The 55,000-nt window shown below is 46.5% G+C and overlaps 3 protein-coding genes across 3 annotated transcripts; 2 read left to right on the top strand and 1 right to left on the bottom strand.

Annotated features, from left to right (window-relative positions):
• Nucleotides 1-6,217: 6,217 nt before the first annotated feature.
• On the top strand, nucleotides 6,218-28,482 carry cyldl (cylindromatosis (turban tumor syndrome), like; the record flags this gene model as incomplete). Its single annotated transcript, XM_055165316.1, is given in 18 exon segments — nucleotides 6,218-6,577; nucleotides 7,061-7,656; nucleotides 7,959-8,175; nucleotides 8,978-9,047; nucleotides 9,314-9,561; nucleotides 10,253-10,313; nucleotides 10,625-10,791; nucleotides 16,008-16,254; nucleotides 17,553-17,661; nucleotides 17,751-17,861; nucleotides 18,022-18,107; nucleotides 18,362-18,425; nucleotides 19,957-20,089; nucleotides 20,219-20,327; nucleotides 21,673-21,791; nucleotides 23,320-23,356; nucleotides 23,359-23,517; nucleotides 27,303-28,482. Coding segments are annotated over 18 exon segments (3,078 nt in total), but the record flags the coding sequence as incomplete, so codon positions are not given.
• On the top strand, nucleotides 27,794-42,925 carry LOC110165668 (rhophilin-1-like). The gene is made up of 15 exons (XM_055165296.1): nucleotides 27,794-27,811; nucleotides 28,745-28,791; nucleotides 32,951-33,073; nucleotides 33,312-33,387; nucleotides 35,515-35,592; nucleotides 36,228-36,352; nucleotides 36,567-36,733; nucleotides 37,276-37,484; nucleotides 38,016-38,172; nucleotides 38,301-38,420; nucleotides 38,535-38,729; nucleotides 39,249-39,388; nucleotides 39,585-39,732; nucleotides 42,145-42,314; nucleotides 42,390-42,925. Exons 1-15 carry the CDS (start codon nucleotides 27,794-27,796, stop codon nucleotides 42,555-42,557), a joined length of 1,941 nt encoding a protein of 646 aa, XP_055021271.1. The 3' UTR covers nucleotides 42,558-42,925.
• Nucleotides 42,926-52,173: 9,248 nt separating this feature from the next.
• Nucleotides 52,174-54,146, bottom strand: LOC129412169 (phospholipase A2 inhibitor and Ly6/PLAUR domain-containing protein-like). The gene is made up of 7 exons (XM_055165297.1): nucleotides 54,024-54,146; nucleotides 53,805-53,919; nucleotides 53,532-53,708; nucleotides 52,949-53,065; nucleotides 52,635-52,811; nucleotides 52,346-52,384; nucleotides 52,174-52,241 (listed from the first exon to the last, which is right to left on the bottom strand). The coding sequence occupies exons 2-7, from the start codon at nucleotides 53,821-53,823 to the stop codon at nucleotides 52,174-52,176; spliced, it is 597 nt and encodes a 198-aa protein (XP_055021272.1). The 5' UTR covers nucleotides 53,824-53,919; nucleotides 54,024-54,146.
• Between the last annotated feature and the right edge of the window lie 854 nt (nucleotides 54,147-55,000).

Raw genomic sequence — 55,000 nt, forward strand, 5'->3', positions numbered from 1 at the left:
ACACACACACACACACACACAACACACAGACAAAACAAAGACAGGGGTTATTTGATCCGTGGGACCGACAGGTGGAGGAGGGACGCTGTAGTTTACTGTTATTACGTAAAGTCTGTAGTGACGTGGTGACGTCAGTAGTGACGTATGGACGTCAGTAGTAACGTAAGGACGTCTGTAGTGACGTAGAGTCCGTTACAGTTTTAACGGTCGTGACCCCGGACCCTAAACTAAAGTGTGACGCGGTTTACGTGAGTAAAAGTCTGTGGTTTGATGTGATCTGGAGAACTCATGAGTCTTTATCGTCACGAACGCGACCTGACAGATTTTCGGACATAAACCGTGTGTGAATCGGGTTAAACGCGCTCAGAGCCGCGGTACCGGCGGGCCCCGGGGCCCCGGGCTCCGTGCGCGTGTCCCGGAGCGGTTATGAGTTTTATTTATCCGGTTCTTTTGTCTGTAAAAGTCAAACTTACTCTGGAGCAGCTCGATCTGTCTCCGCAGCGCGGCCCGCTCCGCCATCTTGGATGTTTACTCTCTGACGTCACCGCGCACCACGTCCGCGCTGCTGACGTCAGAGGAGTTTAGGTTTTTATTTGATCAAAAGTGAAACTTTAGTGTTTTTCAGATTGAGGCGGTTTGAGCCGCAGCGACGAAACTGACGAAGACGCGAAAACCCTGAAACCCTGAAACTGTCTAAAGTGTATATGTGAGCCGCGTATGAGCCGCACCTGAGCCGCGTATGAGCCGCACCTGACACTGACTTGACTGAAGGAGCCAGAGGAGAGGCCGGGATCTGCTGGGTAATTACGGTTTATTTACGTTTGTTTAATGTTTGTTTAATGTTTGTTTAATGTTTGTTTACGGGTTATTTCCGCGTGTTTTAGGGTCAAATGCGAAGCACACAGTAAAGCCGCGGAGCACAGCGCCCCCTGCCGCACACCGGGGGGGGTTGTTTTTCGCTCAGATCATGTGACGTGTAAAAGTGAAAGAGGAAATTAAAGTTTATGACTTCACGGGAACACGTCTGTTTGTGGTACAAATACTGCAGTTAACAGAAGTACTGTGGGGCGGCTGAGCAGGAACAGGTCGGAGCTGTGTACTTTTAGTACTTTACTTACATTTACTGTGTGAGTACTGCAGGAGTACTTTTACTGTGAGTACTGTGATAGTACTTTGGTGATATTGTCTGTTCTTGTGTACAGTTTGTGTACATCTGAGGCAGTAGAAGTATTAGTATTTGCAGTAGTCACAGTAGTAGTATTGTAGTAGTTGTAGTACTTTCTATGTAGTTGTTGTACACGGATATTTATTATTATTTTTTGACTGATGTGGATTTGTTGAAGGGCGCCCTCTGCTGGACACTCCGGAGACTCACATTTAAAAGGCCCAGATCTGTGTTCTAATGTTCTAATGTTCTAATGTTTTAATGTTCTAATGTTCTACTGTAGTTTATACGGAGACTCCATGTCCCATAATCCTTTGCTGTGTTCTGCTGTGTTTCCAGCAGGAGGCGCCTCTCTGTTCTCTGTGAGTTTTTTCTGGAGACGTTTTGTCTCTGACACAATCTGGAAAAAACGATGGACTGTTAATCAAACATTTTGATAAATAATAAAATGAGGGACGTCTCCTTTAAATAAATTTATGCTAAAATATATTAAAACTATTCACCCAAACTGCACTTTTTGTAAAACAAGAAGTCACTTTTACAGAACTGGAAAAACGGTTTAAAATGTCAAAGATCAAACTGTCCCTGATTCTCATTCAAATTTAAACACATTATTTTGGTTTGCATGAAAAGGATTTAGACTCAAAAAACAAATTTTAAAAAAGGCAATTAACTTAATTATTATATCTGGAAAATGTTATAAATGTAAATTCTCTTATGCCTCTTTGTTTTTTGCAGATAGAATTCTACTTTTAAAAGCTTTTCTAAAAGTGTAAACAGAAAATCCACCGACAGAACAAAGATCCGTAAAAACCTTTGTGCCCTGGAACAGCGGCTCTTTTTAACTTTATTTATTTATTTATTCACATGTTTAACACACAAACCTGCACATTTACACAAACTCTTCTCTCAAACTGAAAACACCTTGTGATGTCATCATGTGGTGATACAGGAAGTGCTCCACTGTGTTTTTAAACTCCACACACCTTCACTAGAATCACCTGGATCATTTCAGTCCTGGAGTTTTGATCTCGACTCAAATAAAGGGAAAAGGAGCTGAGAACTTGATGACATCACGAGGTGGAACAGAGTGTTTGGAGTTAACAGACTCAGAACAAACAAACAAACACGAGTCCAGCTCTGAGAGTGACCAGGAACAACAGAACAACAGAACATTAGAACATTCAAGTATTAGAACATTAGAACATTAGATGATGGTTTAAAGGTCAGAGTTCGTTCTTGTGCTGTAGGAGGTTTAAACCTAAATCTCTGATCTGATTGGTCAGTCATTAAAGCACCTGCACCAATCAGGAGTCAGTGCTAGTGCAGCTTCTGCAGCTCAGGGTCTGGAGGATCTGAGCTTCACATGAGGCCGAGACAAAACCTGAGACTGAGACAAAGACAGAACATGTCTCTGTCTGCAGGATACACAGCCTCGACTCTCTTCTTCTTCTTCTCCTCCTCCTTCTCCTCCTCCTTCAACTCCTCCTTCTCCTCCTCTTCCTCCCCTCCTCTCTCTATTCCTCCACGGCTCCCATCTCCTCCTCCTCTTACCTCCTCCTCCTCACTCTTCCTCCTCCTCCTCCTCCTTCTTCCCTCCTCCTCCTTCTCCTCCTCTCCTCCTCCTCTCCTCCTCTCTCCTCTCCTCCTCCTCTTCCTCCTCCTCCTCTCTACTCCTCTCCTCCGTCCTCTCTCTCCTCCTTCCTCTCCTCTCCTCCTCCTCTCTCCTCTCCTCTCCTCTCCTCCTCCTACTTCCTACTCTCCTCCTCTCCTCCTCCTCCTCTCCTCTCCTCCTCCTCCTCCTCCTCTCCTCCTCCTCTCCTCTCTCTCCTTCCTCCTCCTCTCCCTCGTCTCCTCCTCCTCCTCTACCTCCTCTCTCCTCCTCTACTCCTCTTCCTCTTCTCCTCTCCTCTACCTCCTCCTCTACCTCCCTCCTGTCTCCTCTCTCCTCTCTCTACCTCCTCCTCTCCTCCTCTCTCTCCTCTCTCCTCCTCTCTCCTCCTCCTCTCCCCTCCTCCCTCTCTCCTCTCTCTTCTCCTCTCTCTCCTCTCCTCCTCCTCTCTCACCCTCTCTCTTCCTCCTCCCCTCCCTCCTCCTTCTCTCTCTCTTCTCCTCTCTCCTGTCTCCTCTCTCCTTCTCTGTCTCCTCCCTCTTCTCTCTCCTCCTCCTCCTCTCTACCTCCCTCTCTCCTTCTCTGTCTCCTCCTCCCTCCTCCTCCTCTCTCTTCCTCCTCTACCTCTCTCTCCTTCTCTGCTCCTCCTCCCTTCTGTCTCCTACCTCCTCCTCTACCTCTCTGTGCTCCTCCCTCCTTCTCTGTCTCTCCTCTCTCCTCCTCTCCTCCTCTCTTCCTCCTCTAATCCTCCTCTCTCCTTCTCTGTCTCCTCTCTCCTTCTCTATCTCTTCCCTCCTTCTCTGTCTCCTCCTCCTTCTTCTACCTCTCCTCTCCTCTCTCCTCTCTCTCTCTCTCTCCTCCTCCTTCTCTGTCTCCTCCCTTCCTTCTCTGTCTCCTCCCTCCTTCTCTGTCTCCTCCCCTCCTCTCTGTCTCCTCCTCCTTCTCTGTCTCCTCCCTCCTTTCTCTGTCTCCTGTCTCCTCTTCCTCCTCTACCTCCTTCCTCCTCCCTACTTCTCCTCCTCCTCCTCCTCTGTCTCCTCTCTCTTCTCTGTCTCCTCCCTCCTTCTCTGTCTCCTGTCTCCTCTCTCCTCCTCTACCTCCCTCTCTCCTTCTCTCCTCCTCCTCCTCTCTGTCTCTCTCTCCTCCTCCTACCTCTCCTCTCCTTCTCTGTCTCCTCTCCTCCTTCTCTGTCTCCTCTCTCCTCCTCTACCTCCTCTCTCCTCCTCTACCTCCTCTCTCCTTCTCTGTCTCCTCCCTCCTTCTCTGTCTCCTCCCTCCTTTCTCTGCTCCTCCCTCCTTCTCTACCTCCTCTCTCCTTCTCTGTCTCCTCCCTCCTTCTCTGTCTCCTCTCTCTCCTCCCCTCCTCCTCTCCTCCTCTACCTCCTCTCTCCTTCTCTGTCTCCTCTCTCTCTCCTTCCTCTATCTCTCCTCCCCTCCTTCCTGTCTCCTCCCTCTTCTCTACCTCCTCTCTCCTTCTCTGTCTCCTCCTCCCTCCTTCTCTGTCCTCCTCCCTTCTTCTCTGTCTCCTCCCTCCTTCTCTGTCTTCCTCCCTCCTTTCTCTGTCTCCTCCCTCCTTCTCTGTCTCCTCTCTCCTTCTCTGTCTCCTCCCTCCTTCTCTGTCTCCTGTCTCCTCTCTCCTCCTCTACCTCCTTCCTCCTCCTCTACCTCCTCCCTCCTCCTCTGTCTCCTCTCTCCTTCTCTGTCTCCTCCCTCCTTCTCTGTCTCCTGTCTCCTCTCTCCTCCTCTACCTCCTCTCTCCTTCTCTGTCTCCTCCCTCCTTCTCTGTCTCCTCTCTCCTTCTCTACCTCCTCTCTCCTTCTCTGTCTCTCCTCCTTCTCTGTCTCTCTCCTCCTTTCTCTGTCTCCTCCCTCGTCTCCTGTCTCCTCCCTCTCTTCTCTGTCTCCTCTCTCCTTCTCTGTCTCCTCTCCTCCTTCTCTCTCCTCTCTCCTTCTCTGTCTCCTCTCTCCTTCTCTGTCTCCTCTCTCCTTCTCTGTCTCCTCTCTCCTTCTCTGTCTCCTCTCTCTTCTCTGTCTCCTCTCTGTCTCCTCCCTCCTTCTCTGTCTCCTCCCTCCTTCTCTGTCTTTCCTCTCTCCTTCTCTGTCTCCTCTCTCTTCTCTGTCCTCCTCCCTCCTTCTCTGTCTCCTCTCTCCTTCTCTGCTTCTCCTCCTCCTTCTCTGTCTCCTTCTCTCCTCCTCTGTCTCCTCCTCCTTCTCTGTCTCCTCTCTCTCCTCCTCTACCTCCTCTCTCCTCCTCTGTCTCCTCTCTCCTTCTGTCTCCTCTCTCCTTCTCTACCTCCTCTCTCCTTCTCTGTCTCCTCCCTCCTTCTCTGTCTCCTCCTCCTTCTCTGTCTCCTCTCTCCTTCTCTGTCTCCTCTCTCCTTCTCTATCTCCTCCCTCCTTCTCTGTCTCCTCCCTCCTTCTCTACCTCCTCTCTCCTTCTCTGTCTCCTCTCTCCTTCTCTGTCTCCTCCCTTCTTCTCTGTCTCCTCCCTCCTTCTCTGTCTCCTCCCTCCTTCTCTGTCTCCTCTCTCCTCCTCTACCTCCTCTCTCCTCTCTCCTCTCCTCCTCTCTCCTCCTCTGTCTCCTCTCTCTCCTCCTCTGTCTCCTCTCTCCTTCTCTGTCTCTCTCTCTCTCTCTCCTCTCTCCTCTCTCTCTCTCTCCTTCTCTGTCTCCTCTCTCCTCTCTCTCTCTCCTCTCTCCTTCTCTGTCTCCTCTCTCCTTCCTCTTCTCCTCCTCTCTCTCTCCTTCCTTCTCCTTCTCTGTCTCCTCCCTCCTTCTCTGTCTCCTCTCTCCTTCTCTGTCTCCTCTCTCCTTCTCTGTCTCTCCTCTCTCCTTCTCTGTCTCCTCTCTCCTTCTCCTCTCTCGTGGTCATACCAGTTTGTCAGAATCTGGTCTGGTTTGTTCTTGGACAGAGACTCTGTGAATTCCAGGAGGCGCCAGTCACAAAAACTGTTGTTGTGTCATTAGGCAAGACACTTCACCCACATTGCCTAATATGAAAGTGGTGTGTGTGTGAGTGATGGTGGTGGTCGGAGGGGCTGATGGCGCCGATTGGCAGCCTCGCTTCCGTCAGTCTGCCCCAGGGCAGCTGTGACTACAGTAGTTGTTTACATCACTGAGTGTTGAGTGACTGAATAATGAAGTGTAAAGAGCTTTTTGGATCTTGAAAGGCGCTGTGTAAATGCAATGATTAATTAATTAATTCTCTGTCTCCTCTCTCCTCCTCCTCTCTCCTTCTGTATCTCCTCTCTCCTTCTGTATCTCCTCCTCCTCTCTCCTTCTGTATCTCCTCTCTCCTCTCTCCTTCTCTGTCTCCTCTCTCCTCTCTCCTCCCTCCTTCTCCTCTTTAATCTGAGATGTTTGTTGTGCTGCAGGTCATGATGGAGGAGGATTATCAGTACTTTATTCTGACCCAGGCTGCGAGTTCCTTCAGCGTATATAAATCAGGTCGGATCTGCTACTGCCCAGGTCCAGGGTCCAGGATCTAGGCTCCAGGAGTGTCCTCGACGTGACGTTCACAGAGAGCTACAGCTCGTTGGGTTACCCTGTAGACGTGGAGCGTCTGCGGGCGCTCAGCAGAGAGGAGGCGGAGCTGCTGTTGGCGCTCCCAGAGGAGCAGAGGCTGGAGGGTCTGAGGACGGGTCTGGACTCGGCCCTCAGGCTGCAGACGGGCGCCGCCGTCTGGGTCCGGGTCCAGGAGACGTTCCGCAGAGGAACCGTCCGCTACATCGGCCCCATCACCAAACACCCAACCCTCCGCCGCCGTGACCTGCCCGCGCGCTACTTCGGCATAGAACTACAGGTAACACACACCTCAGGTCACACAGGTCACTCAGGTCACTCAGGTCATGGATATTCATCTTCTAGTACATTTTCTTTCAAACTCTTCAAACAGGAGAGGACGTTTTACTTTGACCAAACTTGATCCACCGACCGACTCAAAGAGCAGCAGGAGGACCCTGTCTGCCCCTGTCTGCTCCTGTCTGCTCCTGTCTGCCCTGTCTGCTCCTGTCTGCTCCTGTCTGCCCCTGTCTGCTCCTGTCTGCTCCTGTCTGCTCCTGTCTGCTCCTGTCTGCTCCTGTCTGCCCCTGTCTGCTCCTGTCTGCTCCTGTCTGCTCCTGTCTGCTCCTGTCTGCTCCTGTCTGCTCCTGTCTGCACCTGTTTGCACCTGTCTGCTCCTGTCTGCTCCTGTCTGCTCCTGTCTGCCCCTGTCTGCTCCTGTCTGCTCCTGTCCTGCTCCACTGGACTCACGGTGAACTTTTCTGAGACTCTTTTTCTGTTTCAGGGCGATGATCGAGGAGAAGGCGACACCGACGGATCTCATGGAGGAGAGCGATTTTTCTCCTGCGACAGAAACTGTGGAGTGTTCGTTGGCTTTGACAGGATCACCGCCGCGGAACCAGAGGCCGGTCCAGAACCAAGACCAGACCCAAAACCAGAGCCAGTAGGAAGTCCAGAACTGAGAATGAAAATGTCCCTGAGAGTCAGACCAGAACCACGACCCAGTGCAGACCAAAACCAGCTCATGTCCTTCATGTCAGACCATTTTTACCAAGACCCTCCTCACCAAGAGTCCAGACCAGAGTCTAGATTTGAGACCAGACCAGACTCCAGACTAGAGTCTAGATTTGAGACCAGACCACAGACTTGGGACTCTGGTCCAAAGTCCCTGTCTGGAGATCTAGACCAGGACCATGTGTATGAAGATCTGGATCAGAGCAAAGGAGTCGCCAAAGTCCGCTCAAAGTCCCTCAAACTGAGTCCAGGGTCTGAAAAGTCCAGGTTTAATATTAAACCAGAGTCCAAATCCAAAGTAAAACTTGAGTTTGAGGAAAAGACCAAAACCGGACTGAAATCCTTCACAGACGTTTTCAAACCCAAGTAAGAGAAATACTGAGATAAACCATCAAACTGAAACTATTTTATAAAACAAAAACATCAGGAAAACTCCAAAAAGCCTTTTTCAATTTGACGCTTTCATTCAGAGACCAGAGATTATATTATATTTTTATTTAATAATATCAGATTATTTAATAAAATCAGATATTTAATAAAATCTGATTATTTAATATCAGATTTTTTTAAATAATTTCAGTTTGTACAAAGGCCAAAATCTCTCCACTTGATAAATTCACGTATAAATCACTTTCTGAACCATAAATCCATGTCTAATGTTCCCACAGGTCGACCAAGTCCACGTCTGAGCCCAAGACCAAGGCTGAGACCAGGACTGGGACCAGGATTGGGACCAGGTCTGGGACCAGGTCTGCAACCAGATCTGGACCAGAGCCACCCAGAGCAGGAGACCGGGTTCAGTTTGAGGTGGAAAAGAACGTGACAGCAGAGGGCGCTGTGGTGTTTGTGGAGACGGGGCCCGAGGGGACGATGCTGCACGTCGAGGTACGTCGTGATGTCACGGAGTACAGCAGGAGAGAGCGAGGACTGGAAGTGTTTGTGCTACAGCTAGTTTAGTCCTGTTTCAGTCCTGTTATAGTCCTGTTTCAGACCTGTTATAGTCCTGTTTCAGACCTGTTTCAGTCCTGTTATAGTCCTGTTTCAGACCTGTTATAGTCCTGTTTCAGACCTGTTTCAGTCCTGTTATAGTCCTGTTTCCTGTTATAGTCCTGTTATCAGTCCTGTTTCAGACCTGAGTCCTGTTATAGTCCTGTTTCAGACCTGTTTATAGTCCTGTTATAGTCCTGTTTCAGACCTTAGTCCTGTTTCAGTCCTGTTTCAGACCTGTTATAGTCCTGTTTCAGTCCTGTTTCAGACCTGTTATAGTCCTGTTATAGTCCTGTTTCAGACCTGTTTCAGACCTGTTATAGTCCTGTTTCAGACCTGTTATAGTCCTGTTTCAGTCCTGTTATAGTCCTGTTTCAGACCTGTTTCTGTTATAGTCCTGTCCTGTTATAGTCCTGTTTCAGACCTGTTTCAGTTATAGTCCTGTTTCCTGTTATAGTCCTGTTTCAGTCCTGTTATAGTCCTGTTATAGTCCTGTTTCAGACCTGTTTCAGAGTCCTGTTTCAGACCTGTTTCAGACCTGTTATAGTCCTGTTTCAGTCCTGTTTCAGTCCTGTTATAGTCCTGTTTCAGACCTGTTATAGTCCTAGTCCTGTTTTCAGACCTGTTTCAGACCTGTTATAGTCCTGTTTTAGTCCTGTTTCAGACCTGTTTCAGTCTTTACTCGGACTTTGTGTTTCAGGGCGTCTTGGGGAAGGCGTGGCAGGTTCATCTGCAGAACGTCCTGAAGGTGGAGCCTGGAGCTGGTTCAGGTTCGTTTAGAATCATTTATTTCAACTTTAAGACGCTTCCAGAAGTGACTCGTGTGGAACCACTGCTGACGGAACCTTCTCTTTAACCCAAAAATACAAACATGATTCTGGCCTTTGGAACAGATGGACGTTTGTGTGAAACGAGTCAAAACTCAGAGTCTGTGATGTTTGGAGGCTCGAATGGAAGGGCATCTGGCTTTAAGTGAACACTGGACGGGTCTTTATAGTTCAGCGTTTATTTGACACAAACACTGTTCCTCCCTCAGACTCAAAGGAACCAAAACCAGGATCTGAAGAATCCAAGACCGGACAGTCCAGACCAGAGTCCAGACCAGAGTCCAGACCAGAGTCCAGACCAGGGTTCAGACCAGAGTCCAGACCTGAGGGACCTAAACGTGAGTCCAGCCTCACAGCAGGAGACCGGGTTATGTTCATCACCGACCAGGACCAGACTGAAGAGGGCACTGTGATCTTCATCGAGAAGAACCAGGATACAACTCAGGTCCACATCCTGGTGAGTCCTGATTAAAGCCCCACTGCGGAACATTTCCTCACATTAGGACAGTTACAGAGAGAAAAGGCAGGAGGCGCGGTTTACGTGTAGATACTGTTCCTCCGTGTTCTTCAGCAGAGATAATTAATCGGTTCGATATTTGCAGTTCTTAGTGTATTGTCTCTTGGCCTTAAATCTCCAGCACAGACCGATATTTAGTTTTGTTGTGAAAAAAACATATCGTCCATCTCTATTCCTGTGGTCCTGAGTGTTCTTCAGTGTTCCTGAGTGTTCTTTAGTGTTCCTGAGTGTTCTTTGATGTTCCTGAGTGTTCTTTAGTGTTCCTGAGTGTTCTTTAGTGTTCCTGAGTGTTCTTTGATGTTCCTGAGTGTTTTTCTGATGTTCCTGAGTGTTCTTTAGTGTTCCTGAGTGTTCTTTAGTGTTCCTGAGTGTTCGTTTAGTGTTCCTGAGTGTTCGTTGGTGTTCCTGAGTGTTCGTTTGTGGGACTGAGTGTTCTTTAGTGTTCCTGAGTGTTCTTTGATGTTCCTGAGTGTTCTTTGATGTTCCTGAGTGTTCTTCCTGAGTGTTCTTTAGTGTTCCTGAGTGTTCGTTGGTGTTCCTGAGTGTTCTTTAGTGTTCCTGAGTGTTCTTTGATGTTCCTGAGTGTTCTTTGATGTTCCTGAGTGTTCTTTAGTGTTCTTGTGTGTTCCAGGGCGACTCACGGACCTCCATTGTTCCTCTTGAGGGCGTCGCCAAACTGGAACCTGATCCAGGTTCTGCACACATCCACAGTATTTGTGCAAAGTCCCACAGACGTCTCAGTAGAACATGACAGAAGGAGAACATCCATAACATCCATCCACAAAAGTCTTTGTCTGGTTGAAAAAAGGATGTTCTCCTTTTGTCAGATCTACATTAGTACATAGTACAATCACAATCTGTAATTCACACTGTTATAGTCCTGGTTTAGTTCTGGTTCAGTCCTGGTTAAGTCCTGGTTTAGTCCTGGTTTAGACCTGGTTTAGTCCTGGTTAGTCCTGGTTTAGTCCTGGTTTAGTCCTGGTTCATATTTGTGTTCCGTCAGACCCAGATGACCTGTACATGGCAGATCCTGAGGGGGCCTCCACTGCAGATGTTCTGGATCTGGACTCTGTGGTGGAGATCGACCTGGGGACCGGGAGCGGCTTCGGGACCATTCGGTGGATCGGGAATCTGCCGGGCGCAAAGCACGTGATGGCCGGTCTGGAGCTGGTGAGTCCTCTGGGTTCTTCTGTGTTCTTCTGTGTTCCTCTGTGTTCTTCTGTGTTCTTCTGTGTTCCTCTGTGTTCTTCTGTGTTCCTCTGTGTTCTTCTGTGTTCTTCTGTGTTCTTCTGTGTTCCTCTGTGTTCTTCTGTGTTCTTCTATGTTCCTCTATGTTCTTCTGTGTTCTTCTGTGTTCCTCTGTGTTCTTTCGTGTTCTTCTATGTTCTTCTGTGTTCTTCTGTGTTCCTCTGAGTTCTTCTATGTTCTTCTGTGTTCTTCTGTGTTCTTTCATGTTCTTCTATGTTCCTCTGTGTTCTTCTGTGTTCCTCTGTGTTCTTCTATGTTCTTCTGTGTTCTTCTGTGTTCTTCTGTGTTCTTCTATGTTCTTCTGTTTCTCTGTGTTCTTCTGTGTTTTCTGTGTTTCTTCTATGTTCCTCTGTGTTCTTCTGTGTTCTTTCATGTTCTTCTATGTTCCTCTGTGTTCTTCTGTGTTCCTCTGTGTTCTTCTGTGTTCTTCTGTGTTCTCTGTGCTCTTCTATGTTCTTCTGGGTTCTTCTATGTTCTTCTGTGTTCTTCTGTGTTCTTTCGTGTTCTTCTATGTTCTTCTGTGTTCTTCTGTGTTCCTCCGTGTTCTTCTATGTTCTTCTGTGTTCCTCCGTGTTCTTCTATGTTCTTCTGTGTTCTCTGTGTTCTTCTGTGTTCCTCTGTGTTCTTCTGTGTTCTTCTGTGTTCCTCTGTGTTCTTCTGTGTTCTTCTGTGTTCTTCTGTGTTCTTCTGTGTTCCTCTGTGTTCTTCTGTGTTCTTCTGTGTTCCTCTGTGTTCCTCCGTGTTCTTCTATGTTCTTCTGTGTTCCTCTGTGTTCCTCTGTGTTCTTCTGTGTTCCTCTGTGTTCTTCTGTGTTCCTCCGTGTTCTTCTATGTTCCTCTGTGTTCCTCTGTGTTCTTCTGTGTTCTTCTATGTTCCTCTGGGTTCTTCTGTGTTCTTCTGTGCTCTTCTATGTTCTTCTGTGTTCCTCCGTGTTCTTCTATGTTCCTCTGTGTTCTTCTGTGTTCTTCTGTGTTCTTCTATGTTCTCTGGGTTCTTCTGTGTTCTTCTGTGTTCTTCTGTGTTCTTCTGTGTTCTTCTGTGTTCTCCGTGTTCTTCTATGTTCTTCTATGTTCCTCTGTGTTCTTCTGTGTTCTTCTATGTTCCTCTGGGTTCTTCTATGTTCTTCTGTTCTTCTGTGTTCTTCTGTGTTCTTCTGTGTTCTTCTGTGTTCCTCTGTGTTCTTCTGTGTTCTGTGTTCTCCTGTGTTCTTCTGTGTTCTCTGTGTTCTTCTGTGTTCTCTGTTGTTCTTCTGTGTTCTTCTGTGTTCTCTATGTTCTTTCTGTGTTCTTCTGTGTTCCTCTGTGTTCCTTCTGTGTTCTTCTGTGTTCCTCTGTGTTCTTCTATGTTCTTCTGTTTCTTCTGTGTTCTTCTATGTTCTTCTGTGTTCTTCTATGTTCTTCTATGTTCTTCTGTGTTCTTCTGTGTTCCTCTGTGTTTCTTCTTCTGTTCCTTCTGTGTTCCTCTGTGTTCTTCTATGTTCTTGTGTGTTCTTTCTATGTGTTCTTCTGTGTTCTTCGTGTTCTTCTGTGTTCTTCTTGTGTTCTTCTATGTTCTTCTGTGTTCTTCTGTGTTCTGTTTTCTATGTTCTTCCGTGTTCTTCTGTGTGTTCTTCTGTGTTCTTCGTGTTCTTCTATGTTTCCTCTGTGTTCTTCTGTGTTCTTCTATGTTCTTCTGTGTTTCTGTTCTCTATGTTCTTCTGTGTTCTTCTGTGTTCTTCTGTGTTCTTCTGTGTTTCTTCTGTGTTCTTCTTGTGTTCTTCTGTGTTCTTCTGTGTTCTGTTCTTCTGTGTTCTTCTATGTTCTTCTTCTGTGTTCTTCTATGTGTTCCTCTGTGTTCTTCTATGTTCTTCCGTGTTCTTCTATGTTCTTTCCTGTGTGTTCTTCTTATGTTCCTCTGTGTTCTTTCTAGTTCTTCTGTGTGTTCTTCCTGTGTTCTTCTATGTTCTTCTGTGTTCTCTGTGTTCTTCTGTGTTCTTCCTGTTCTTCTATGTTCTTTTCTTCTTCTGTGTTCTTCTCTTCTGTGTTCTTCTATGTTCTTCTGTGTTCTTCTGTGTTCTTCTTGTTCTTCTGTGTTCTTCTGTGTTCTTCTGTGTTCTGTTTCTGTGTTCTTCTGTGTTCTTCTGTGTTCTTCTGTGTTCTTCTGTGTTCTTCTGTGTTTCTTCTGTTTCTCTGTGTGTTCTTCTGTGTTCTTCTGTGTTCTTTCTGTGTTCTTCTATGTTCTTCTATGTTCTATGTTCTTCTGTGTTCTTGTTTCTATGTGTGTTCTTTCGTGTTTCTTCTATGTTCTTCTATGTTCTCTTCTATGTTCTCTGTGTTCTTCTATGTTCTTCTGTGTTCTTCTATGTTCTTCTTCTTCTGTGTTCTTCTGTGTTCTTCTGTGTTCTTCTGTGTTCTTCTATGTTCTTCTGTGTTCTTCTCTGTTCTTCTGTGTTCTTCTGTGTTCTTCTGTGTTCTTCTGTGTTCTCCTGCGTTCTTCTGTGTTCTTCTGTGTTCTTCTGTGTTTCTTCTGTGTTCTTCTGTGTGTTCTTCTATGTTCTTGTTCTTCTATCTGTGTTCTGTGTTTTCTTGTTTCTGTTCTTCTGTGTTCTTCTGTGTTCTTCTATGTTCTATGTTTCTTCTATGTTCTTCTGTGTTCTTCTATGTTCTTCGTGTTTTCTGTGTTCTTCTGTGTTCTTCTGTGTTCTTCTATGTTCTTCTGTGTTCTTCTATGTTCTTCTGTGTTCTTCTGTGTTCTTCTGTGTTCTTCTGTGTTCTTCTGTGTTCTTCTGTTCTTCTATGTTCTTCTGTGTTCTTCTATGTTCTTCTGTGTTCTTCTGTGTTCCTCTGTGTTCTTCTATGTTCTTCTGTGTGTTCTTCTGTGTTTCTTCTGTGTTCTTCTGTGTTCCTCTGTGTTTCTCTGTGTTCTTCTATGTTCTTCTGTGTTCTTTCTTCTGTGTTCTTCTGTGTTCTTCCTCTGTGTTCTTCTGTGTTCTTCTATGTTCTTCTATGTTCTTCTGTGTTCTTCTGTTCTTCTGTGTTCTTCTGTGTTCTTCTGTGTTCTTCTGTGTTCTTCTGTGTTCTTCTGTGTTCTTCTGTGTTCTTCTATGTTTTCTGTGTTCTTCTCTGTGTTCTTCTGTGTTCTGTGTTCCTCTGTGTTTCTGTGTTCTTCTGTGTTCTTCTGTGTTCTTCTGTTCTTTCTGTGTTCCTCTGTGTTCTTCTATGTTCTTCTGTGTTCTTCCGTGTTCTTCTGTGTTTCTATGTTCTTCTGTGTTCTTCCTGTGTTCCTCTGTGTTCTTCTGTGTTCTTGTTCCTCTGTGTTCTTCTGTGTTCTTCTGTGTTCTTCTGTGTTCTTCTGTGTTCTTCTGTGTTTCTTCTGTGTCTTCTTTTCTGTGTTTTCCGTGTTTCCTCTGTGTTCTCTGTGTTCTTCTGTTCTTCTGTGTTCTTCTATGTTCTTCTGTGTTCTCTGTGTTCCTTCTGTGTTCTTCTGTGTTCTTCTGTGTTCTTCTATGTTCTTCTGTGTTCTTCTGTGTTCTTCTATGTTCTTCTGTGTTCTTCTGTGTTCTTCTGTGTTCCTCTGTGTTCTTCTGTGTTCTTCTATGTTCCTCTGTGTTCTTCTATGTTCTCTGTGTTCTTTTCTGTGTTTCTGTGTTCTCTGTGTTCTTCTATGTTCTTCTGTGTTCTTCTGTGTTCTTCTGTGTTCTTCTGTGTTCTTCTGTGTTCTTCTGTTCTTCTATGTTCCTCTGTGTTCTTCTATGTTCTTCTGTGTTCTTCTGTGTTCTTCTATGTTCTTCTATGTTCCTCTGTGTTCTTCTGTGTTCCTCTGTGTTCTTCTGTGTTCTTCTGTGTTCTTCTGTGTTCTTCTGTGTTCTTCCGTGTTCTTCCGTGTTCTTCTGTGTTCCTCTGTGTTCCTCTGTGTTCCTCTGTGTTCCTCTGTGTTCCTCTGTGTTCTTCTGTGTTCTTCTGTGTTCCTCTGTGTTCTTCTGTGTTCTTCTGTGTTCCTCTGTGTTCTTCTGTGTTCCTTCTGTGTTCCTCTGTGTTCTTCTGTGTTCCTCTGTGTTCTTCTGTGTTCCTCTGTGTTCCTCTGTGTTCTTCTATGTTCTTCTGTGTTCTTCCGTGTTCTTCTGTGTTCTTCTATGTTCTTCTGTGTTCTTTCGTGTTCTCTGTGTTCTCTGTGTTCTTCTGTGTTCCTCTGTGTTTCCTCTGTGTTCTTCTGTGTTCTTCTGTGTTCTTCTGTGTTCTTCTGTGTTCTTCTGTTTCTTCTGTGTTCTCTGTGTTCTCTGTGTTCTTCTATGTTCTTCTGTGTTCTTCTGTGTTCTTCTATGTTCTTCTGTGTTCTGTGTTCTTCTGTTCTTCTATGTTCTTCTGTTTCTTCTTCTGTGTTCTTCTGTGTTCTTCTGTGTTCTTCTGTGTTCTCCTGTGTTCTCCTGTGTTCTTCTTCTGTGTTCTTCTGTGTTCTTCTGTGTTCTTCTGTGTTCTTCTATGTTCTTCTGTGTTCTTCTGTGTTCTCTGTGTTTTCTATGTTCTTCTATGTTCTTCTGTGTTCTTCTATGTTCTTCTGTGTTCTTCTGTGTTCTTCTGTGTTCTTCTGTGTTCCTCTGTGTTCTTCTGTGTTCTTCTGTGTTCTTCTATGTCTTCTATGTTTCTGTGTTCCTCTGTGTTCCTCTGTGTTCTTCTGTGTTCTTCTGTGTTCTTCTTCTTTCTTCTGTGTTCTCTGTGTTTCTGTGTTTCTGTTCTTCCGTGTTTCTTCTGTGTTTCTCTGTGTCTTCTGTGTTCTTCTTGTGTTCTCTGTGTTTTCTGTGTTCCTCTGTGTTCCTCTGTGTTCTCTGTGTTCTTCTATGTTCCTCTGTGTTCTTCCGTGTTCTTCGTGTTCTGTCTGTTCCTCTTGTTCTTCTGTGTTCTTCTCTGTGTTCCTCTGTGTTTCTCTCTGTGTTCTCTCTGTTCCTCTGTGTTCTTCCGTGTTCCTCTGTGTTCCTCTGTGTTCTTCTATGTTCTTCTGTGTTCTTCCGTGTTCCTCTGTGTTCCTCTGTGTTCTTCTGTGTTCTTCCGTGTTCTTCCGTGTTCTTCTGTGTTCTTCCATGTTCTTCCGTGTTCTTCCATGTTCTTCTGTGTTCCTCTGTGTTCTTCTGTGTTCCTTTGTCCTGACCCTGCCTGTGTGTGCAGGAGAACCCTGTCGGTGTGAGTGACGGGACGTTCCGGGGCCTCAGGTGTTTCAGGTGTCCAGAGAAACACGCCCTGTTCGTGAAGCTCTCGTCCTGCCGCCCCGACTCACGCTTCAGCTCGGCCAATCAGAGCGCTCGAAACGGCAGAGACGCGGCCAATCACAGCGCTCGGAGCTGGACAGACTCGTCCAATTACAGCGCTCCTCTGAAGAAAACTCGAGTGAATCAGTTCAGCGCAGACGACGCAGGTGAGACGGACGTCTTTGTGACGTGTCCTTGAGCAAAACACTTCTACTGCCTGTCTTTGGACCCTCCTCTCATCTCCTCTTCCCTCTCATCTCCTCTTCCCTCTCCTCCTCCTCCTCTCTCTCTCCTCTCTCTCTCTCCTCCTCTCTCTCTCTCTCTCTCTTCTCTCTCCTCCTCCTCCTTCTTCTCGTCTCCTCTTCCTCTCTTCTCTCTCCTCTTCTCTCTCTCTCTCTCTCTCTCCTCCTCCTCTTCTCTCTCTCTCCTCTCTCTCTCCTCTCCTCTCTCTCTCTCTCTCTTCTCCTCGTCTCCTCCTCTTCTCTCCTCTCCTCTCTCTTCTCTCTCCTCTCTCTCTCTCTCTCCTCTCTCTCTCTCCTCTCCTCTCTCTCCTCTCCTCCTCTCTCTCCTCCTCTCTCCTCTCTCTCTCCTCTCCTCTCTCCTCTTCCTCTCTCTCCTCCTCCTCTCTCTCTCTCTCTCCTCCTCTCTCTCTCTCTCTCTCTCTCCTCCTCTCTCTCTCTCCTCCTCTCTCCTCTCTCTCTCCTCCTCTCTTCTCTCTCTCTCTCCTCTCTTCTCTCTCTCTCCTCCTCTCTTCTCTCTCCTCCTCTCTTCTCTCTCTTCTCTCTCTCTCTCTCTCCTCCTCTCTCTCCTCTCCTCCTCTCTCTCTCCTCCTCCTCTTCTCTCTCCTCCTCCTCTCTCTCTCCTCTCTCTCTCTCTCTCTCCTCTCTCCTCCTCTCCTCTCTCCTCTCTCTCTCCTCCTCTCTCTCTCTCTCTCCTCTCCTCTTCTCTCTCTCTCTCTCCTCTCTCTCCTCCTCCTCCTCTCTCTCCTCTCTCCTCCTCTCTCTCTCTCTCTCTCCTCTCTCTCTCTCCTCTCTCTCCTCTCTCCTCCTCTCTCTCTCTCTCTCTCCTCTCTCTCCTCTCTCTCTCTCTCTCCTCTCTCTCTCCTCCTCCTCCTCCTCTCTCTCTCCTCCTCCTCTCTCTCCTCTTCTCCTCTCCTCTCCTCCTCCTCCTCCTCCTCTTCTCTCTCCTCTCCTCTTCTCTCTCCTCTCTCTCCTCTCTCTCTCTCCTCTCCTCTCTCCTCCTCCTCTCTCTCTCTCTCCTCTCTTCTCCTCTCTCCTCTCTCTTCTCTCTCCTCCTCCTCTTCTCTCGTCTCCTCCTCCTCTCTCTCTCTTCTTCTCTCTCCTCCTCCTCTTCTCTCTCGTCTCCCTCCTCTCCTCTCCTCTCTCCCCTCTCTCTCCTCCTCCTCTTCTCTCTCCTCCTCCTCTTCCCTCTCTCCTCCTCCTCCTCTTCTCTCTCGTCTCCTCAGAGCCGGTTCCTCCTCCGGCGGTGGAGCAGGTGGAGCGCCTCCTGGTGGGGAAGATGAAGGGCATCCAGGGTCACCATAACTCCTGCTACATGGACAGCGCCCTCTTCAGGTCGGGACATGTCTCCATGTGTCTCCTCTCTCCTCTCCTCTCTCACTCATGTCTTTTGTCTTTTGTTTCTGTGTCTCTTTGTCCTTCAGTCTTTTCAGTTGTTCGTCTGTTTTGGATTCTCTTTTGTTTAAATCGACTTCACCTCAGGACGCTGAAGTTCAGAAGATTTTACTGCAGGACATCGTCAACCCGCTACGAAGGTACTCACTATGAATACTACAAATACTACAAATACTACGATACTACAAATACTACTACTGATACTGCAGCTAATACTAGTTGGTCTGTAGAGGGTCCTGTGCATGGAGCCTGTGCTGGGAGGGCATCTGGCACGTTTTGATTTGTTGTTTTTTTTTGCAGAGATGGTTTTGTGGAGGGACGTCACGTGATGAACTTGAGGAGGCAGCTTCAGAAACACGGCGAAAGCTTCACCACCGACGAGAAAGGTTCACCACACAAACCACAACACAGACCATACAGGTGTACAGGGACCATACAGGCGTACAGGGACCATACAGGCGTACAGAGACCAAACAGGCGTACAGAGACCATACAGGTGTACAGGGACCATACAGGCGTACAGAGACCATACAGGCATACAGAGTACAGATCATAACACAAACCATACAGGTGTACAGGATGTGTCTTTGTGTGTCTTTGTGTGTCGTTGTGTTGAGTTGTGTGTCTTTGTGTGTTTCAGATCCAGAGGAGTTTCTCTCCGTCCTCATGAATCACGTCCTCGCCCTGGACCCACTGCTCCAACTGTACGTCCCTCTGTCTTGCGTTCTGATTGGTCCTCTGTCCTGAGCTCTGATTGGTCCTCTGTTCTGAGCTCTGATTGGCCGATGCGATTTCTTTTAATTCTTAAATTCGAACCACAATCTTTTTTTTCGTGGTCGAGGTCAGAAGCAGAGCGCCCTTTGAAGCGATGAAACAAATTGGCACAAATTACTTGTTTTAATTGACCGATCTTTCAGGTGCTCAGTTGTGATTGGCCGGTGTCTTGCAGGTGCTCAGTTTTGGCACGTGTTTTGCAGGTGCTCAGTTTTGGTCGGTGTCTTGCAGGCGCTCAGTTTTGGCACGCGTCTTGCAGGTGTTAAATTTTGGCTGGTGTCTTGCAGGTGCTCAGTTTTGGCATGTCTTGCAGGTGTTCAGTTTTGGCATGTGTCTTGCAGGTGTTCAGTTTTGGCTGGTGTCCTGCAGGCGCTCAGTTTTGGCATGCGTCTTGCAGGTGTTCAGTTTTGGTTGGTGTCTTGCAGGTTTTCAGTTTTGGCACGTGTCTTGCAGGTGTTCAGTTTTGGCACGTGTCTTGCAGGTGTTCAGTTTTGGCACGTGTCTTGCAGGTGTTCAGTTTTGGAACGTGTTTTGCAGGTGTTCAGTTTTGGTCTGTGTCTTGCAGGTGTTCAGTTTTGGCCGGTGTCTTGCAGGTGTTCAGTTTTGGAACGTGTTTTGCAGGTGTTCAGTTTTGGTCTGTGTCTTGCAGGTGTTCAGTTTTGGCACATGTCTTACAGGCGCTCAGTTTTGGTACGTGCCTTTCAGGCGTTCAGTTTTGGTTGGTGTTTTGCAGGTGTTCAGTTTTGGCCGGTGTCTTGCAGGTGTTCAGTTTTGGAACGTGTTTTGCAGGTGTTCAGTTTTGGTCTGTGTCTTGCAGGTGTTCAGTTTTGGCACATGTCTTACAGGCGCTCAGTTTTGGTACGTGCCTTTCAGGCGTTCAGTTTTGGTTGGTGTTTTGCAGGTGTTCAGTTTTGGCCGGTGTCTTGCAGGTGTTCAGTTTTGGCATGTGTCTTGCAGGTGTTCAGTTTTGGTCGGTGTCTTGCAGGTGTTCAGTTTTGGTACGTGTCTTGCAGGTGTTCAGTTTTGGCACGTGTCTTGCAGGTGTTCAGTTTTGGTCGGTGTCTTGCAGGTGTTCAGTTTTGGTACGTGTCTTGCAGGTGTTCAGTTTTGGCACGTGTCTTGCAGGTGTTCAGTTTTGGCACGTGTCTTGCAGGTGTTCAGTTTTGGCACGTGTCTTGCAGGTGTTCAGTTTTGGCCGGTGTCTTGCAGGTGTTCAGTTTTGGCACGTGTCTTGCAGGTGTTCAGTTTTGGCACGTGTCTTGCAGGTGTTTAGTTTTGGCACGTGTCTTGCAGGTGTTCAGTTTTGGCACGTGTCTTGCAGGTGTTCAGTTTTGGCACGTGTCTTGCAGGTGTTCAGTTTTGGCACGTGTCTTGCAGGTGTTCAGTTTTGGCACGTGTCTTGCAGGTGTTCAGTTTTGGCCGGTGTCTTGCAGGTGTTCAGTTTTGGCACGTGTCTTGCAGGTGTTCTGGAGGGAAGGTCCAGGACTCGTTCTGTTTCCAGATCTTTTTGGACCAGAACCACGGCCTGGTCCTGCCCACGGTCCAACAGCTGCTGGAGCACTCCCTGTACAGCAACGGACTCAAACTGAACCAGGTCAGGACCAGGACTGGACCAGGACTGGACCTGGACTGGACCAGGACTGAACCAGGACTAGACCAGGACTAGACCAGGACTAGACCAGGACTAGACCAGGACTCAGTCTGACCCTCCTTCTGTCCACAGGTTCCTTCGTGTTTGATTTTACAAATGCCTCGTTTTGGAAAAAAGTTCAAAATGTTCGACAAAATCATCCCCTCGCTGGAGCTCGACGTGACAGACCTGCTCCAGCACGGTAAGACCCCGATCAGTCCTGGTCTAGTCCTGGTCTAGTCCTGGTCTAGTCCTGGTCCTGACCTGGTTTAGTCCTGGTCTAGTCCTGGTCTAGTCCTGGTCTAGTCCTGGTTTAGTTCTGGTCTAGTCCTGGTTTAGTCCTGGTCTAGTCCTGGTTTAGTTCTGGTTTAGTCCTGGTTAGTCCTGGTCTAGTCCTGGTCTAGTCCTGGTTTAGTTCTGGTCTAGTCCTGGTTTAGTCCTGTCTAGTCCTGTTTAGTCCTGGTCTAGTCCTGGTTTAGTTCTGGTTTAGTCCTGGTCTAGTCCTGGTCTAGTCCTGGTCTAGTCCTGGTTTAGTCCTGGTTTAGTCCTGGTCTAGTCCTGGTTTAGTCCTGGTCTAGTCCTGGTTTAGTCCTGGTCTAGTCCTGGTTTAGTTCTGGTTTAGTCCTGGTCTAGTCCTGGTCTAGTCCTGGTCTAGTCCTGGTTTAGTTCTGGTCTAGTCCTGGTTTAGTCCTGGTTTAGTCCTGGTTTAGTCCTGGTTTAGTCCTGGTCTAGTCCTGCTCTAGTTCTGGTCTAGTCCTGGTTTAGTCCTGGTTTAGTCCTGGTTTAGTCCTGGTCTAGTCCTGGTTTAGTTCTGGTCTAGTCCTGGTCTAGTCCTGGTTTAGTTCTGGTCTAGTCCTGGTCTAGTCCTGGTTTAGTTCTGGTTTAGTCCTGGTCTAGTCCTGGTCTAGTCCTGGTCTAGTCCTGGTTTAGTCCTGGTTTAGTCCTGGTCTAGTCCTGGTTAGTCCTGGTTTAGTCCTGCTCTAGTCCTGGTCTAGTCCTGGTCTAGTCCTGGTCTAGTCCTGGTTTAGTTCTGGTTTAGTCCTGGTCTAGTCCTGGTCTAGTCCTGGTCTAGTCCTGGTTTAGTCCTGCTCTAGTCCTGGTCTAGTCCTGTTTAGTCCCTCTAGTCCTGGTTTAGTCTGGTCCTAGTCCTGGTTTAGTCCTGGTTTAGTCCTGGTCTAGTCCTGGTTTAGTCCTGGTTAGTCCCTGTTTAGTCCTGCTCTAGTCCTGTTTAGTCCTGGTCTAGTCCTGGTTTAGTCCTGGTTTAGTCCTGGTCTAGTCCTGGTCTAGTCTCTGTTTAGTCCTGGTTTAGTCCTGGTCTAGTCCTGGTCTAGTCTGGTTTAGTCCTGGTTTAGTCCTGCTCTAGTCCTGGTCTAGTCCTGGTTTAGTCCTGGGTCCTTAGTCCTGGTTTAGTCTCTGTCTAGTCTGGTCTAGTCCTGGTCTAGTCCTGGTCTAGTCCTGGTCTAGTCCTGGTCTAGTCCTGGTCTAGTCCTGGTCTAGTCCTGCTCTAGTCCTGGTCTAGTCCTGGTCTAGTCCTGGTCTCTCCTCAGGTCTTAAACAGTGCGTTCTCTGTGGGGGCGGAGCCTCGTACGAGTGCTCGGACTGTTTCATCGACGCGACGTTCGGCTCTGGAGGATTCAAGCTCTTCTGTGACGTGTGCAGCCGACAGGTACGCACCTGACACACAGGAGAGCACCTGACACACAGGAGAGCACCTGAACACACACAGGAGAGCACCTGACACACAGGAGGGCACCTGACACACAGCACCTGACACACAGGAGAGCACCTGACACACAGGAGGGCACCTGACACACAGGAGAGCACCTGAGCACCTGACACACAGGAGAGCACCTGACACACACAGGAGAGCACCTGACACACAGGAGAGCACCTGAACACACAGGACACCAGGAGAGCACCTGACACACAGGAGAGCACCTGACCACACACAGGAGAGCACCTGAGCACCTGACACACAGGAGGAGCACCTGACACACAGGAGAGCACCTGACACACAGGAGAGCACCTGACACACAGGAGAGCACCTGACACACACAGGAGAGCACCTGACACACAGGAGGGCACCTGACACACAGGAGAGCACCTGAGCACCTGACACACAGGAGGGACACTGCACCTGGACACACAGGAGAGCACCTGAGCACCTGACACACAGGAGAGCACCTGACACACAGGAGGGCACCTGACACACAGGAGAGCACCTGCACCTGACACACAGGAGAGCACCTGACACACAGGAGGGCACCTGACTGACACACAGGAGGGCACCTGACACACACAGGAGGAGCACCTGACACACACAGGAGCACCTGACACACAGGAGGGCACCTGACACTGACACACACAGGAGAGCACCTGACACACAGGAGAGCACCTGACACACACAGGAGAGCACCTGACACACACAGGAGAGCACCTGACACACAGAGAGAGCACCTGACACACAGGAGAGCACCTGACACACACAGGAGAGCACCTGACACACAGGAGGGCACCTGACACACAGGAGAGCACCTGACACACACAGGAGAGCACCTGACACACATGGGGGAAGGGCACCTGACACACACAGGAGAGCACCTGACACACACAGGTACGCACCTGACACACACAGGAGAGCACCTGACACACATGGGGGAAGGGCACCTGACACACACAAGAGGGCACCTGACACACACAGGAGAGCACCTGACACACACAGGAAAGCACCTGACACACACAAGAGGGCACCTGACACACACAGGAGAGCACCTGACACACACATGGGGGAAGCACCTGACACACACTGACACCTGACACACGAGACACCTGACACACACAGGAGAGCACCTGACACACACAGGAGAGCACCTGACACACACAGGTACGCACCTGACACACATGGGGGAAGGGCACCTGACACACACAGGAGAGCACCTGACACACACAGGTACGCACCTGACACACACAGGTACGCACCTGACACACACAGGAAGAGCACCTGACACACCACAGGAGCACCTGAGCACACTGAGCACCTGACACACACAGGAGAGCACCTGACACACATGGGGGAAGGGCACCTGACACACACACAGGGAGGGCACCTGACACACACAGGAGAGCACCTGACACACACAGGAGAGCACCTGACACACACAGGAGAGCACCTGACACACAATTGTCTCGCTCAGGTCCACGCCCACCCCCGTCGCCGTGGTCACAGCCCCTCCCCCTGGCCCCGCCCCCTTCCCAGTGTCTCCGTGGAAACAGGGAGCGGCTCCACCTTCTGGCCGTTTTGTGCATCGAGACGAGTCACTACGTTTCCTTCGTCAAGTACGGACCTGAAAGAGAACAGTGGCTCTTCTACGACAGCATGGCCGACCGCCACGGTACGAGTACTGCAAATACTACTACTACTGCTACTGCAAATACTACTACTACTGCTACTGCAAATACTACTACTACTGCTACTACTGCAAATACCACTACTACTACTACTGCAAATACTACTACTACTGCTACTGATACTACTACTACTGCTACTACTACTACTACTGCTACTACTGCATACTACTGCAAATACTACTACTACTATACTGCTACTATACTACTGCACTACTACTACTACTACTACTACTACTGCAAATACTACTATACTACTACTAACTACTACACTACTACTACTACTGACTACTACTACTACTACTACTACTACTACTACTACTACTACTGCATACTACTACTACTACTACTACTGCTACTGCAAATACTACTACTACTGCTACTACTGCAAATACTACTACTACTGCTACTGCAAATACTACTACTACTGCTACTACTGCAAATACTACTACAATACTACTACTGCATACTACTGCTACATACTACTACTACTACTACGCAAATACTACTACTACTGCTACTACTGCAAACTACTACTACTACTACTACTACTGCAAACTACTACTACTGCTACTACTACTGCTACTACTGCAAATACTACTACAATACTACTACTGCGAATACTACTGCAAATACTACTACTACTACTACTGCAAATACTACTACTACTACTACTGCGAATACTACTGACTACTACTGCGAATACTACTACTACTACTACTACTGCAAATACTACTACTACTACTACTGCAAATACTGCAAATACTACTACTACTGCTACTACTGCTAAATACTACTACTACTACTACTGCAAATACTACTACTACTGACTACTACTACTGCAAACTACTACTACTACTACTGCTACTACTGCTACTACTACTACTACTACTACTACAATACTACTACTGAATACTACTGCAAATACTACTACTACTACTACTGCAACTACTACTACTATACTACTACTATAACTACTACTACTACTACTACTGCAAATACTATACTACTACTGCTACTACAACTACTACTACTACTACTGCTACTACTACTACTACTTGCAAATACTACTACTACTACTACTGCAAATACTACTACTACTACTACTACTGCAAATACTACTACTACTACTGCTACTGCAAACTACTACTACTACTACTACTACTACTACTACTGCTACTAATACTACTACTACTAACTACTACTGCAACTACTACTACTACTACTACTGCAAAAATACTAACTACTGCTACTACTACTACTACTGCAAATACTACTACTACTGCTACTACTGCAAATACTACTACAACTACTACTACTAACTACTGACTACTACTACTGCTAAACTACTACTACTACTACTACTGACTATACTACTACTACTACTACTGCAAATACTACTACTACTACTACTGCAAATACTACTACTACTACTACTACTACTACTACTACTACTACTACTACTACTACTACTACTGCAAATACTACTACTACTACTACTGCAAATACTACTACTACTGCTACTGCGAATACTACTACTACTACTACTGCAAATACTACTACTACTACTACTGCAAATACTACTACTACTACTACTGCAAATACTACTACTACTGCTACTACTGCTACTACTACTACTACTGCTACTACTGACTACTACTACTACTACTACTGCAAATACTACTACTATACTACTGCAAATACTACAATACTACTACTACTGCACTACTACTAACTACTACTACTACTACTACTGCAAATACTACTACTACTACTACTACTACTACTACTACTACTACTACTACTACTACTACTACTACTACTACTGCTACTACTACTACTACTACTGCATACTACTACTACTACTACTGCAAATACTACTACTGCAAATACTACTACTGCAATACTACTACTACTGCTACTACTACTACTACTACTACTACTACTACTACTGCAAACTACTACTACTACTGCTACTGCACTACTACTACTACAAAATACTACTACTACTGAAATACTACTACTACTGCTACTACTACTACTACTACTACTACTACTACTACTGCAACTACTACTACTACTACTACTACTACGAATACTACTACTACTACTACTACTACAAATACTACTACTACTACTACTGCAATACTACTACTAAAATACTACTACTACTACTGACTACTACTACTACTGACTAACTACTACTACTACTACTACTACTACTACTACTACTACTACTACTGCAACTACTACTACTACTACTACTACTGCAATACTACTACTACTACTACTACTACTACTACTGCAAATACTACTACTACTACTACTACTACTACTGAAATACACTACTACTACTACTACTACTACTACTACTACTACTACTACTACTACTACTGCAAATACTACTACTACTACTACTGCAAATACTACTACTACTGCTACTGCAAATACTACTACTACTGCTACTGCGAATACTACTACTACTACTACTGCTGCAAATACTACTACTACTACTGCAAATACTACTACAATACTACTACTGCTGACTACTACTACTGCAAATACTACTACTACTACTACTGCTGCAAATACTACTACTACTACTACTGCATACTACTACTACTACTGCTACTACTGCAAATACTACTACAATACTACTACTGCTACTACTGCTACAAATACTACTACTACTACTACTGCAAATACTACTACAACTACTACTACTACTACTGCAAATACTACTACTACTACTACTGCGAATGCTACTACAACTACTACTACTGCTACTACTACTACTACTACTACTACTACTACTACTACTACTGCAAATACTACTACTACTGCTACTGCACTACTACTACTACTACTACTACTACTGCAATACTACTACTACTACTACTGCAAACTACTACTACTACTACTACTACTACTACTACTACTGCACTAACTACTACTACTACTACTACTGCAACTACTACTACTACTACTACTACTGCAAATACTACTACTACTACTACTACTGCAAATACTACTACAAACTACTACTACTACTACTACTGCTACTAATACTACTACTACTACTACTGCAAAACTACTACTACTACTACTACTACTACTACTGCAAATACTACTACTACTACTACTGCGACTACTACTACTACTACTACTACTACTACTACTACTACTACTGCAAATACTACTACAATACTACTACTGCAAATACTACTACAATACTACTACTGCAAATACTACTACTACTACTACTGCAAATACTACTACAATACTACTACTGCAAATACTACTACTACTACTACTGCAAATACTACTACAATACTACTACTGCAAATACTACTACAATACTACTACTGCAAATACTACTACAATACTACTACTACTGCAAATACTACAATACTACTACTGCGAATACTACTACAATACTACTACTACTACTACTGCAAATACTACTACTACTACTACTGCGAATACTACTACAATACTACTACTACTACAAATACTTCTACAACTACTACTGCAAATACTAGTACTACTACTACTGCGAATACTACTACAATACTACTACTACTACAAATACTTCTACAACTACTACTACTACTACAAATACTTCTACAACTACTACTACTGCGAATACTACTACAATACTACTACTACTTCTACTGCAAATACTAGTACTACTAGTACTATTTCTCCTCGTGTTGGTGCTATGTCTTTGTTGTGTGTTTGTTTTGAGTTTGTTGTGTGTTTTTTGTTCCAGGTGAGGAGGACGGCTTTAACGTTCCTCAGGTGACTCTGGCTCCGGAGGTGGGCGGGTACCTGGACATGTCTCTGTCCGAACTGGCCAATCAGGCGCCTCGAGATATGAAGGGCGTGGCCAAGAGGCTGCTGTGCGACGCCTACCTTTACCTGTACCAAAGCCCCGCCCTCCAGCTGTACACCTGAGCCCTGCCCCTCCCCGAGACTCACCTGCACCAAAGCCCCGCCCCTCCCCGAGACTCACCTGTACCAAAGCCCCGCCCCTCCCCGAAACTCACCTGTACCAAAGCCCCGCCCCTCCCCGAAACTCACCTGGTTTAGTCCTGGTTTAGTCCTGAAGCTGAACTCTGTTTAAAGTTTTATTTTTTAAATTTATTCAAATTTAAATAATTTGAGGTGAAATATGTTAATGATTTTGGGGGCGTGGCCTTTTTATGTTTTATCAATAAATTATTTTCAGATTATTTAAATGTGACGTTTTCGTGAAACACGATGGCGCCGCGCCGTCTGGTGATGTCACGGTGATGTCACGGTGATGTCACGGTGATGTCACGGTGATGTCACTGTGATGTCACGGTGATGTCACGGTGACGTCACGGTGACATCACGATGACGATGAACTTTTGGGCAGAATTCTCAGTGTGATGTCATCACCCCCCGGAGGAGCTGGAGGAAGTGTCTGTGGTGAAGGAAGTTTGGGAGTCTCTGCTCAGACTGAAGCCCCCGAGACCCGGAGAAGAAGAAGAACATGGATGGATGGGTGATGTCATCAGTGTGACGTCATCAGTGTGATGTCACCAGTGTGATGTCATCATCATCAGTTGTGTTTTTAATATTTTTTTCTCAAACTGCTTGTGTTTTGTGTACATTTTTCATTTATTTTTATCGCAGGTTTAATCTCCAGATTAAATTTGAACATGAAAAGGTTAAAAATCTTTGACACGCACTTTAAACCACAAAACCCTCCGCAGATCGATTCTCACACCACCACGACATTTTGACTCAGGTCTGGTGATGTTTAGAGTTTTTCAATATTTGAGATATTTTTTAATATTTGGAGATATTTTGAGTTAAATATTTGATGTGTATTTTTTTTTCTTTACACTTTCATCCTGAAACTGTTTCACTGTAAATTTACTTTTATTCATTTTTTTTGTTTTTCAATAAAAATATTAAATCACCTTTTAGTTTGGTCAAACATTTAGAAATTATGAAAGCAACAAATACTACAAATACTACTGCTACTGTACTTTAGGCAGTAGTAGTAGTAGTAGTATTTTACACAAACTAAAATACTATAAATACCACAAATACTACAAATACTACAAATACCACAAATACTACAAATACTACAAATATTACAAGTACTACAAATACTACAAATACTACTACAAGTAGTACACATACTACAAATACTACAAATACTACAACAAATACTACAAGTACAACAACGAACTGAGGCTGAGGAACGGAGCCGAGAACCTGCTACGGTACAAATACTACAAAAACTACTACAAATACTACTACAAATACTACAAATACTACTACAAATACTACAAATACTACTACAAATACTACTACAAATACTACAAATACTACAAATTTTATAAATACTACAAGTACTACACATACTACAAATACTACTACAAATACTATAAATACTACAAATACTACAAATACTACAAGTACTACAAATACTACAAATACTACAAGTACTACTAAAATACTACTACAAATACTACAAAATACTACAAATACTACAAATACTACAAATACTACAAATACAATACAACAAGTACTACAATACTACAAATACTACAAATACTACAAATACTACTACAAATACTACTACAAATACTTCTACAAATACTACTACAAATATTACTACAAATACTACATTATTACTACAAATACTACTACAAGTACTACACATACTACAAATACTACTACAAATACTACTACAAATACTACTACTACAAATATTACTACAAATACTACAAATACTACACAAAATACTACAAATACTACAAATACTACTACAAATACTACAAATACTACTACAAATACTACAAATACTACAAATACTACAAATACTACAAATACTACAAATACTACAAATACTACAAATACTACTAAAGTACTACACAAATACTACAAATATACTACAAATACTACTACAACTACTACAAATACTACAAATACTACTACAAATACTACAAATACTACAAATACTACTACAGATACTACTACACATAGTACACATACTACAAATACTACAAATACTACAAATACTACTACAAATACTTCTACAAATACTACTACAAATACTTCTACAAATACTACTACAAATATTACTACAAATACTACAAATACTACACATACTACAAATACTATAAATACTACAAATACTACAAATATTATAAATACTACAAGTACTACACATACTACAAATACTACAAATACTATAAATACCACAAATACTACAAATACTATAAATACTACAAATACTATAAATACCTACAAATACTACAAATACTACAAATACTACAAATACTACTACAAGTACTACACATACTACAAATACTACAAATACTACTACAAATACTTCTACAAATACTACTACAAATATTACTACAAATACTACACATACTGCAAATACTACAAATACTATAAATACTACAAATACTACAAATATTCTAAATACTACAAGTACTACACATACTACAAATACTATAAATACCACAAATACTACAAATACTATAAATACCACAAATACTACAAATACCACAAATACTACAAATACTACAAATATTACAAGTACTACAAATACTACAAATACTACTACAAGTAGTACACATACTACAAATACTACAATACTACAACAAATACTACAAGTACAACAACGAACTGAGGCTGAGGAACGGAGCCGAGAACCTGCTACGGTACAAATACTACAAATACTACAAATACTACTACAAATACTACAAATACTACTACAAATACTACAAATACTACAAATACTACTACAAATACTACAAATACTACAAAACTACTACAAATACTACAAAATACTACAAATATTACAAATACTACTACAAACTACTACAAATACTACACATACTACAAATACTACAAATACTACAAATACTACTACAAATACTACAAATACTATAAATACTACTACAAATACTACTACAAATACTACACATACTACAAATACTACAAATACTACTACAGATACTACTACACATACTACACATACTACAAGTACTACAAATACTACTACAAATACTTCTACAAATACTACTACAAATACTTCTACAAATACTACTACAAATACTTCTACAAATACTACTACAAATATTACTACAAATACTACACATACTACAAATACTATAAATACTACAAATACTACAAATATTATAAATACCACAAATACTACAAATACTACAAGTACTACACATACTACAAATACTACAAATACTATAAATACCACAAATACTACAAATACTACAAAATACTACTACAAATACTACTACAAAATACTACAAATACTACACATACTACTACTACTACAAATACTACTACAAATACTTCTACAAATACTACTACAAATATTACTACAAATACTACAAATACTACACATACTACAAATACTACAAATACTATAAATACTACAAATACTACAAATATTCTAAATACTACAAGTACTACACATACTACAAATACTACAAATACTATAAATACCACAAATACTACAAATACTGTAAATACCACAAATACTACAAATACTACAAATACCACAAATACTACAAATACTACAAATATTACAAGTACTACAAATACTACAAATACTACTACAAGTAGTACACATACTACAAATACTACAAATACTACAAATACTACAACAAATACTACAAGTACTACAAATACTACAAATACTACTACAAGTACTACACATACTATAAATACTACAAATACTACTATAAATACTACAAATACTACAAATATTACAAGTACTACAAGTACTACAGATACTACAAGTACTACAAATACTACAAATACTACAAGTACTACAAATAATACAAATAATACAAATACTACAAGTACTACAAATACTACAAATACTACTACAAGTACTACACATACTACAAATACTACAAATACTACTACAAATACTACTACAAATACTACAAATACTACTAAAATACTACTATAAATACTACAAATACTACAAATATTACAAGTACTACAAGTACTACAAGTACTACAGATACTACAAGTACTACAAATACTACAAATACTACAAATATTACAAATATTACAAGTACTACAAATACTACTACAAATACTACAAGTACTACAAATACTACAAATACAGTTTTTAAATGTGACGTAAAAACGCAGAGGAACAGGAAGTGTCGCCTCAAACAAACAGTTTAAATCCAGTCGAGTCAAACCTGAGTTTAAGAAAAAAGAAAATTATACTTCACTAAATCTGTCGACTTTTATATCGACTTCCACAGAGTACAGAGTACTACAAAGTACTACAAAGTACTACTACTACTACAAAGACTACAGTACTACAGAGTACTACTACAGAGGACTACAGAGTACTACAAGTACTACTACACAGAGTACTACAAAGTACTACAGAGTACTACAGAGGACTACAGAGTACTACAAAGTACTACAGAGTACTACAGAGGACTACTACTACAGAGACTACTACTACAGAGTACTACAGAGGACTACAGAGTACTACAGAGTACTACAGAGGACTACAGAGTACTACAGAGGACCACAGAGTACTACAGAGTACTACAGAGTACTACAGAGGACTACAGAGTACTACAGAGTTCCACAGAGTACTACAGAGTACTACAGAGGACTACAGAGTACTACAGAGTTCCACAGAGTACTACAGAGTTCCACAAAGTACTACAGAGTACTACAGAGGACCACAGAGTACTACAGAGGACCACAGAGTACTACAGAGTACTACAAAGTACTACAGAGGACTACAGAGGACTACAGAGTACCACAGAGTACTACAGAGTACTACAGAGTACTACAGAGTACTACAGAGGACCACAGAGTACTACAGAGTACTACAAAGTACTACAGAGTACTACAGAGTACTACAGAGTACTACAGAGTACTACAGAGTACTACAGAGTACTACAGAGGACCCTACAGAAGTACTACAGAGTACTACAGAGTACTACAGAGTACTACAGAGGACTACAGAGTACTACAGAGTACTACAGAGTACTACAGAGTACTACAAAGTACTACAGAGGACTACAGAGTACTACAGAGTACTACAGAGGACTACAGAGTACTACAGAGTACTACAGAGTACTACAGAGACTACAACATACTACAGAGTACTACAGAGTACTACAGAGTACTACAGAGGTACTACAGAGTACTACTACAGAGGACTACAGAGGACTACAGAGACTACAGAGTACTACAGAGTACTACTACAGAGTACTACAGAGTACTACAGAGGACTACAGAGGACTACAGAGGACCACAGAGTACTACAGAGGACCACAGAGTACTACAGAGTACTACAAAGTACTACAGAGTACTACAGAGTACTACAGAGTACTACAGAGGACTACAGAGTGTGTTTTTCAGAGCGACCCTGAACCCTGCGGTGAAACGCTCTGTGACTCTGGAGCTGAGCCACGTGAACTCGACTCTGCAGCTGCTCAGACAAGAACTGGAGGAACTCAACAGCTGCATGGTCCCCTACCAGAGGTAAGGATGAGAACCGGGCTAGAACCCACTAGAGCCGGGCTAGAACCCACAAGAGCCGGGCTAGAACCCACAAGAACCGGGCTAGAACCCACAAGAACCGGGCTAGAACCCACAAGAACCGGGCTAGAACCCACAAGAACCGGGCTAGAACCCGGGCTAGAACCGGGCTAGAACCGGGCTAGAACCGGGCTAGAACCGGGCTAGAACCCACTAGTGACTAGTGACTCTGTGTTTGCAGTGAGTCTGTGAACCTCCCCATGATCCCACTGGGCCTGAAGGAAACCAAGGAGCTCGACTTCAGCCTCTGCATCAAGGTCCGAACCAGACCGGGTTTAGTGTGTTGTGTGTGTGTGTAGTGTGTAGTGTGTCATGGGTCATGTGTAGTGTGTGGTTTGTGTCGTGTGTCGTGTGTCGTGTGTCGTGTGTGTCGTGTGTCGTGTGTGTGTGTGTGTGTAGTGTGTTGTGTGTGTGTGTAGTGTGTCATGGGTCATGTGTAGTGTGTCGTGTGTGTCGTGTGTGTTGTGTGTGTCGTGTGTGTCGTGTGTGTAGTGTGTCATGTCAGTGTGTCGTGTGTGTGTGTGTCGTGTGTGTGTGTCGTGTGTGTCGTGTGTGTGTCGTGTGTGTCGTGTGTCGTGTGTGTGTGTGTCGTGTGTGTCGTGTGTGTGTGTCGTGTGTGTCATGTGTGTCGTGTGTGTCGTGTGTCGTGTGTGTCGTGTGTGTCATGTGTCGTGTGTGTGTCGTGTGTGTGTCGTGTGTGTCGTGTGTGTCGTGTGTCGTGTGTGTCGTGTGTGTGTCGTGTGTGTGTGTGTCGTGTGTGTGTGTGTGTGTCGTGTGTCGTGTGTCGTGTGTGTGTGTGTGTCGTGTGTGTCGTGTGTGTGTGTGTCTGTGTGTGTCGTGTGTGTCGTGTGTCGTGTGTGTCGTGTGTCGTGTGTGTCGTGTGTGTCGTGTGTCGTCGTGTGTCGTGTGTCGTGTGTGTCGTGTGTGTCGTGTGTGTCGTGTGTCGTGTGTGTCGTGTGTCGTGTGTGTGTCGTGTGTCGTGTGTGTGTGTGTCGTGTGTCGTGTGTGTGTCGTGTGTCGTGTGTCGTGTGTGTCGTGTGTGTGTGTGTGTGTGTCGTGTGTGTCGTGTGTGTGTCGTGTGTCGTGTGTGTCGTGTGTGTCGTGTGTGTCGTGTGTGTCGTGTGTGTCGTGTGTGTCGTGTGTGTCGTGTGTCGTGTGTGTCGTGTGTCGTGTGTGTCGTGTGTGTCGTGTGTGTCGTGTGTGTCGTGTGTGTCGTGTGTGTCGTGTGTGTCGTGTGTCGTGTGTTCGTGTGTGTCGTGTGTGTGTGTGTGTGTGTGTGTCGTGTGTGTCGTGTGTCGTGTGTGTCGTGTGTCGTGTGTGTCGTGTGTGTCGTGTGTCGTGTGTGTGTGTGTCGTGTGTGTCGTGTGTGTCGTGTGTGTCGTGTGTGTCATGTGTCGTGTGTGTCATGTGTGTGATGTGTCGTGTGTGTGTGTCGTGTGTCGTGTGTGTGTGTGTCGTGTGTCGTGTGTGTCGTGTGTCGTGTGTGTCGTGTGTGTCGTGTGTGTCGTGTGTCGTGTGTGTGTGTGTCGTGTGTGTGTGTGTCGTGTGTGTGTCGTGTGTGTGTCGTGTGTCGTGTGTGTGTGTCGTGTGTCGTCGTGTGTCGTGTGTCGTGTGTGTCGTGTGTGTCGTGTGTGTCGTGTGTCGTGTGTGTCTGTGTGTGTGTGTCGTGTGTGTCGTGTGTCGTGTGTGTCGTGTGTCGTGTGTCGTGTGTGTCGTGTGTGTCGTGTGTGTGTGTGTCGTGTGTCGTGTGTGTCGTGTGTGTCGTGTGTGTCGTGTGTCGTCGTGTGTGTCGTGTGTGTGTGTGTCGTGTGTCGTGTGTGTGTGTGTGTGTGTCGTGTGTCGTGTGTGTCGTGTGTGTGTCGTGTGTGTGTCGTGTGTCGTGTGTGTCGTGTGTGTGTGTGTGTTGTGTGTCGTGTGTCGTGTGTGTCGTGTGTCGTGTGTCGTGTGTGTGTGTGTGTGTGTGTGTCGTGTGTCGTGTGTGTGTGTGTCGTGTGTGTGTGTCGTGTGTCGTGTGTCGTGTGTGTGTGTCGTGTGTGTCGTGTGTGTGTCGTGTGTCGTGTGTGTGTGTGTGTGTGTGTGTCGTGTGTCGTGTGTCGTGTGTGTGTGTCGTGTGTCGTGTGTGTCGTGTGTCGTGTGTCGTGTGTCGTGTGTGTCGTGTGTCGTGTGTGTGTGTGTCGTGTGTGTCGTGTGTCGTGTGTCGTGTGTGTCGTGTGTGTCGTGTGTGTGTGTGTCGTGTGTCGTGTGTGTCGTGTGTGTCGTGTGTCGTGTGTCGTGTGTGTCGTGTGTGTCGTGTGTCGTGTGTCGTGTGTGTCGTGTGTGTCGTGTGTCGTGTGTGTCGTGTGCAGGATGTGACACACTTTAAATGCTCTGGTTTTGTGTGTCAGGACTTCATCAGTGAGATCTATGGAGAGGAGAGCTCTGAGTTTGAGTCTGAGATACAAGATCTGAACCAGCTCCGACAGGTGAGTCCAACACCTGACGCTGACAGGTGAGCGTGACACCTGACGCTGACAGGTGAGCGTGACACCTGACGCTGACAGGTGAGCGTGACACCTGACACTAGACTCGGTTTAAGGTCAAAGGTCGACCTGGTGAAATAATTCAACATAAATCGTTTGGTTTTGACTTTTACTGGCGTCACTGATTAAAAAAGAACCAAAAGTAAAAAACACATTCGACGCTCGACCGATTTACACAGAGACAAAAGTAACAATTATACAAAACGGGGGGACCGAGGGCCCCCGGGGGCCAGGCGAGGGGGGGGCGCCAGGGGCGGGGGCGAGGGCCGCGGGGGGCGAGGGCCGCGGGGGGGCGAGGGCCGCGGGGGGCGAGGGCCGCGGGGGGGCAGGGCCGCGGGGCGAGGCCGCGGGGGGCGAGGGCCGCGGGGGGCGCGGGGGGGCGAGGGCGGGGGCGAGGGCCGCGGGGGCGAGGGCCGCGGGGGGCGAGGGCGCGGGGGGGGGCGAGGGCCGCGGGGGGGGGGCCAGGGCCGCGGCGGAAAACACAATGATCCAAAAGTGACATTAGTTCCACCGACCGTCACCTCTGACGTCACACGAACGACGTCACCTGCGACTCTCCAACGACACTTTGTGTTCAGGCGGTGACGTCTCCTCTTCGCTGTGACTCGGGTCTGGACCTGATGTTGAAGTATTATAATCAGCTTTACTTCGTGGACCAGCGATTCTGCAAACCTCAGAGCCACATGGGGGCGCTGTTCCTCTGGTGAGGCCCAAAGCTTTATGTAAAAACACACTGAGTGGAACCAGACCCTCAGTGACCCCCGTGACCCCCCCCGTGACCCCCGTGACCCCCGTGACCCCCGTGACCCCCCCCCCTGTGACCCCTGTGACCCCCGTGACCCCCGTGACCCCGTGACCCCCGTGACCCCTGTGACCCCTGTGACCCCCGTGACCCCGTGACCCTGGCGTGTGTGCAGGTACGATTCCCTGACCGGCGTTCCCTCGACCCAGAAGTCGTTGGCGTTTGAAAAGGGAAGTGTTCTGTTCAACTTGGCGGCTCTGAACTCTCAGATCGGAGCCAGACAGAACCGGACCGACCCGACCGGCACCGAGACGGCCGCCACAGCCTTCAGGAGGGCAGCAGGTTCAGGACCAGGACCAGGACCAGGACCAGAGACCAGAGACCAGAGACCAGAGACCAGGACCAGAGACCAGAGACCAGAGACCAGAGACCAGAGACCAGAGACCAGACTAGGACTGAGCCCGGAGATTCTTTCTCTTCTCTAGTTTGATTCTTAGTTCGTCTCCAGGCAGTAAAATTCTTCTTCTGTGTCACAGACTCCAGTTTGGTCCTTTCACACCAAACCAACCAAACCTGGTCCCTCTGACATTTCTTCGATGTTTATTTTCTGGTGGAAATAAGCGCTGCCAAACAAAACCAAATAAAACCAAATAAAAATAAATAAAAACAAACAAAATCAAACAAAAACAAACAAAAACAAATAAAAACAAATAAAACCAGCCCCACTAAGAGCTTCTGGATCCAAAGGAATGATTGGTGCAATAACTGCTGTCGCTGTAAAAGAAACCTGAGACCAGGACTAAACCAGGACTAAACCAGGACCAGACCAGGACCAGGACTGAAGCAGTAGACCCTGCAGGTGCTCAGTCCCATCTCTGTTCCAGGAGCGTTCTTGTACCTGAGGGAGAACTTCTGTAATGCTCCGAGCCTCGATATGTCCGAGCCGTGTCTGTGGACCCTGCAGCTGCTCATGACGGCGCAGGCTCGTGAATGTGTCCACGAACGCTCCGCCCACAGCTACAGCCCCGCCCACAGCCCCTCCCACAGCCCACAGACCCTGCAGCTGCTCCGGCTCGCTCAGGAGGCCGCTGCGGTGAGTGAAAAACCTTTCACCTTTGGTTCATTTCTCTGTGGGATTTGTGTTCATGCTGCACTTACAGGTGTCCAGCTGTCCTTTGAACATGACAGGGCTGTACTTGCAGTTATCCAGGCTTTTATGTTTATTTCATGTTATCACAGGTGTTCAGAGCAGTACTTGCAGGTGTTCAGTCGTGTGTTTCTTGGCAGGTGTCGGAGCAGTACTTGCAGGTGTTCAGCCCTGTGTGTTTCCATCGCAGGTGTCGGAGCAGTACTTGCAGGTGTTCAGTCCTGTGTGTTTCCATCGCAGGTGTCGGAGCAGTACTTGCAGGTGTTCAGTCCTGTGTGTTTCCATCGCAGGTGTCGGAGCAGTACTTGCAGGTGTTCAGTCATGTGTTTCCCGCAGGTGTCGGAGCAGTACTTGCAGGCGTTCAGTCATGTGTTTTTCGGCAGGTGTCGGAGCAGTACTTGCAGGTGTTCAGTCATGTGTTTTTCGGCAGGTGTCGGAGCAGTACTTGCAGGTGTTCAGTCATGTGTTTTTCGGCAGGTGTCGGAGCAGTACTTGCAGGCGTTTGTCGCCATGGCACAGCCTGTGATGAAGTCGTTTGTTCCGTTCTCGTGGTCGTCGATGGTTCAGCTCAAACTGCAGCGTTTCAAATCTCTGTCCCACTTTTACTGCGGCCGCGCCCTGGAACAGAGCTCAGGTACAGCACCCCCGACCTCTGACCCCGCCCCCCGACCTCTGACCCCGCCCCTCTGACCCCGCCCCCGACCCTGACCCCGCCCCCGACCTCTGACCCCGCCCCGACCTCTGACCCCTGACCTCCTTTAGAACTGACCCTGTGTTTGTGTCGTTCAGACGACGACCTCGAGGTTTTGCTCCAGTTTTACTCCCACTGCCCAACGACCACCAGCGTCCTGCTGAGGGCGCCACAGGGCCGACAAACACTCTGTGAGTCTAACAGGACTGAACCAGGACTGAACCAGGACTGAACCAGGACTAAACCAGGACTGAGCCAGGACTGAACCAGGACTGAACCTGGACTGATCTGGGCCTGTGCTGCAGGTAAGTCTCACCTGCGCAGCGCTGTGATGGGGCTGGAGGAGTCCTTGCGGCTGTTCAGTTCATGTAAAGTCTTGAGGAAGATGGATGCCCTTCGGGAGGTCCTGACCTCGGACCACAGACGAGTCTTGGACCGGTACTCGGACCTGGACCAAGAGGACGATTTCACTGAGACCAGAGACGCTCCGGAGATTCGCCGTGAGTAAAAACATGACCAAAACCAGGTCCTTTCAGTTGTTCATATATCATCACCAATCCACACTTTAAGTCATGTTCTGTTGTGTTGTTCCTGTCACACTCATCTGTTCCTTGTGTTTGTTTGTTTGTTTGTTTGTTCTGAGTCTGTTCCATCTTCAAAACTCCAAACACTCTGTTCCACCTCGTGATGTCATCAAGTTCTCAGCTCCTTTTCCCTTTAGTTCAGTCGAGATCAAAACTCCAGGACTGAAATGTTTGAAATGATGATTCTAGTGAAGGTGTGTGGAGTTTAAAAACACAGTGGAGCACTTCCTGTATCACCACATGATGACATCACAAGGTGGAACAGAGTGTTTTCAGTTTGAGAGAAGAGTTTGTGTAAATGTGCAGGTTTTTGTGTGAAACATGTGAATGAAACAAACAAAACTCCAGGAAACTAGATTAGAACAGCAGAACATTAGAACAGACCTCGCAGGTGCTCAGTTTGAACCTTTCAGCGTTTCCGTGTGTCTCTTCCAGCTCACAGTGACCACGGTCCAGCTCACAGTGACCACGGTCCAGCTCACAGTGACCACGGTCCAGCTCACAGTGACCACGGTCCAGACCCGATCCCGCCGGACTTCTCCTCGGTTCAGGTCTCGGACCTGTTCCACCGACTGGTGAGAACCACAAACACAAAACTGCATTTTAAGAACTGCTCCACTGACGAGTCCGACCGCCTCTGAGTCCCGGTCCAGTCCCGGTCCAGTCCCGGTCCAGTCCCGGTCCAGTCCTGGTCCAGTCCCTGTTCAGTCCCGGTTTAGTCTAATGTGTGTGTGTGGTTCTGACCGGGTTCTGGTTCTGGTCCTCTCGTAGGGTCCTCTGTGCGTGTTCTCAGCGCGCTCTGGATGGGGGCCCCTCCGGACGCTGCTCGTGCCCCAGACGAGAGGCTCGACTCTGGGCCTGACGCTGAGAGGAGACGCCCCGGTGCTGGTCCACGCCCTGGTGCCCGGAGGAGCTGCTCGCCAGGACTCCACTGGACCTCAGTGGACTAAACCAGACCGAACTCAGGACTAAACCAGGACTAAACCCAGACTAAACCAGGACTAAACCAGACTAAACCAAACTAAACCAGGACTAAACCAGACTAAACCAGGAACTAAACCAGGACTAAACCAGGACTAAACCAGGACTAAACCAACTAAACCAGAACTAAACCAGGACTAAACCAGACTAAACCAGGAACTAAACCAGGACTAAACCAGACTAAACCAGAACTAAACCAGACTAAACCAGACTAAACCAGGGACTAAACCAGTAAACCGACCAGACTAAACCAGAACTAAACCAGAACTAAACCAGGAACTAAACCAGACTAAACCAGAACTAAACCAGGACTAAACCAGACTAAACCAGACTAAACCAGGACTAAACCAACTAAACCAACCCAGACTAAACCAGACTAAACCAGACTAAACCAGGACTAAACCAGGACTCTAAACCAGAACTAAACCAGACTAAACCAGTCCAGGACTAAACCAGAACTAAACCCTGGAGGACTAAACCAGACTAAACCAGACTAAACCAGGACTAAACCAGGACTCAGACTAAACCAGGACTAAACCAGGACTGTAAACCAGTAAACCAGGTAAACCAACTCTAAACCAGGACTAAACCCTAAACCAGGACTAAACCCTAAACCAGGTAAACCAGGTCTAAACCAGACTAAACCAGGACTAAACCAAGGACTAAACCAGACTAAACCAGGACTAAACCAGGGACTAAACTAAACCAGGACTAAACCAGGACTAAACCAGGACTAAACCAGGACTAAACCAGGACTAAACCAGGACTAAACCAGGACTAAACCAGGAACTAAACCAGGACTAAACCAGGACTAAACCAGGACTAAACCAGGACTAAACCAGGACTAAACCAGGACTAAACCAGGACTAAACCAGGACTAAACCAGGACTAAACCAGGACTAAACCAGGACTAAACCAGGACTAAACCAGGACTAAACCAGGACTAAAGATAAACCCTAAACCAGGACTAAACCAGGACTAAACCAGGGACTAAACCAGGACTAAAACTAAACCAGGACTAAACCAGGACTAAACCAGGACTAAACCAGGACTAAACCAGGACTAAACCCAGGACTAAACCAGGAACTGACTAAACCAGGACTAAACCAGGACTAAACCAGGACTAAACCAGGACTAAACCAGGACTAAACCAGGACTAAACCAGGACTAAACCAGGACTAAACCAGGACTAAACCAGGACTAAACCAGGACTAAACCAGGACTAAACCAGGACTAAACCAGGACTAAACCAGGACTAACCAGGACTAAACCAGGACTAAACCAGAACTAAACCAGGACTAAACCAGGACTAAACCAGGACTAAACCAGGACTAAACCAGGACTAAACCAGGACTAAACCAGGACTAAACCAGGACTAAACCAGGACTAAACCAGGACTAAACCAGGACTAAACCAGGACTAAACCAGGAGGACTAAACCAGGACTAAACCAGGACTAAACCAGGACTAAACCAGGACTAAACCAGGACTAAACCAGGACTAAACCAGGACTAAACCAGGACTAAACCAGGACTAAACCAGGACTAAACCAGGACTAAACCAGGAGGACTAAACCAGGACTAAACCAGGACTAAACCAGGACTAAACCAGGACTAAACCAGGACTAAACCAGGACTAAACCAGGACTAAACCAGGACTAAACCCAGGACTAAACCAGGGACTAAACCAGACTAAACCAGGACTAAACCAGACTAAACCAGGACTAAACCAGACTAACCCAGGACTAAACCAGGACTAAACCAGGACTAAACCAGGAACTAAACCAGGAACTAAACCAGGACTAAACCAGGACTAAACCAGGAACTAAACTACTAAACCAGGACTAAACCAGGACTAAACCAGGACTAAACCAGGACTAAACCAGGACTAAACCAGAACTAAACCAGGACTAAACCAGGACTAAACCAGGACTAAACCAGGACTAAACCAGGACTAAACCCAGGACTAAACCAGGACTAAACCAGGACTAAACCAGGACTAAACCAGGACTAACCAGGACTAAACCAGGACAAACCAGGACTAAACCAGGACTAAACCAGGACTAAACCAGGACTAAACCAGGACTAAAACTAAACCAGAACTAAACCAGACTAAACCAGGACTAAACCAGGACTAAACCAGGACTAAACCAGGACTAAACCAGGTCTAAACCAGGTCTAAAACTAGTGTAAACCAGGACTAAACCAGGACTAAACCAGGACTAAACCAGGACTAAACCAGGACTAAACCAGGTCTAAACCAGGTCTAAACCAGGACTAAACCAGGTCTAAACCAGGTCTAAACCAGGACTAAACCAGGTCTAAACTAGGTCTTAACCAGGACTAAACCAGGTCTGTGTCTTCAGGAGGCGGGGCTTCGTGAAGGTGATTACATCGTTTCTGTGAACGGCGTCGACACCAAATGGTCCAAACGGCGAGACGTGGAGGAGCTGCTGCGGCGAGGGGCGGGGCCAGGGGTGGCGGTGGGCGTGGTCACTCTGCACCAGGCCCCCTTCATACAGGTAGCCCCGCCCCCTACACCTGCCCCCGCCTCCTCACACCTGACCCCGCCCCTCACGTTTCTCTCGTTTGTTCAGGCGCCGCTCCGTCGCTCGACCTCCGACCTGCCTGACTCCACCCACTTGCAGAAGCCCCGCCCCCACGTGCCCCGCCTCCTCAAACCCCGCCTCCTGAGCTGGACACGCCCCAAAAACAAACCCCGCCTCCACACCCCGACCTCCGACCCCTCAGAGCAGCTCTACTGACGGCGACGCGGCGGCTCTGCCCTCCGCCCTCTCACCAGGAGGTTGTGGGTTAGACTCCTCAGTGGCAGAGTGGTTAGCCTGCACCATGTTTCTGTCTTTTGTGTCATTTAGTCCAAACTGTGAATGTTTTGTGTCTAAAGTCAGATGCCCCGTCAGTCGCTGCTGATTTCTGTGTTATATTCATGTTTAATTCATGTTTTCTTCATGTTTAATTCATGTTTAATTCATGTTTTCTTCTTATTGTTTCTTTAAATGTTTTTTTATTATTGTTTTCATGTTTTTCTAGTTCCTCGTCGGTTCAGGGAGAGTCTCTGTGTGAAATCTGATCATTTTCTTCAGTTTCAGTTGAAATAAAAAGCTTAAATGAAGCTGTTTTATTTGATTTGTTCTTTTATTTGACTTTAATCTCAAATGAGTTTGTGGAATTCCTCGGTCGTCAGGATCCTGAAGGATCCAGAGTGAAGGAAAACTAACCCCATTTGATCCGTGCTAAATAAACCAAATCAAATCAATAAATCAAACAGAGATTATTAAACACTTTGTATTTCCAAATCAAATCTACAGATTTGAAGAGTTTTTTTTTTTCTTCTGCCGCAGCGACACTGAGCAGATTTTTGTCTGAGTGTTTGTGGCTCATTTAAGACGAGTCTTGATACGAAACTGTGTCCAGAACAGAAGAAAACAAACAGACCTGAGGTTTTCACATGTGTGAATTTTGTAGTAAGTTTTTGTAGTTCAGGTGCAGAGGTAAAAACTCAGAGCTGGGAGGAGTTCGAGGAGGACATGGAGGACATGGAGGGAGGACATGGAGGAGACATGGAGGACATGGAGGACATGGAGGAGACATGGAGGAGGACATGGAGGAGGACATGGAGGAGACATGGAGGACATGGAGGAGACATGGAGGAGACATGGAGGAGGACATGGAGGAGACATGGAGGACATGGAGGACATGGAGGAGACATGGAGGAGACATGGAGGAGGACATGAAGGACATGGAGGAGACATGGAGGAGACATGGAGGAGACATGGAGGAGGACATGGAGGGGAGGAGGACATGGAGGAGACATGGAGGAGACATGGAGGAGGACATGGAGGAGACATGGAGACATGGAGGACATGGAGGAGGACATGGAGGACATGGAGGACATGGAGGACATGGAGGACATGGAGGACATGGAGGACATGGAGGACATGGAGGAGGACATGGAGGAGAGGACATGGAGGAGGACATGAGAGAGACATGGAGGAGACATGGAGGAGGACATGGAGGAGGACATGGAGGACATGGAGGACATGGAGGAGACATGGAGAGGACATGGAGGAGACATGGAGGAGGACATGGAGACATGGAGGAGGAGGACATGGAGGAGGACATGGAGGAGACATGGAGGAGGACATGGAGGAGGACATGGAGGAGGACATGGAGGAGGACATGGAGGAGGACATGGAGGAGACATGGAGGACATGGAGGAGACATGGAGGAGGACATGGAGGAGACATGGAGAGGACATGGAGGACATGGAGGACATGGAGGAGACATGGAGGAGACATGGAGGAGACATGGAGGACATGGAGAGGACATGGAGGACATGGAGGAGACATGGAGGAGACATGGAGGAGGACATGGAGGAGGACATGGAGGAGGACATGGAGGAGGACATGGAGGAGACATGGAGGACATGGAGGACATGGAGAGACATGGAGGAGGACATGGAGGAGGACATGGAGGACATGGAGGAGGACATGGAGGACATGGAGGAGGACATGGAGGAGGACATGGAGGACATGGAGGAGACATGGAGGAGGACATGGAGGACATGGAGGACATGGAGGACATGGAGGACATGGAGGAGGACAGGAGGAGGAGGACATGGAGGACATGGAGGACATGGAGGAGGACATGGAGGAGGACATGGAGGACATGGAGGAGGACATGGAGGAGGACATGGAGGAGGACATGGAGGAGGACATGGAGGACATGGAGGAGGACATGGAGGAGGACATGGAGGAGGACATGGAGGACATGGAGGAGGACATGGAGGAGACATGGAGGACATGGAGGACATGGAGGAGGACATGGAGGAGGACATGGAGGAGACATGGAGGAGGGAGGACATGGAGGGGAGGACATGGAGGACATGGACAGGAGGACATGGAGGAGGACATGGAGGACATGGAGGAGGACATGGAGGACATGGACATGGACATGGAGGACATGGAGGACATGGAGAGGACATGGAGGAGGACATGGAGGACATGGAGGAGGACATGGAGGAGGACATGGAGGAGGACATGGAGGAGGACATGGAGGACATGGAGGAGGACATGGAGGAGACAGGAGGAGGACATGGAGGACATGGAGGACATGGAGGAGGACATGGAGGAGGACATGGAGGAGGACATGGAGGAGGACATGGAGGAGGACATGGAGGACATGGAGGAGGACATGGAGGAGGACATGGAGGAGGACATGGAGGAGGACATGGAGGACATGGAGGACATGGAGGACATGGAGGAGGACATGGAGGAGGACATGGAGGAGGACATGGAGGAGGACATGGAGGACATGGAGGACATGGAGGAGGACATGGAGGAGGACATGGAGGACAGGACATGGAGGAGGACATGGAGGAGGACATGGATGGAGGAGGACATGGAGGACATGGAGGAGGACATGGAGGAGGACATGGAGGACATGGAGGAGGACATGGAGGAGGACATGGAGGAGGACATGGAGGAGGACATGGAGGAGGACATGGAGGAGGAGGAGGACATGGAGGAGGACATGGAGGACATGGAGGAGACATGGAGGAGGACATGGAGGAGGACATGGAGGAGGACATGGAGGACATGGAGGACATGGAGGACATGGAGGACATGGAGGAGGACATGGAGGACATGGAGGAGGACATGGAGGAGGACATGGAGGAGGACATGGAGGACATGGAGGAGGACATGGAGGACATGGAGGAGGACATGGAGGACATGGAGAGGACATGGATGGAGGAGGACATGGAGGAGGACATGGAGGAGGACATGGAGGAGGACATGGAGGAGGACATGGAGGAGACATGGAGGACATGAGGAGGACATGGAGGACATGGAGGAGGACATGGAGGAGACATGGAGGAGGACATGGAGGACATGGAGGACATGGAGGAGGACATGGAGGACATGGAGGACATGGAGGAGGACATGGAGGAGGACATGGAGGAGGACATGGAGGAGGACATGGAGGACATGGAGGAGGACATGGAGGAGGACATGGAGGAGGACATGGAGGAGGACATGGAGGACATGGAGGACATGGAGGAGGACATGGAGGACATGGAGGACATGGAGGAGGACATGGAGGAGGACATGGAGGAGGACATGGAGGAGGACATGGAGGAGGAGGACATGGAGGAGGACATGGAGGAGGACATGGAGGAGGACATGGAGGAGGACATGGAGGAGGACATGGAGGACATGGAGGAGGACATGGAGGAGGACATGGAGGAGGACATGGAGGAGGACATGGAGGAGGACTATCGGACGCCTCAGAGAGATTCTGTCAAAGCGTCCGGCGCCTCAGGAGGAGGATCAGTTCTTCACCAACTCTGTTTCCAGTGGGGGGCAGAACTGTTCACCTCGACTGGGGATGTTCTCCAGCGGTGGAAGGAAAACTCTGAGGATCTCCTCAATCCCACCGTCACGTCTTCAGAGGAGGAAGTCGAGGCTGGAGACTCGGAGGTGGACTCGTCCATCACCTGAAGAGGAGGTTAAAGTTCCTCGGTGGTTCTGGAGGTGGATGATCCGTCCTGAGGATCTTCAGTCTCTGGATGTTGTGGGTCTTGTCTGACTCGTCTCTGCAGCGTCGTGTGGAGGTCGAGGACAGAACCTCTGGACCTTCAGACCAGAGTGATGGTCCCTCTGTAGAAGAAGAGGGTACCTCAGTGTCCCTTACACACTGTCCCTTACACACTGTAGCTCATTGTACCTTACACACTGTCCCTTACACACTGTAGCTCATTATACCTTACACACTGTCCCTTACACACCCTTACACACTGTCTCTGTACACACTGTCCCTTACACACTGCCTTACACACTGTCCTTACCACTGTGTCCTTACACACTGCCTTACACACACTGACCTTCTGACTGTCCCTTACACACTGTCCCTTACACACTGTAGCTCAGTACCTTACACACTGTCCCTTACACACTGTCCTTACACACTGTCCCTTACACACTGTACCTTACACACTGTCCCTTACACAGTCATTACACACTGTACACACTGTCCCTTACACACTGTCTTACACTTACACACTGTCCCTTACACTGTAGCTCTTACCTTACACACTGTCCCTTCTTACACACACACCTTACACACTGTCCCTTACACACTGTAGCTCATTATACCTTACACACTGTCCCTTACACACTGTAGCTCATTGTACCTTACACACTGTAGCTCATTGTACACACTGCTCATTACACACTGTCCCTTACACACTGTCTGTACCTTACACACCTTACACACTGCTTCACTGTACCTTACACACTGTCCCTTACACACTGTAGCTCATTGTACCTTACACACTGTGCTTACACACTGTACACACTGTCCTTACACACTGTCCCTTACACACTGTCCCTTACACACTGTAGCCACTTACCTTACCTTACACACTACACACTGTCCCTTACACACTGTACCTTACACACTGTCTTACACACCTTACACACTGTCCCTTACACACTGTACCTTACTTACACACTCCCTTACACACTGTACCTTACACTTACACACTGTAGCTCATTACCTTACACTGTACCTTACACACTGTCCCTTACACACTGTCCTTACACACTTATACCTTACACACTGTCCCTTACACACTGTATTGTCCCTTACACACTGTACACACTGTACCTTACACACTGTCCCTTACACACTTACTTACACTGTACCTTACACACTGTTACACACTGTACTTACACACTGTCCTTACACACTGTACACATTACCTTACACACTGTCCCTACACACTGTACCTTACACACTGTACACTGTACTGCTCATTGTACCTTACACACTGTCCCTTACACACTGTACACACCTTACACACTGTCCCTTACACACTGTCCCTTACACACTGTACCTTACACACTGTCCCTTACACACTGTAGCTCATTATACCTTACACACTGTCCCTTACACACTGTACCTTACACACTGTACCTTACACACTGTCCCTTACACACTGTAGCTCATTATACCTTACACACTGTCCCTTACACACTGTACCTTACACACTGTCCCTTACACACTGTAGCTCATTATACCTTACACACTGTCCCTTACACACTGTACCTTACACACTGTACCTTACACACTGTCCCTTACACACTGTCCCTTACACACTGTCCCTTACACACTGCGCAGAAGTTTGGGGTAATATTTACAAAAGTCTGATGGTCCAGAGGACTCGTCTTTTGGAGACACTCGTCTGGACCTGAGTTTGGGACCGTCACAAATTCAATATTTAATTATTTTTTGGAGGGTCACAGTTACTGAACGTGTGTCTGTCTCCTGATTTGAACAAAAGTAAAACTCCCTACATGACATAAAGCTTTTGTCACTTGTGACTTATTCACTCTGGGAGGAGCAGCTGAAAGTTCTAACCCCGGGCTTTAAATGTGTCCAATTATTGGATTAACTTCAAAAACCAGTTTGTCCGTTTCACAGAGAAGCAGATTTGAAAATGATCCCATACACACGTGTGCCTGTTTTTTGTTGTTATTGTTGCCTTTTTTCTTTTCAGGTTTAGTTGCTGCTGAACACAGGTCTGATTCTTGTTGAAGTTCATTTTCTTCTGTGTTGGAAAACTGAGAAAATCCCCTCAGAACATAAACGTCCTCTCACAAAAACAGACGTAAAATCATTTTATATTTGTTTGGTTTTAATCCAAAGATCTGTCTCATATCATCAGCAAATATTTAAATAAAAATATCAGTTTATAATAATTTACATTTGTGTAAGTGTCACAGGAAGTTTCAGTCTAAAATGTGAACTTTGTTCCATTTGTAGTTTTAGTGTCGGATCAGTTTAAATCTGAGTCTGTTGTGTCCTTCCTGATTTTTTCCCCTAATATGTGATAATCATATATTCAGGAAAGTTTAGTTTTATTTTGGAGAAAAAAGTGAAATTTTGGTGAGAAAAACTGTGAGTGGACATTTCTGTCCTGAGGGTCGTGATGTGACTCATTTAAAGGGGAGGTTCTAGACTAGAGTATTTTCACAGAGAAGAAGTCCTGAAGGCAAATTTGAGGAAAAGTCGGTAAACCTTTTTTTTTTTACATATTTTGAGGGTGTTGATTCTGAATATTTTGTTTACCAAGCTGGATTTTGAGTTCTAAGCCTTCTAATTTGCATATTAATAATATATATATATAATTTATAAGTATATTATCCATCCATCCATGTTCTTCTACTTATCTGGGGTTCGCGGGGGTAGGAGTCTAAGTAGGGACTTCCAGACTTCCCTCACCCCAGACACTTCCTCCAGCTCCTACGGGGGAACCCCGAGGTGTTCCCAGGCCAGCCGAGAGACATAGTCCCTCCAGTGTGTGCTGGGTCTCCTCCCATTGGGACGTGCCTGGAACAACACCTAAGGGAGGGGTCCAGGAGGCATCTGGGTCAGATGCCCTCCCCTGAGCTGCTCCTCTCCATGTGGAGGAGCAGCGGCTCTACTCCGAGCTTCTTCCGTGTGACTGAGTTCCTCTATCTCTAAGGGAGACGCCCAGACACCCCGCAGAGGAAACTCATTTCAAGCGCTTGTATCTGTGATCTCGTCCTTTCAGTCATTACTTCGAGCTCATGACCAGAGGTGAGGGGAGGAACATAGATTGATGGTAAATCGAGAGTTTTGTCTTTCGGCTCAGCTCCTCTTCACCACAACGGTCCGATACAGCGACCGCATCACTGCAGACGCTGCACCTGTCCACCTGTCAATCTCATGTTCCGTCCTCCCCTCACTCGTGAACAAGACCTCGAGATACTTGAACTCCTCCACTTGAGGCAGAGACTCTCTACCTGGAGAGGGCAAGACACCTATTTCTGGTCGAGAACTACGGCCTCAGATTTGGAAGAGCTGATCTTCATCCCAGCCGCTTCACTGCTGCAAACTGCCCCAGTGCTGCAGGTCCTGGTCTGATGAAGACAGCAGGACAACATCAGACCCGTATAGATCTGGTCCAGTGTTCCACGGCCAGGACCAAAACCACACTGCTCCTCCTGGATCCGAGGTTCGACTATCGGCCAGATTCTCCTCTCCAGTCCCTGGTATAGATGTTACCGGGGAGGCTGAGGAGTGTGATCCCCCTGGAGTTGGAACACACCCTCCGGTCGCCCTTCTTCTACAGAGGGACCACCACCCCGGTCTGCCAGTCCAGAGGTTCTGTCCCTCTGGACTGGCAGACCTGCAGAGACGTTTCAACCAAGACCCACAACATCCAGAGACATAAAATACTCAGGACGGATCTTGGCAACATCCTCCGTGACTTCAGCCAGGGTGATGGACGAGTCCCCCCCCAGCCTTTGTTTCCTCTTCGAAAGACGTGATGGTGGGACTGAGGAGATCCTCAAAGTTTTCCTTCCTCCATCCAACAACATTTTTTTTCCTAAATGGGATAAAGGTAACAAAGCAAATCACATATGAAAAAAAAAAAAATAATCTTAAACTGGGAATCAAACTAAGAATGGAGATGAATCCAACAAATACAAATCAAATTTATTTACAGCATTTTTGGTTTAACAGAAATTGCCTCTCCAACTCTAGGAGACACTTTAACCATTAACCATTTTCCTTGGAGTCACTGCAAAAATCACAAAAAGTCACACATCAGGATTTGATGTTGTGTTTAATGTGTGAGATAAGGAGTTTAGAGAAAGAAGTGCTAGTTTCCTTTAATTCTGGCTGTATTCTTAGTCCTTACTGGCAGCATTCTGACATGGCTGATCTGAAATACTTCTACATTTGTAGCCACTTTTACAGAACAAACCTGCACTTTAACAGCTGCATTTGTCTTACAGTCGTACTGACATCTGCAGGTAAACGTCGAGTTTCAGGGTTTTGGGATTGCATCAGTTTGTGTTGCAGGTTTCCATTGAGTAAGTTCCATCCCATTTCCTCTACAGGTGGTAGAACTGGATTTGTTTTGTTCGATTGTCTCCGGACTAGAGCTTAGTGATGTTTTTTCTAATATTCCATGAGCAGAAACAGTTTAGGGGCGGAGCCTCAGGTCCCCGACGTCTGAAAAAAGCTTCTCTTGTGTCTTTGCGTCAGGAGCTCAGGTGGTCGAGCGTTCGTCCACTGATCTGAAGGTTAGCGGTTCGAATCCTGCTCTCGACTTAAACATCATTGGTTGAGTGTCAGATCCACTGGCCCACAGGTTGGTGGTGCGATTCCAGCTCCCACAGGTGAATGCTGTCGTGTTTTTGGGCAAGACACTTAACCTCCTCAGTAACATTTACTGAAATGTTGTGATATAAAACAGAACAATGGCCTATATTCTCAATAAAGAATGAAAACTGTCGATAACAAACAGAGATAAATGACTTTCAGGAATAAAAATGAGCAGTCACCTAGAATCTAAATCTCGTAAAAATCTGAATCAGGAATTTGTTTCATTTCTGTTCATCAAATGAAGGAAATGAAGGACGCTAGCTTTAAAATGCTGCAGTATCGTCTTGTTTTTATTTCAGTTTGTTAATTAGGGGTCATGTGGTGACTTCTATCTTAGTTATAATATTTACCTGATATATTTACAGTTTACTGGTGTTTGTTTTCTGGACTTTTTATGAAATTCATTCATTCAATTAAAGAGAACTTTAATTTGATTAGTCTGGCATCTATGCTATTATGCTAATTAACATTCTTAAAAGTCAAAATTCAGCTTCATAAACAAAATATTTGGAATCAGCTCCTCAGATTATGGGAAACAGCACATTTACCGACTTTTCCTCAAATTTGCCACTAGAACTTTTTCTGAACATGTTTCTTAGAACTATTCTCAGTCTATTTATGTTTAAGTTGAGTTCAGTTTCTCTAATTTGACTCTCATAACTCTCCTCTTAATGGACAGGGCCGCTCCTGTCGTCTCTTTTATAGTTTTTCTAGGTTAAGTCGGGGCGTGTTCTTTTGTTCAGAAACACTCCCCAAAAAAACTCATCAAACTTTATGACAGCTGAACGCCTGAAAGGACTCGTGATGACACAGGTATAGATTTTTAATATTTACTGAACATATTATTATCACACAGATATTATTATTTCATTACAAAATCACATTATAAATACATAAATAAAGATCTTGTCACTAAGACCATTTGGGTGTACAGATCATTAAACTGCTGTGTTGGAGAGTTTATGTTCTAGTTACTAATGTTTTACTCACATAACAGAATAATACTGTAATGAAACAAATTATATAATATTACAAATAAATAGATTTGAGTTTTAATGCAAAAATCTGGTCCACCTCAGCCTCGGGCCTCGGGCCTCGGGCCTCACAGGGAAACACAAACACGAGTCAAACACAAATCTGAGCTTCAAATGTGATTCTTTAGCAGAGAAACACAAGAACCAGAGCGAAGATCTGCAGAAGAAGAAGAGACGCGACGGAGGAGGCGCCTGCAACACAGAAAACATGAGAAAAACATGAGAAAAACATGAGAAAAACGTGTGAAAATGTGAAAAGAGCCATAAGACCTCCCCAGACTCAGCTCTGTTTGTACCTGCAGTGGTTGCCCCGGCAGCGGTGGTGGTGGTTGTAGCTGAAAGAATGTTTTAAAATCATTAAGAAATGAATCAAAACAAAACAAGGTCTGAAACGTTCTGGGTGTCCAAATCTATTGATGCACTGGTCGGGGGGGTCGGGGTGGTGGTTGTGGTTGTGGTCGGGGGGGTGGTTGTGGTTGTGGTCGGGGAGTTAGAAAGTTGTTAGTTGTTAGAAAGTTTCGTCAGAAGCTGAAACGTCGTTGTTGTTCTTGACTGTGGACGGGTGTGAGTGAGGGAGAGACGTACTTGTGGTGGTGGGGGGGACGTTGCAGTTGTCGGTGGTGCAGCAGGTGGGGGTGCCCTGGACGGTGCCTAAGCCGGTGAGCAGCGACGACGTGTTCAGAGATACTGCATTGTTGATGCAAAGGGACTCCGAAGCACAACCGTAAACCAGGATCGCCGAGGACCCACCGTTTGGCAGCACTGCAAACAACAAAGAGAAACTGTGTGAAGCTCTGTCCCTGCAGGCGTCCAGCTGAGGCCCCGCGGGCGTCCGGCCGGGGCCCCGCGGGCGTCCGGCCGGGGCCCCGTGGCCGTGGGCAGGTGTGCACTTCACTGACCTGAGGAGCTGAAGCAGTTGGTCTCCATGGTGTTGCAGATGGTTCCAGGGGCGCAGACTCCGGTCACAGGGTCACAGCCGTAGCACCGTTTTGACCCATCAGCCGGGGCGGACGGAGCTGAGAGGGAGGTCAGAGGTCAGACACAGGAGTTAGACACAGAGGTCAGAGGTCAGACACAGGAGTTAGACACAGAGGTCAGAGGTCAGACACAGGAGTTAGACACAGGGTCAGAGGTCAGACACAGGAGTTAGTTAGACACAGGGGTCAGAGGTCAGACACAGGAGTTAGACAGAGGTCAGACACAGGAGTTAGACACAGAGGTCAGAGGTCAGACACAGGAGTTAGACACAGGGGTCAGAGGTCAGACACAGGAGTTAGACACAGAGGTCAGAGGTCAGACACAGGAGTTAGACACAGAGGTCAGAGGTCAGACACAGGAGTTAGACACAGGGGTCAGAGGTCAGACACAGGAGTTAGACACAGGGGTCAGAGGTCAGACACAGGAGTTAGACACAGGGGTCAGAGGTCAGACACAGGAGTTAGACACAGGGGTCAGGGGTCAGAGGTCAGCAGAGTCACTCACCGGTTGCGTCGCCAGAGTTGCAGCCGTCGGTGGTGCAGCAGACGGCTCCGGCCAAAACGCTGGTGGATCCCGTGTCCATAGAAAATTCCTGATTGACGGCCGGACACAGGCTGGACATCGCACAACCTCTGAACTTCATTGTGGTCGTGGTGCTGCTGCTGCCGCTGGTGACGGTGGCTGCAGAAAGGTCAGAGGTCAGAGACACTTGTATTTATACACCTGTACATACAGTATATATATATTTATATATATTTGTATATAAATGTTACTCACTGACGATGGTGGCAGACATACAGTACGTCTCTCCGCTGGTGCAGGTGAGCTGAATCGTGTTGGTGCAGCTTGGGTCGCTTCGGATCTGTACACGTCAGGCACGACAAACCAGCCACTGAAACAAGACCAAGACCAGGTCAGACCAGGACCAAGACCAGGTCAGACCAAGACTATAACAGGACTAAACCAGGACTATAACAGGACTTTAACAGAGCGTACCTGTGGTGATGGACAGGGCGATGGTTAAGGCCAGACAGAGGAGCAGAGTGGTCTTCATGTTTGGAGTTTTCTCGTTGGCGTCTCCGTTGGCGTCTCCGTTGGCGTCTGTGGTTGTGAGCTCTGAAGATGCTGAGGCTCCTTTTAAAGGTGGATGTGGTTTTTTTGGAGCAGGATTTAGTTTTCTTTGTTGGGCTCATTAGCGGAATATGTTTCACGCCCTTCGATCGCAGCATCAGGATGGACCTGTTCCCGCGTCACCGGATTCAATGTCCAAGATGCAACAAAGAGTCTACAAGACACATGAGGTCAAAACAGACGATTCAAACACATTTTGATCATGGAAAATAAAACTGAGCTGAGTCACGCTGACACACAGACACACAACCTGCCGTGGTCCTCGTGTTTGTATCGTCTACACCATAATATATATATATATATATATATATATATATATATATATATATATAATAAAACCATATATTAGTTATAGGTTATATAACTAATATGTCTCAGACAGTGGGGTCCAGAGGAAGAGGAGCTGGAGGGACCATCATGGCAGGACAAACCCCTACATGGGGCGAACCACCGGAACATAACTGAAGTGGCTGATATCAAGAAATCAGGAGCAGGACCTGGGCACTCGAGCAATAGAGGCCCAGATCTACCACACCAGACAAGAGCCACGGTGTAGACTGTGCAAAGAGGCTCCTGAGACAGTCCAGCACATAACTGCAGGTGTAAGATGCTGGCAGGGAAAGCATACATGGAGCGACATAACCAAGTGGCGGGCAGAGTGTACAGAAACATCTGTGCAGAGTTCAGGCTGGAAACCCCAGGATCAAGGTGGGAAACACCTCCAAAGGTTGTGGAGAATGACCGAGCCAAGATCCTGTGGGACTTCAGATACAGACTGACAGGATGGTGATGAACCAACCAGACATAGTGGTGGTGGATAAGAAACAGAGCAGAGCCGTGGT

This window comes from Boleophthalmus pectinirostris, unplaced genomic scaffold (genome assembly GCF_026225935.1).
Source record: "Boleophthalmus pectinirostris isolate CB_2022bp ecotype Guang Dong unplaced genomic scaffold, ASM2622593v1 HiC_scaffold_7, whole genome shotgun sequence".
Classification (NCBI taxonomy): Eukaryota; Metazoa; Chordata; class Actinopteri; order Gobiiformes; family Gobiidae; genus Boleophthalmus; species Boleophthalmus pectinirostris.

Bases quoted from the DNA above. Each gene is read 5' to 3' on its own strand.
- LOC110165668 (XM_055165296.1), top strand. The intron at 36,353-36,566 runs GTGAGGCCCAAA...GCGTGTGTGCAG, and splicing joins ATGGGGGCGCTGTTCCTCTG to GTACGATTCCCTGACCGGCG. The intron at 38,730-39,248 runs GTGAGTAAAAAC...TGTCTCTTCCAG, and splicing joins AGACGCTCCGGAGATTCGCC to CTCACAGTGACCACGGTCCA.
- LOC129412169 (XM_055165297.1), bottom strand. The intron at 53,066-53,531 runs GTGAGTGACTCT...CCTCCCTCTCAG, and splicing joins CAACTCTGGCGACGCAACCG to CTCCGTCCGCCCCGGCTGAT. The intron at 52,385-52,634 runs GTACGTCTCTCC...ACATTCTTTCAG, and splicing joins CGTCCCCCCCACCACCACAA to CTACAACCACCACCACCGCT.